The 72,089-nt window shown below is 38.9% G+C and overlaps 1 protein-coding gene across 1 annotated transcript; it reads left to right on the top strand.

Moving 5' to 3' along the window:
- Positions 1-15,381: 15,381 nt before the first annotated feature.
- ANXA5 (annexin A5) lies at positions 15,382-53,254 on the top strand. Its single transcript, XM_037830571.1, has 13 exons — positions 15,382-15,550; positions 15,794-15,837; positions 38,385-38,469; positions 40,139-40,233; positions 40,536-40,649; positions 42,198-42,288; positions 44,825-44,904; positions 45,362-45,418; positions 48,539-48,632; positions 49,500-49,595; positions 51,123-51,181; positions 51,413-51,535; positions 52,734-53,254. Exons 2-13 carry the CDS (start codon positions 15,829-15,831, stop codon positions 52,794-52,796), a joined length of 966 nt encoding a protein of 321 aa, XP_037686499.1. The 5' UTR covers positions 15,382-15,550; positions 15,794-15,828; the 3' UTR covers positions 52,797-53,254.
- The last annotated feature ends 18,835 nt before the right edge of the window (positions 53,255-72,089 follow it).

Below are 72,089 nucleotides of genomic sequence, written 5' to 3'. Positions count from 1 at the left end.
AAGATGGGACACATGGCCAAGGGGAACCCTAAGAGAAGAAATTAAGAGGAGAATGAGTCTTGAAAGAGGAGGAGGACTTCACCAGGTCAAACAGGGGAATATAGAGGAGGTGTTTGGAGCAGGTAGGGAAGATAACAAATGCAAAACCAGGACATCTTAAGTAGTTTGTTAGCAAGAAAGCAGAGGGCACAAGTAAGGTCAGAGAGAATGGCATGGAAGAGTTCATGAAGGACACTGAACACCTTGCTAAGGCATTCTATTTATCATAAGCAATGGGGACCTGTTAAAAATCCATCCGTTTTAAGCCATGGAGTAACATGATCAGCATTGCATTTAGAAAAAAACAAATCTTAAAGCAATTAGGAGGATAAATTAGAGGAGAACTTAAGCTGCCAGTTGAAGACCATTGAAATAGGTGAGAAAATGGGTAGGAGGGAGCTAATACAAGACAAAGAAAGGGTTGTTGGGATGCACCTCCTTAGATGTGATGTTGGGGAAGGGGGCTGATGAAGGAAATGGAAGAATGAAGGATTACTTCCAAGTTTCTGGCATGATTGACTGATCAACAGTGATGTCCTTAAATGGACAGGTAATATGGTAGGAAAAGCTTGTCTTGGAGGGAAGATGATGAGTTAAGTTTGGGCATGTTAGCTTTGGGATATGCTGGTTGAGAAACAAGTAGTAAGTAGGTGGATATGCAAGTCTTCAACTCAGGATAGAAGTCTGTCTGAGTTGAAAATGGGAATTTTTAAGTGTGCCTTTTTTTTTTTTTTTCAGCAAGGCATCCCTTATATAGACCAATGATTCTCAACTGGGATGATTTTGATTCCCAGGGTACATTTGGCAGTCTGGAGACATTTGTGGTTGTTATAATTGGTGGGGTGGGGGTGGGAGTGGGTTGCAAGTAGCTTTTTCTGGCATCTAGAGAGATGCTGCTAAAAATCCTATAATGCACAGCACAGCCCACCCGCTCCCCTGAAACAAAGAATTATTCACCCTAAAAGATCAATAGTGCAGTGGTTGAGAAACTATGATTTACAAGAGTAGCTCCTTTCTTCTAGGAAATGCAACTCCAGGTGATGTGATTCTAGACAGGCTGTCACTGGGGCCTGTGACCTTCTGGTCCAATCAGGTTTTTCCAGGTTCAGCTTGGGAAAGAAAGCTGTGTGTCACTGGAAGAATATGAGCCTGGAGAACTGTGGCCATGTTCTTGCCACAAGGAGGAGGCAGGTCTATGAGACAGGAAAGCAAGACAAGGAGAGCTCTGAGCATATCATCAGTTGGTATTTCCCTTAACCGACATTTCTGTGGACTTGTTTTTGTTTTTGTTTTTTTCATTTCTATGAACTCAGTGTGAGAATGAAGGATCCCACCTCCATAACGTTGAAGCGAGAACTTGCTTCCCAAGCCTCCCTGAAGCTACGGAGGACATGTGATTAGGTTCCAGCAGTCAAGACCAAGTCTGGGAAACTTTGATTCAGGAGAGAATAATTGGGTCAGGGCTGGGTCAGGCTTACCCTACTTAGTCCCTCCTGGGTCCTAAACATTGAATTGCAAAGCAATTATGCACTTCATATGAAAATTGAGGACAAAGTAGCAGGCACATAATGGTGGCAGAAAAAATTATCTAGAACTTATAAGTGAGATCCATGTGGTTTGTGAAAGGAAAGGGTAATTGTGCTGTAGTTTGCAGAGACATGGTTGGACCAATATGGCAGGACATCACCCCAAATAGGTAAAATTCATCACCACTAACCCAAGCATGTTCCATGAAGACTGGGAAGACTTGAGAAGCCACCCTACCCATCATCTCTCAACCTGATGTCTCCTGGTGTGCTTTGCTGATGAGGTCTTGATTCAGTTTCCTGGCTACTAAAACAACTACCATATAACAGGCTTGGCTTAAAGAACAGGGATTTGTTAGCTCATGGTTTTGAGGCTAGAAGTCCAACACTGGGGCAACAGCAAGGTGATACTTTTTCCTCAAAGCCTGTGGTGCTCTGGGGCTGGCGGCCAATGATCCTTGGTCCTGGGCTCCTCTGACGTATGACAATGCACATGGTAGTCTCGCCTGTCTTCTCCCTTCTCTTCTAGGTTCCATTGATTTCAGCTTCTGGATTCTCGTGGCTTTCTCTCTTTCTGTGTGGATTTTATTCTGCTTAAAAGCCCTCCAGTAATAGGACTAAGACCCATCCTTATCAAGTTAGGCCACAACTTAACCAACGTAACTTCATCAAAAGGTCCTACTTACAATTGGTTCACACCCACAGGAAGAGATTAAGTTTAAGAACATGTTTTTCTGGGGTACATAGCTCCAAGCCACCACAGACTCCTTTACATTATTTTGCTGTAACTTTCAGATTTATGCAGCAGCCTGTTCATTCGGGCCAGGGCTCCAACTCAGTTAAATCAATCAGGATTCAATTAAGAAAACAGAAGCTTATGTGATCTATTTAGTCCAGGTGTTTTTGTTTGCTTGGCTGCTGAAAGCAGATACCATGAAATGGGGCAGATTTTAACAATAGGGGTTTATTTGCTTACAGTTTGAGGCCATGAGAATGTCCAAATCAAGACTCCATCAAGGTGATGCTTTCTTCCTGAAGACCAGCTGCTGGTGATCCTTGGCTCCTCTGCCACAGGGCAAGGCAAATGGCAGCAGGTGCTGGTCTCTCCCTTCTCTTCTGGGTTTTGTTGCTTTCAGCATCTTGCTTCCAGGGCTTTCTCTCTCTTTGGATTTCATTCTTTTATAAAGGACTCCAGTAAGAGGATTAATTAGGTGGGCCACATCTTAAGATCCTACTCATCAAAAGATTCTACTTGCAATAGGTTCATACCCACAGGAATGGATTAACTTTAGGAACATATGTTTTTGGGGCACATACAGCTTTAAACCATCATACCAGGTATGAAAGGTTTTAATACAGGGGATTAGGGGCTTAGCCAAGTGCTATAAAAATTGGGAAGTGAAATTCAGGGAAAACTCCACCAAATAGCTCAGGGTAAAGTACCAAATTAGGTGGTGATTGCAAGGAAACTGCTGCTATCTTCAAGAAGTCCACCAACTACTCATTCAGTAGCCTCAGAGATACTAGGAGCTGCTGGTTCCCAAGAACTTTCCAGGAACCTGCTGGGAATTTTATGTTGGCTCATGCATCTGATAGCAAGGGTCTCTGGTGAGTAACCATCTCTCCTCCATTGCCTTCCAAATCTTGCGAATGCCTCTCACGGGCAAACTCTAACATGGGACTCTGGGAAATGTAGTTCCCAGCTTCTCCTACACAATGCAGAAAAGACCTCAGAAAGAGGTGGAGATGAGACAAATTCACAAACTAGGATACCAGTCCACTCTGACCATTTTGGCTATGTCAGGAAGCAAATGGCACATGGAATCCACCTTCTGGTAATGCTGGCAGAGTGGTATAGAGAGACATGAGCTTGCAGAGGCAGGGCCGAGTTCTGACAGGTTTGTCCTGTGCCCAGCACTGGTGGCGCCAGTGGTGGCTTTTTCACTGGAGAGGCCGGCAGTGTGATTTGGACACTGTTCAGCCTGCACGTGGCCACTGAGCCTGATTTCCTGGTTCTGGACATTGTGTGAGCTGCCTAATATCTTTTTTTAAAATTTTTTTTTAATTGAGATTGTTTGGATACCATATAACTATCCAAAGATCCAAAGTGTACAAATCAATTGCCCATGGCACCACCATACAGCTGTGTATCCATCAACACAATTTTTTTTCAATTTTTAGAACATTTTCACTACTCCAGAAAAGAAATAAAGACAAAAAAAAAAAAAAAAAAAGGAAACTCAGATCCTCCCATACCCCTAACCATGCCCTCCTCCATTACTGATTCATAGTTTTGGTATAGTACATTTGTTACTGTTGATGAAAGAATGTTAAATACTACTAACTGTAGTAAATAGTTTGCAATAGGTATATATTTTTTTCCCTATATGCCTCTCTATTATTAACTTCTAGTTATAGTGACATACATTTGTTCTAGTCTGTGAGAGAGATTTCTAATATTTGTATAGTTAATCACGGACATTGTCCACCACAAGATTCACTGTTTTATACATTCCCATCTTTTAACCTCCAACTTTCCTTCTGGTGACATGCATGGCTCTGAGCTTACCCTTTCCACCACCTTCACACACCTTTCAGCACTGTTAGTTATTCTCACATCATGCTACTATCACCCCTGTCCATTTCCAAACATTTAAGTTCACCCTAGTTGAACATTCTGCTCATAATAAGCAACCACTTCTCATTCTTTAGCCTCATTTTATATCCTGGTAACTTATATTTCACGTCTATGAGTTTACATATTATAAATAGTTTGTGTCAGTGAGACCCTGCAATATTTGCCTTTATATGTTTGTCTTATTTCACTCAATATAGTGCCCTCAAGATTGCTTCATCAACCCATTTCTTTTAAGATGGTTTTCTTCACACACTATACATTCTGTCCTAAGTAAACAGTTGTTGGTTCCCCATATAAAGTCACGTATTTATGTATTGAGCACCATTGCCACTCTCTATATAAGGACATCTCCATTTCTTCCACAAAGATGGAGAAAGAGTCAAAGAAGGCAGAGAGGCAAAAGAAAAAGAGAAAGAAAGCAAAACAAACTAACAAATAGAAAAAAAAAACCTGACAGCTAGAAAGTGAAAAGGAAAGATAGCACTAACCTAAAGTAGAATAAAGAGTCAGACAACATCACCAATGCCAGGAGTCCCATACCCTTCCCTTATTCCCCACCTCCCACCCCCCATACACATTTAGCTTTGGTATATTGCCTTTGTGACATTAAAGGAAGCATAATACAATGTTTCTGTTAATTCTAGCCTCTAGCTTGCATTGATTGTCTTTTCCCCCCAATCCCACCCTCTTTTTAACCCCTTGCAATGTTGACATTCATTTGTTCTACCTCATGAAAAAACATATTTGTACCTTTTATTACAATCATCGAGCACCCTAGGTTTCCCTGAGTTACACTGTCCCAGTCTTTATTGTTCGTCTTTTATTCTGGTGTCCCACATGGTCCCAGCCTTCCTCTTTCAACCATATTCACAGTCATCTTTGTTCAGTGTACTTACATTGCTCTGCTATCTCCCAAAATTGTTTTCCAAATCTCTCACTCCTGTCTTTTCCTTTCCATCTGCAGTGCTTCCTTTAGTGTTTCCTGTAGAGCAGCCATCTTGTTTACAAACTCTGTCATTGTCTGTTTGTCAGAGAATATGTTAAGCTCTTCCTCATATCTGAAGGATAGTTTTGCTGGATATAGATTCTTGGTTGGTGGTTTTTCTCTTTCAGTATCTTAAATATATCACCCCACTTCCTTCTTGCCTCCATGGTTTCTACTGAAAAATCCACACATAATCTTATCAAACATCCTTTTTATGTGATAGATTGCTTTTCTCTTGCTGCTTTCAGGATTCTCTCTTTATCTTTGACGTTTGATAATGTGATTATTAAGTGCCTTGGCATAGGCCTATTCAGATCTATTCTGTTTGGGGTACACTGTGCTTCCTGGATCCATAATTTTATGTCTTTCATAAGAGATGGGAAATTTTCATTGATTATTTCCTCTATTATTGCTTCTGCCCCTTTACCCTTCTCTTCTCCTTCTGGGCCACCAATGACCAACAAATTCTTGCTTTTCATTTTGTCTTTAAGTTCCCAGAGACATTGCTTGTATTTTTCCATTCTCTTCTCTATCTGTTCTTTTGTGTGTAGGATTTCAGGTGCCTTGTTCTCCAATTCTGAGTGTTTTCTTTTGCCTCTTGAGATCTGCTGTTGTATGTTTCCATTGTGTCTTTCATCTCTTGTGCTGTGCCTTTCATTTCCGTAGTTTCTGCCAGTTGGTTTTTCGAACTTTCAACCTTATGTACATCCTGTGTTTTCATTTTATGGTTCAGCTCTTTTGCCATATCTTCCCTAAACTTTTTGAATTGACTTATTATTAGTTGTTTCAATTTCTGTATCACAGTTGAAGTGTAAGTTTGTTCCTTTGACTGGGCCATAACTTCATTTTTCTTAGTGTAGGTTGTAGTTTTCTGTTGTCTAAGCATGGTTTCCTCGCTTACCCCAATCCAGTTTTCCCAGACAAGAACAGGCTCAGGTCCCAGAAGGAAGAAATATTCAGTATCCAGTTTCCCTGAGGGTGTGTCTTAGAAAATTGGTACACTCTGTGATGCCTCAGGTCACTGTGATTTTCTGCCCAGCAGGTGGCACCTGTTAGCTTATAATTCTTGACTGCTTTCCCTCAGGCTCTGGGGTCTGGTTCTAAATGGAAGGTGGGTAGTAGAGCTGGGCCCCACCCCTTTCTTCTTAGAGAAGATAGACCCCTTAGGGTGAGGTCATTAGCATTTCTATGGTCTCTCTCTGCCTGTGCTATCTCCACCCTTCTCTGGGTCAGAGCACTGGGAACTGAAAATGGCCAAGGTTTTCTCCACTGAGCTGAAAAAGGAACAGACAATTCCCTTCAGAGCTAGTCCATGGCGACCCTCTGGCTCTCCAAGGTCAGTCATCACCTTTTAAAGCCTCTGTCTGCTTGTCGGGGATTCATACCTCGTAGTGAGCAGTTCACACTCACTAATTAAAACCCCAGTTGGAGCTCAGCTGACCTATATTTGCTTGCTGGGAGAAAGCTTCTCTCTGGCACCACGAGGCTTTGAAGTTTGGGCTGTGGGGGGAGGGGTCTCCCAACTTGGATCTGCAGTTTTTACTTACAGATTTTATGCTGTGATCTTGGGCATTCCTCCCAATTCAGGTTGGTGTATGATGACTGGATGGTCTCGTTTGTCTGCCCGCAGTTATTCTGGATTATTTACTAGTTGTTTCTGGTTTTCTTTAGTTGTTCCAGGGGAACTGCTTAGCTTCCACTTCTCTCTATGCTGCCATCTTAGATCCTCTCTCTCCCTTTCTTTTATATCTGCATAATATCTTTTAATAATTTTTTTTGCTTAAATTAATTAGAGTGGTTCTGATATGTACATTTAAGGACCCTGAAAGACACAGCTTTGTAAACAAGAGAAAACAAAAAAACCCTTTTAACCAAAGCTAGCTTGAGTTGGGTTTCTGTCATTTGCACCTGAAAGTCCTGACTTACAAAGCTTTGTTAATTTAGACTGAGTAAAGGAGCCAGTGGAGGGAAAAAGATTAAATATAGATGAGAGCAAGATCATAATCCAGGAGGATAAACCTTCAAGTGTAGATAGAAGGAGGGACATCTCACCCTCTGATCCAGAAAGGTAAAAAAACATGTGGGCAAAGATGAATCTTTAGGTGTGGGGTGGGACGTTGGGGCAAATATCCTTGTTAAGTAGGAGTTAATGCCATCTGTTGGTAGAAGGGGGGGCGGACTAACATTTTAAGATCAGTCAAAGTTTAAAATAAATCTCATGAGGGATGGAGAAAAAGCTGATCAACGGTATGTTAAATAGTTGCTGAAAAATGCTAAGGTGGATGAGCCACATTTTTGGTGTGGCTGATTTGTCATATGATGCCGTTGTGTCCAGCTATACTCAGTAGTTGCCCATAGAAGCAGGTGATGGTTGGTTAGGGGTCAGCGGGCTGTGTGGAGAGAGTAGAGGAGAGTGAGAAGTGTGAGGAAAATGGCAAAATGGTGGCTAAAATGATTTGCTACATAGACCATAGATTACATAGAGAAGAAACTAGGAGCAGGAGAAAGGGTGGTAGACTGGGTGAAAAGATAGGGGCTGGCATTTTGGATGAAGTGAAAAGGTAATTACAGCAGATGTGTTTGGAATGGTGAGAGAACATGGAGGACAGGAGGAAGTGGTCAGGGACTATGAATTAGATTTTAAGATTTCAGAGCATAACAGTGTGAGAGAGTGACTATTACACATTTTCCTTCATTACTTTTTAAAAGGTGTATCCTCTTCATCCTCATTCCCAGAGAAAAATCCCTCCTCTCTGTTTCCTTCTTCCATGAACCCTTATTCTCAACGCATTCAAATAACAAGATTACATAAAGGGGAAAAATAAGTAGTTAATGGGAGAGGAAATATATAGGAACGGTGATGGAAAGTTACCCCAGAATCTTTGACATCTGAGTGCTGAAAGAATCCTTGATGTCAAGTTTTAATCCTTTCAGATACTGAGGAAACACAGACCAGGAGAGATTAAAGTGTCATGTCCGAGGTCACCATGCCAGTTCTTGGCAGGACTGAGATGAGAATGCAGGAGTCCTGACTCCCAGGACTGAGTTCTTTCTCTCACACACCTTGATCTCTGCTGTGTTGACTTCTGGGCTGGACACTCATACACCTACACACATGCACACTCCCTGTGAAGGCGGTCCTTCTGTATTTGTAGACTATACACACCAACATCGGGAAAGTCCTGTAGGCTGCTTCCTACTCTCTTCTTACAGCAAGATTAACAGAATTCTGCTATGTCACCTCATTTAATCCATTAGATTGGAAGTACTGATTGGACAGGTTCTGTGTATCTATTTTTTAAAATCATTGTATCCTCAATGCTTATCATGGGCTCTCTCACCTAATAAATTTATTGAATAAATAAAGAAAAACACTAGATAAAGAAACCAATTCTGAGGGGACCCAAGGAGTAGAAGCAGGGTTGGAGAAGGTGCTGAGAAGTTGGCTGATAGGGTAGGGATTGCAGAAGTAGAGCAGTGGTTGCAGGGGGCCTAATTTTGTTTTGTTTTGTTTTTGAGTGGGAGGGAAGGGACTGAATTATCAGAAAGGCAGCTGAGGGTAGGGGTTAGTGCTGAGAGCTTTTGGAAGGAGAAAGAAGAGTGAGAAATTGAAAACCAAACAATCTTTATATTAATTTTAGGCATTAAATGAATCAGCTCATTTAATCCCAACCACCAACCCAGATAAGGGAAAATAGAATAATTGTCCAAGGTCATACATCTAACAAGATCATAGAACAAAACTTTAACCACTCAGGGCAGGTTCTATCCAGAATTCAGAACCCCTACCTGAGAATACATCTATTTCTCTGCTAAAAATTCTCTCATTCAAGGATTGTTTTTAATTCTCATGACTCCTGATAATTGTGAGTATTAGTGGTTTGCAGCTATAGCAATCTTTATTGAAAACAAAACAAAAACCCCAAAACCCCACACTCATAATACATGCATTCATCTATCAATTCACATGTTCATTCAAAACATTTTATGAGCTGTGCATGGTGCTAGGTGCTGGGGGTTCAGCAATACATAAGAGAGACAGGACTTTTGCCCTTATTGTAAGTAGGCTTAGTGTTTTGCTTCTTTTATTGATAGCCCTGAAGAGCTTAAATCAAGCCAAAAACATTAAGTCTGAAAGATTCCCATGAGGTCTAACTATTTACCCAAAAGCTACATTCAGGTCTCCTGCTAGGGAAGTTGAAACATTTTACTAGAGCTACAAATATTGTTTCAAATAAAAACAATATCAGGACATCTAAAGCTAAAAATCTCCTAAGGAGACTCTGCCTTTAATTTCTGGTGAGCACATGGTCTCAGTAAGGGGACACTTAGCACCACTGGCTCAGGACCATGTTCTGCAAGTAAATATGGACCAGTTTTTCTCTAGGAACATATAACCACTTTAAAGGGCAAGGATGGAGAACCACTACATTCTAGCATCTCCCTCTGTGATGTAGAGGTGATAATGGAAGCAGACATGTCGAGTCTGCTGGGGAGTGCAGCCTGACCTCAGCTTCTCATCCCGGGACTTTCAGGAATGCATAGGTGAGGCCAGGTGGGTTGCTTGAACTAAATTCTCAACGGGGCTTCTGGAGCTCTTGGCACCGGCAGGTGGGGAACACGAGCCCGCATATGAGGAGGGGTGTGGTGGGTGGGAGCCTAAGTTAGTTGTGCTTTGAAAGGGGCCCCTGATGGGAGACTGACTGAGGGAGAACAGGAGGTGGAAGGAGGATGGCACCAGGAGCATCAGGCTGGGGCCTGAGGGACAGGTTGGTGACAAGGTATGGCCTGCTGCAGAACTGGATCCTGAGGTGGTTAATTTTCTTCTTTGTTTTTAATGTGAAGGTGGGGGCTGAATCATCAATGGGAACTGAAGGTGAGGGTAGGTAGTGAGAGTTTTGGGAAGGGGGAAGAGCTGTGGGGGATGGAAACCAATCTTTCCATGATTTGTTAGGCATTTACACAAATTAGCTCATTTCATCTTAACTGTCACTCTAGTTAAGCACCTGAGTGCTAGAGAAATCACATGACTGGTCTGTCACACAGATGGCATGCAGGCAGAGTGAGGACTTGCTCCCACTTCTCTGTGACCTTGGAGGGTGGCCTCTTTCCAGTTCTTGTGTGGGAGGCAGGGCCTTCTCCTTTCACTTTGTCCCTCACCTTAACTCTCAGGCATTCTCTCTCCTTCCTCTGCATCCTGCTATTCACCTTCCTGTCTTCTTTCCTTCTACTTTACCCATACTTTGCAACAAATATGTTTATTAAATAAAACCAATTTAAGAAGTAGATTAGTTGAAAAATTTATATTCCCCTAAAAAATAAGACTTGAACCTCCTGAAATAAGGATAAAGTTGTTTTGTACTTAGTTATACAATGACTTTTACTCATTTCCCCCCTCATTATGGATCAGTATAATCAAGGGAAACAGTTTATCATTCCTGCTCTAGAGCAATGAATAAATGACCAAAATATTAGTTGAGAGATGTAAAAACTGCAACACAAAAAAGCTCAGTGACTTAAGAATAAGCTGTTAGTTCCTGAATGATCCAAATCATTGAAGGAGAGAGTGAAATAGGAAAAATTCTGAATTTACAAATACATCGATTTTCAAAAGTGGGTTTATAAATCAGTTGCCTGACATTTGGAAAATTTTTCCAACAAAAAGAACATTTTAGGTAAGTGTGCTGGTTTGGAAGAATTATGTCCTCCAAAATGCCATTATCTTTGATGCAATCTTATGGGGGCAGATGTATTAGTGTTGATTAGATTTGAATCCTTTAATTGAGTGTTTCCATGGAGATGTGATTCAATCAACTGTGAGTGAAACATTTGCTTGGATAATTTCCATGGAGATGTTACCCCGCCCTTTCAGGGTGGGTGTTTATTGGATCACTGGAGTCATATGAAGGAGTTCACAGACAGAGGACCTGAGAGCAACTGAGAGTGACATGTTGGAGCAGCTGCAGCTAAGAGAGGACAAAATGCCTCAAGAGCAACACTTTGGAGAATACCATTTGAAATGCAACCTGGGAGCAAGCAGACTCCAGCCACGTGGCTTCCCAGCTAACAGAGGTTTTCCAGATGCCAATGGACATCCTCCAGTGAAGGTACCCTTTGTTGATTCCTTATCTTGGGCACTTTATGGCCTTAAGACTGTAACTCTGTAACCAAATAAACCCCCTTTATAAAAGCCAATCCATTTCTGGTATTTTGCATTTGGGCAGCATTAGCAAACCAGAACAGTAGGGGAGAGACCTGATTATCCTATCAGAAAATAGCTGAAATCTATTTAGGTATCTAGAAACAGTAAAACCAACCAACCAACCAAAATTATATAATACGTATTAACACAACATAAAGATAATAATACTGAACAATATGGAATTTAATTTTAAATGCATAGATAGAGAAAGTTTAGCATTAAGTGGTGACTCCGATGGAGATGCTGAAGATGACTTTTGCACACTCATCAGAGACTTTTGGAGATGGATGATAGACACTTTTTAGAAGTGATAGAGATTTCCTAGATGGCCATTATTCATGCAACTCAGCAGTTCAAAAATCATCTGTCATTTAAGAGCCATCAGTTAAACACAACTTTCAAAGCAGAACCTTTATGTGACAGTCTCCCTTTAGGTACCTTCCACTCTGGCCAATTTAGAAAGTTCAATTCATGCACACACACACACACACACACACACATACACACACAGGCACTTTCCCTGTTTTGGTCTTGCTGCTCACTTAACCAGATCTCCCTTTCTCCCCTCCATTGCCTGACAAATACTCTCTGTCAAAGCCTAATTCAAATACCATTTCAATCAATTTTTTCTCTCTCTCCTTAATATTAGCATTCTGTCCTTTGAAACAGATTGCATGGTAACTGCATTTCTCTCATGATTTCCAGTTTGTTTCCCATTTTAGTATTTGCATACATGTTTTATCTGTAATATTAGGTGTAAATTCTTCTGTATGCATTTTCCACAGATGCTTAGTAAAAAGTTATTGTGCTAGTTTGAAACTGTTATGTACCTCAGAAAAAACCATGTTCCTTTAATCCATTCCTGTGGGTGCAGACTTTTGTAGGTGGGACCTTTTGGTTAGGTTATTTCAATTGAGATGTGACCCAGTCCATTCAAAGTGGGCCTTAATTGTTTTTACTGGAGTCTTTTATGAGAGGATAAAGGACACAGAAAAAGCCCAGAGAGCTCAGAGAGGAACACCCAGAGACAGCTGAGAGAGAAAAGCCCCGGAGATGCTAAGAGAGGACCCACAGAAGCTCAGAGAGGGCCACTGGAACCAGGAGCTGAGAGCAATAAAACCAGGAGCAAAAGACCAGCAGACACCAGCCATGTGCCTTGTTACCTGACAGAGGAACCCCAGATGCCAGTGGCCTTTCTTCAGAGAAGATATCTCTTGTTGATGCCTTAGTTGGGACATTTTCATGGTCTTAGAACTGTAAATTTATAAACTAATAAATCCCCATTGTAAAAGCCAATCCATTTCTGGTATATTGCATTCTGGCAGCTTCAACAAACTGAAACAGTTATAAAATACAATTAAATTGTATCACTTTGCAGTGGTTTGGCGCTATGTACCCCAGAGAGACATATTGCTAAACTTAATCCATTCCTGTGCGTGTGAACACATTGTAAGTAGGACTTTTGATGAGGTTACTTCAATTAAAGTGAGGATGGGTCTTAAAATCCTATTACTAGAGTTCTTCATAAGAGAATGAAATTCAGAAAGAGAGAGAGAAAGCCATGGGAAGCCAGAGGCTGAAAGTCAATGGAAACCACAGGAGATAGGAGAGGCCAGGAGCACTGCTATGTGACAAAGGAGACAAAGACCAAGGATCATCAGCAGCCAGCCCCAGAATACCACAGTCTTTGGGAAGAAGGCATTGCTTTGATGATACCTTGATTTGGACTTCTCCTAGCCTCAAAACCTTGAGCTAATAAATTCCCATTGTCTAACCAAATCAATTGCATGGTATTTGCTTTTGCAAAGAGGGAACAAAAACAGACTTCATTTAGGTTTTGGCTCAAGTCTTCTCAGAAAGGCCTTCCCTGTCCATTTTTGCAAAAATGTTCCCCTCACCCCCATTCCCTGGCACTGCTTCATTTTCTTTATAGCACATGTCATACAGGGCCTATTAGACATTTCTTTATTGTCTGTCTCCTCCATGAAAATATATGATCTATGAGGGCAGGGACTTTGTTTCATTTATTGTGTTATCCCCAGTGCCTAGAACTGTGCCTGGTAACTGGTAGTGAAAGAAGTACCAACCTGGGTATAACAAGACACTTGGTCTAATAATTCTTCTATTCTGTCACTATTTAGCTGTGGGTTCATAGAGCAAGTCATTGACCCATGATGGGTGTCAGTTTCCTATAAAATCAATTTGTTGAATATAGGATCTCTGAGGTCCTGTCTAAACTTTACTCTGAATAGAAGCACACAGTGAGAGAAGCAATGGAGAAACGGAATTCAAGTGGATGTGTGTGGGAAAAAGAATGAAAAGGAGCTGCTTGAGGTGAAGGGCAGAGAGAAAGTGGCTCAGGAGGGGAAGGCATGCGGTGCACATCAGCCCAGAGAGGAAAGATACCGAGGAAAGGGCTAGGGCCTTGTAACGAATGCCTGGGGCTCTGAAGGGGGGGAGCCTGAGCTGTCCTGGGGACTTTGGGCTGGGAGAGAAGAGGCTCTCAGGGAAGACGAAAGGTAAACCTAAGGGGATGGGAGAGTGGTAAGCTCCACAAACTTTGCAATTTTGCCTCTGTTTCCAGAGAACCATCACTGTGCTATGATTTGGTCAGGGCCTGATTTAGCATGTGGCTCATATGTGAATGTAAATGAGCTGTTTTATACAAAATCCACATTTGTTCTTCATTTAACTTATAACAAAAACTCTTCTTGATTCTACTAAGTAAAAGAAAATAGCTGCCTGCATTGGGTGTTGCCCAGTGGGAGGCCTTTCTGAGACCAGATTTTCCAGGAAAATCTGCAGGAAGTTTCTGAGAAAATGGACTGCACCCTACAGGGTTGCAGATAAGCAACACCTGGTGATAAACCAGTTTCAGTCCAGTAGAGATAGTTTATCAGAATGGATAAGCATACCATACTAACCAAAGTATATCTGCTTGCTCCCCACTTTTTAAGACCCATCTCCCCTACGTAAAATGGAAACTTAGCATCAGCCAATCAGAACATTTCCTCACTTGCTTCCAGGTTGCCCTATATAAGCTCCCCCTTTTCAACTCCTTGGTGGAATGCCCTTCTTTCTTAATGGGATGCTGCCCGATTCATTAATCGTTCAATAAATCTGTAAGATCCTAAATTGTATGAATTTTTTCTTTTAACACCCCAAAGCTGATTAGATCCTCATCTGCCCTGAATCACCACAGCACTTTGTACTTTACATCCTAGAAAATCTCACTTTGTCTGTTGTTGCAGTTTTTTGTACACTGGCCTTATCTCCTGCCCCACCCCTCTCCTCCTCCTCCTCCCCCAGTTCTGCGGAGGACGCTGTGTCTTTCTATATTAGCTTTTCGGGCACCAGCCTCGTACAATACCCCGTACCTTTAATATATGTGCATATGTTACCATATACTTAAATACTTTATATTGAACCAAAATAGGGCATGGCCCAGATTTAAGTCATACGTAAATACATAAAATATTAAAGTTCTAGGCTGGCTTTGAAAATAGAAACCGATTCCACTCAGAGTTCGAAACTTAACACATATCCTACCAAAGAACTATAAATTTAAGAGAGGGCTGTCTAGGAAGCCATCACTGACAATTTTTTTTTTAAACGAACTTCAAAAACCACACGAACTTGAGAAACAGCCATGAAGGTGTCACGCTTTTTCTATCCCACGGTGAAATCAGACGCCCCGCCGTAGGCTGCGGTTACTTTGTCTCATCTTCCAAAAAGGCGCCACGTACCGCTCCGTCCGACAACCGGGTCGAGACCACGGGAACGGCGCCCCCTGCCGGTGCCTGCGGCGTCGCGGCCGGCCCCACCCAGGCCCGCGGGTCCCGCCCGGCACTCGGCGCAGCTGCGAGACAGACTGGGAGGAGCCGCGGCCCACGCAGGCGACCTGAGGCACCGGTCGCGAGGCTGGGCAGGGCCAGCGAGGGCGGTGGGCGTGGCGGGCCCGTTCGGGAGGCGCAGGGGCCGGGCGGACTCGGCTGGGCGGGGCGTGGCGGGGCCGGTTGTGTTTCCGTTGCTCCGGGTAGACAGAGAGCAACTGCCGCTATCCCTTCCCTGCATCCCTTTCCCAGACTTGCACGTCGCTGCCACTTCACGGTCCGCTGCAGATCTCCGGTGTTACAGGACGTTTGGGTCCCGTTGGCTGCGTGAGTGCCGCCGTAGTTCGGGGAGGGGCTTCCTCCGGGGGGCGAGAGGGCTGCAGGGCGCTGGGCTCCCGCGGAGGTGCGCTCAGACCACTCCGGGACCTGAGAGAAGCGGGACTGCACCGTGCGGGGAGTCGCGGGGCTCTCTGAGCGGCTGGACTTATCCACAGACCTGCATTCTTTGGGGAGGGGCAGAGGCGGGCGAGTCTGGCTCGCTAACCCTGCGGTCCCCCTGCTCTCTTGCAGTTCTGCATCGCCTTCTCCACACCTGAGAAATCGCCATGGCACAGGTAAGGCGGGGCGCCCCTGGGCAGAGCTCGCACTTACTGATGGCTTTGTAAGTTCCGTCTAAGGAGTTCTAGAATTTGCGTGAAAGTCAAAAAAGTTTAGAAGTAAAATGAATCTGACTTTGGAAACCCTTGTACAGCTTCCTAAGAGGAAACCCTTTACCACTTCTCCCACCCACGCCCACCACCCTTTTCCTGTGTCCTTCCTTCCCGCGGGCCGTGCCAGCGGATGAAGCGCGATCGGGCGCAGCAGCTGGTGACGTGGCCGGGTTTTTCTGCGCTCCCTTTTCTTTTCCTTTCTTCCTTTATTTCTTTTATTCTGAGTTTATTTGAGCAATTAACGATTTATGAATCGGGCAGCATCCAAACCTCACAGAGAGGAACTCCCCAATGCTCCCTTGAGTGAAAGTGTAAAAGTGGGCCCTCCCAAAATCCAAAGAGAAGCTAAAATTGGAACCAGAGCAGGAACAGTTCATTGTGGTCATGTGAGGCTAACGCATATTTTCTTTTCGGCTTCCTTTATTTTTTAGCTAAGTTTCTGTATTCTGATACTGTGGGTGGACTTTGTTTTTTTCCAGAGGAGTTTCAGTGGAGCTTTTAACAGTCACTCGATCCAACCTGACTCAAATCAGTGTTCTTCGACACTGATTTTTTTTTTTTCATACAGATTATTAAAACGAAGAGCTGTTTTCTTTAAGAAACAAACTTGTGAAACGAGTTCTGAATTTGTCTTGGGACTGTTTCAGAAGTTGAATACCTAAATATCGGCTTTTTGGGGGGCGGTTTTTAAATATTTATAAAAGATATTTTATAAAAGATTATAAAATATATTTATAAATGTTTACAAAAGGAAAATCAGTTAATTTCTATAGCGGTCTTTAAAAATTGACCGTTACGAAATCTTTGTGAATAAAATATATCTGTGCTTAAAAACTCCACCCCAAAACTAGTTTCACAGATCTTGTTAGTCTAACTGGCTTGTCCGAGTTTACATAGTTTTTTAAACAAGTGTTTTAACTGCTCAAACAATGCCTGCTCTCATTTGTAGTTCACTTTTTATCAGATTGACTTATCAGAGTTGAATAAGGTTTCATAGTTCTTTCCAAGAGAAAATGGATGGATTTAGATGAGTTGGTAACTTTATTAAATTTATACAGTACTTTCATTCTTACTTCCTCTTCTGCACTTAAGAAATCTTACAATAAATCAATTCTCATATTACTTCAAACGGAAACCTTGGTTTAGGTTCTCCCCCATATAAAGGATAGTTTTATGTGGAATTAATTTTCTTTGCCTAAGAAATATTTTTCCTGTCTTGTTATGCTGGTGTGTTGATATACACGGGGATTCAGGAAACATCTAAGAATAATATTATTTGTCCTTGCTCATTTGGCTGTTTCTTGAATCTCTTGTAAGTTTACCCAGTGATATCTGAAGTTTTTCAATCAATTCCTTTTAATTATGCAGACTATTTACCAAAGCTAGTATTTGAGAAGATACTACTTTGAACATATTTTCCAATTGCAACATTCATTTTAATAATTTCAATGAATGTTAATAGTGTAAAGGCCCTCATAGATGCAAAACCTGGAAGAATGGTGGTATGCAGTATAAAATTATGTACATGATCTCTATCACAATGTAACATTAGGACTGTTTTCTATCAAAACCACAGTTTTCGGTTATCATAAATGTTACAGGTTGTCCCGGCCGGCGGGACGTTCAACGGAAGCTCCAAATCCTGTGAGGGAGGAATGGTATGGGACAAGAGACACGAGGAATGACAGCAAGACAGGTTTCTGATCAAGCTGCAAAACTTTATTGAAGAGGCAGGGTATATATACCCTAAGGTAGAGGGAGTGGCTAGTACGAACGGGTGGCGGCCTAGGATTGGCTGCTGCTGTTGCTAGGGCGGATGGCAGATGTAAGGCTAGCACAGGATTGGTAGATGCTGTTGCCGGGTAGAAGGCAGGTAGTAAAGCTAGCACCCTAGATGTGAATCTTAGGCGCAAACGGCTATCACTTCCATAGAAGGCTGAGGGCAACTTAAACTGTTGTTACATTAGCCCCAGCTATTATGTTGCATATCTCCGGCATCGCTGAGGGTGGATTTTATACATGCTACCTTAATCGTCCCCAACATCTCCTCCCTTTGTTTTTCAAAAGGATGGAGGAAGAATGCTGATCGAGCACTCTTCTGGCATTAACCTGCTGGGGGAAATAGAGGCCTCATTCCCCAAGTTGTTTGTGGCTCTGTTTTTCTGGGGAGGGGAGTTTTTGGCAGAGCAAAACCCCTATGCAAATGAGGCATATTTCTCAAGGAGCTCGAAAATGGCCTTTAGTTGCTTTGGCCCTCCTTTGCAGTGCTTTGCCTCGCACCCAGCGGTACCAATCATAGCATACGCTAGAAGCATACTTTCGAGTTATATGCTGCTCCCGTAGGAGGGGGTTTCTTACCCGTAAGGGTGGGTAGCAGTCAGATGATCTGGATCCAAACCCTGGTCAGCGAGGTGAAGCCGGTGATAATGCACTTGAATAGGCTTGCTTAGGGCAGAGTCAATTTGATCCTTAACTAGCTGTATTATTCTTTTTATGGCCCAAGGAGCAAAAGATATTATAAGGATTATGGTTATTAAGGGGCCTAATATAGGAAGGAGGTAAGGGAGGATTCCATTAAATCCCCAGGAGATACCCCCTTGGGTTTCTCGCTCACGTTTGCGATTTTCAATTCCTTCCCTAAGTTTGGTCATAGAATCCTTAACTATGCCAGAATGGTCAGCGTAAAAGCAACATTCCTCGCCCAGCGCAGCACAAAGCCCTCCTTGCTTAAGGAAAAGCAGATTTAAGCCTCTCCTGTTTTGGAGAACAACCTCCGATAGGGACGTAAGGGATTTTTCAAGATGGGTAATGGAGGTTTCAATGCGGGCTAAATCTTCGTCTATAGCAGCTCTTAGGTGGGAGAAGCCTTGGTTTTGGAGAACGATAGAGGCAATTCCGGTGCCTAGGCCAGTAATACCTAAAAGAGAAGCAATAGTAACAACCGTAACAAGTTCTCTTTTCTTTCTTAGCGTGGCTGGAGGCTGCGCGACCAAGTGGTGATAAAGGTCTTCCTCTGTATGAAAGAGGACATGGGGTAACACAGCCACTAAGAGGCACATTTCCCCTGTTTCAGTTAGGGCTTTTGCTGATACACAAGGAGTAAGCCCCGTAGAAGAGCACAGCCATTTTGCCCCTGTTGGGGGGATATAGAATTTGCCAGGCGATGGAAAGGACGACTGTGCACAGACTGTTTTTAAGGAGGCAGAAATATTACCAATACAATGCCCAGAGTGAAGAACGGATTGCATAGTGAGACCTATTTTTCTTGCATTCCAAGGGCATTGGGAAGGATTGTCTTCATTAGAAGTATTAAATGTAACATTAAGAGCTATAGCCTCATAATAAGGAGGCTTGGCAGAGAAACACAGCCAACAACTACGAGTAAAATTAGGCTGGGAGGAGTTTAGAGAGAGAAAAGGTGGCTTGGAGTAGTGGCCAAAGCGGGCTGTCAAATGATATGGACGGGCTTGAGGACGACAATATTGGGATGCTAATAAAAGGGGGAGTAGTGGGGTGAATTTTGGAAAGATTTGTACGGGGCGTGCTCGGGACAGGAGGGGTAGCTGGAGGCGCGAGCACTACATTTGGTCCAATGGCAGAAGGTTTTTGCTGTACTGCTTCCTTCTTTATTACGATAAGGCTTCCTGGGTCGGTTGATGAAAATAAGTAGATTCTAAAGCCCCATGTCTGACCGTTTAACCAAGAGTTATCAGTGGGGAGTTGTACGGTGAGATTTAGTTTTTCACAGTTTGAGTCACCAAATGTAGATAAGGTGGTGCGTTTACCGAGTGTGCAGCCAAGGGGGGACCATTTTAAAGTTAGGTAGTGATCAGGGGCGGAAGGTTTCCAATTAGTAGCTAATGTTTCACATCCCCAATATGCACAATAGTACTGGTTGGGAGTATTACAATATTGTTTTCTGGGGTTGGAGGCCGGGCACATGTAATATTGGGCTTTGTTAAGGCATGGTGTGCCGTCTGAACATTTAATTAGATCACTGGCATAAACAAGGAAGGAGGGGCGTCCTGCTGTAACTTGGGTTTGTATAACTGTGGAATCTTCCCATCGTGCTAAGGTCCATTTCCAAGGCTGATGGGGGTTGGAGTTGCCGAAGGTGGCATGCACACTTTGCAGGAGAAAATATAAGGCGGCAACTTTAAATGGCAGTAGGCATAACAAAGCCATACTAATAGAGGCTATAGGTTCTTCCCTGTTAAGGGAGACAAGCTAGCAAAGTAATACACCCTACAACACACAAATATGCTATAGCAAGCAGGGATCTTTCTAACAGATTCCAATCCTTTGGGGCAACAGTTGCTAATCCGGCTGCAAACAGCAAAGCCAGAAGACCAATTAAGAAAAGCCAATAGTAATTCAAGTGGTAAGTCATGTGATTAGTGATGGAATAAACCTGTAAGCAGGACTTCTTTCCACTTCTGGTTGTGTGCGGACTGGCTGTCTCCGGATGGGTTATAGCAGGAGTTATTGATGCACTGAAAGAGAAAAGAAAGACATTTTTCTCAGGGAGAGGCTTCTACCCTGGAAAGGTTATCATTAAGAGGAGGGGAAGGAAGTGTCTCAGGGGTTTGTTTCGGCAATGAAGAATTAATATGTTTTATCAGCCGTTCTGGAAGCCAGCGAGGACCTTCCCTCTTTTGATCGTATATGCAAGCAGAGCCTCGTCCCCAAATAATCACGGGGTCAGGCCCATTCCATTCTGACGTTAAGGGGTCACGCCACATAACAGTGGCTTGTTGCGTTTGCGTTTTGGGATGCCAATGTCTGTCAGCTGCAGATTGTCCTTCATCATCCAGAGTTAGGAAGTTAAGAACAAAAAGAGCGTGATGTAAAAGGTCTCGAGGTCGTTGTTTGGTGAGATTGAGAGTACTTTCGGCTAAACGGCACAGGGCATTTTTTAAGGTGCGATGTGCTCGTTCTACCATTCCTTGCCCCTGGGGGTTATACGGTATTCCCGTGATATGATTAATTTGTAATTGTTGACAGAAGGTTTGAAAATTTTTTCCAGTATATCCAGGCCCATTGTCTGTTTTAATGATTTTAGGTTGGCCTAAAGTAGCGAAGCAATGTAGCAAATGAGAAATAACATGCTTCGAAGCTTCTCCTGTTTGCAAACTAGCTTGAATAAATCCACTATATGTGTCAACGCAAACATGAATATATTTAAGTTGCCCAAAACCGGCAAAATGGGTGACGTCCATTTGCCAGAACAGAGCTTAATGTAATTATTAAGATTAGTATTACGAAAGGGACAGATTGCTGCTTGGCAGGCAGCGTTAGCATTTTCATAGGCCAGGTGTTTAATAAAATCACTTTCGTTTTCGCTAGCCCCAAATAAGCGCTCAGCCATGTTTTGCAGGCGGCTAAGGAAATCAGTATACGGCTCATCAGGCCCCTGTCTTAATTTAGCAAGAGAGGCAGTGGCGGCGCCCTTTTGCGGAAGTTTTTTCCATGCTCTAAGCGCGGCCGTTTGTATTTGCGCTAAGAGACCTGGGGGGAATTGAGCCTGCTTATCACTTTGATGGTAGGGACTTTGACCTAAAAATTTATTTAAGGTCCAAGTTTTAGAAGTGGCCTTACGGGCATTGCGGGTGGCATATTTTTTACAATGCTCCTCATAATCAGATTTCCATAACAGGAAATCACCGCCAGACAAGGCAGCTCTGGCTAGCTGGAACCAATCATTAGGAATAAGTTCCTTTTCACTAAGGCTCTCCAGTAGGGCGAGCGTGAAGGGAGCGGTAGCGCCATAATCACTCACTGCCTTTTTTAATTTCTCTAGATATGTTAGACTAAGTTTTTTATATTTAGCAGTTGAGGTGGAACTAGCTTCCTCCTGCTCTCCTTCGCTAGAGTCGGGGGAATCTAATTTATTACTCTCTTCGCTATCGCTACCAGAATCGCCATTTTTGGAGCCCGTGACACCATGTTGAGAACTGGCAGCGCCCTTTTGGGAGCCGGCGACGCCATTTTGAGAATCTCGAGTCTGACTACGCGTAACCGGAAAAGCATAGGCGCGGCGAGTACAATGGAGGCGCGATGAGCGGGCATTTTCTGGAAGCGAAAGGGCTGCAATGCTTTGAGTTGCCGACCGGAGGTCAGCGAGCAGATCGGCGGCATGCTGCCGCTCCTGTTTAAAAGTTTCTCTAAAATTATCGGCGTGTAGCCGGAGATTTTCTGTGGCTTCTTCTAAAGCATGAAACTGAGATAAGGGCATAACTGGATAAAAATGAGAGTATGGTTTGAAAAAATCGGGTGCATAAGGGGGTGGCCGAAACGGAGGAAGGGAGTTGCTTTCTAAAGAGGGAGAAATTTTAACCTCCGGTCCCTCCAAAGTGGGAGAAATTTTAGCCTTTGGTTTGATTTCATACTGATCGGGTGACAAACTGACTTGACTGGTTGGGGTATTTGGCCTATCCCTGTTAGAATTTTCGTTTAAAGGATATTCAGGCATGTTAATAATTACTGAGCCGCACGCTGAAGCAGGGCGAGAGTGCTCTCTCAAAGCTTCCTCTCCTAATTTACAGAGGTTTTGAACGTCTGGAGCTGAAGAGTGGACTTTTAGAATTTCATTAATTAGGTTCCAATAAGAAAAGGCAGTAACCGGGACCTTTTCAGGACCAAAGGTTCGAAAATAATCTTTTAAACAATCTCCAACTCTTAGCCAGCACTGGTGATCTATAGTACCTTCTTGAGGGAACCAAGGGCAGGTTTGTAACAGGAAATTAAAAAAGCGCGTGAGATCTTTTTTCTTTACTCGTGTTCCTCGTGCCTTGAGTGATTGCTTAACTTGACTAACATATAATTCGTGTTGGGAAATTCCTTGTCCCATGATAAGGGTGGGGGGGCTTACCTTTTGTTGCTTTCTTTTCTTCTTCTTCGTTCCTTTCGCCGGCACTGATCAACTGGTGAACGGATCTGTCTCGCGAGCGCGCTTCCCCGCGGTGATCCCTGGTGTGGTTTTCTTTCTTTCTTTGACTGCTGAACGGATCTGTCTCGCGACCGAGTTTATTCGCGGCGATCCCGGGTGCGGTGAGTGTGAGGTACCTCTCTCCTTGAGTGCGGCGTTCCGTCTCTCACAGAATTCAGGGCCCCACGTTGGGCGCCAGTTTGTCCCGGCCGGCGGGACGTTCAATGGAAGCTCCAAATCCTGTGAGGGAGGAATGGTATGGGACAAGAGACACGAGGAATGACAGCAAGACAGGTTTCTGATCAAGCTGCAAAACTTTATTGAAGAGGCAGGGTATATATACCCTAAGGTAGAGGGAGTGGCTAGTACGAACGGGTGGCGGCCTAGGATTGGCTGCTGCTGTTGCTAGGGCGGATGGCAGATGTAAGGCTAGCACAGGATTGGTAGATGCTGTTGCCGGGTAGAAGGCAGGTAGTAAAGCTAGCACCCTAGATGTGAATCTTAGGCGCAAACGGCTATCACTTCCATAGAAGGCTGAGGGCAACTTAAACTGTTGTTACATTAGCCCCAGCTATTATGTTGCATATCTCCGGCATCGCTGAGGGTGGATTTTATACATGCTACCTTAATCGTCCCCAACAACAGGTTATGTTAGAAAAGATAAGAGTATTGAATTTTGCTCTTGCTTTGTTGTTAGTTATCCTTGGAAACCAGGGCAATGAAACGTTTTGTTAAAAATGGTGATATTAAGACGGAGTTTTCTTTATACTCAAATTTGTTGGTGTGCAGAATGCCCACATTATGGAATTGTAGTTTTACTGCCTAAGATTTGCTTCCAACCCAACTGTTATTCTAGGAAAGCTGGGTTAGCTTCAATGTTTGGTTTCAGACTGTTTCTATGGCAGCACTTTTTGTTGACCCTTGGGAAGGGGAACCAGAGACCTCCCCTCCTGTGGCTTTCTGGAGCTTAGTGAAATCAGATTGCCTGAGTCTCAGAGGTGCATCTTTCAGCAATTTAAAATGCACTGTTTAAATATTAATGTCTCTCATCTTTGAAAAATTAGAGTCTTCCATGGCAGTAATTCTTCATGCTTATGAACTTCCATACCAGTGGTTTCTTGTGTTTTCTTATGTTCGGATAACTCTGCCTATAACAGTTTGCAAAATTCTGGGAACCAGTTACTGTATATGCAGATCATGGGCATGAACTTCTTGTCAATAATTTAACCAGAAAGTATTGATTGTTTTTTTTTTTTTTTTTTCCTTAGAGCAGTTACAATGCCCCCTTATTTTTGTTCATTTCTCAATCTTGGGGGATTTGGGGTGATGACTACTCAGGTTGCTTCAAGCTGAGGAAGGGCTTACATATTATGGGACAGAGGAATGGAATTATTTTGCTTGCTGTCAAAGATACTCCTTGCTTTTGGGATAGTGATTGATTTTTGATAGATATGTTGGAATTTCTTTTATAAACAAATATTATTAGGAATGCTATACTCATGCATATTTGTAAGAATATTTATTTGCATTTGAAATGCACATTTCTACTGGTGTAATCTTCTTCAAAGTTTACTCTAATCATGTCAGGGTAGTGGAACAAAGCTGTGGCGAAAGAGAGGGTACTGGGAAGTACACAAAAGGTGATTTGTGTTATGTTGGGCAAATACAGTCAGAGCAGAAGGCATTTGCATGGTTACTACCAGTTGAGCTCTGCCTTTCTTTTTCTGGTCCTAATCCTAGCCCATTGAAATACGTGGGAGTCTACCAATTGTCTGCTATGAAGAAGAAAAGTAGTCTAATGTGAGGTTTCCCATTCTTTCTCAAAGAGAATGCATCGGTTAATTGTATTTTTTCCTTTAACGTATATAAAGAGAAAATAAATTAAAAATGTATCTGATTTAAATCATACATGCATACAACTCCTGGACAATATTTATTTTTTTATACATTTGAAACCATTCATTCAGACATTTGTCTGAGTTTTGCATAAGTTTTGCTAAAGGTGTAATAAGTTATTTTGATTACTGGAACAGCAAAATTTTCAACTTTATTAAGTTTGGGTACAAGCTAGTTCAAGTTATTTACTAAGTATGGACAAAGAGCTGTTAACAAATGCCTGCAGGATCTATATATAGCAAAATTTTTTTTAATCCTTTCAAATTTTTCTTTGTATCGTCAACTTCTGATTATATACATATGAATTTTTCATTAGGTCTTAGGGACATTTACTGTGACTCGCCGTATTTTGGGTTGTATTTCTTACATTGGGTCCTGAACTGATTCTGTTTTATTGCTTAACTTGTCCAGGCAGGTTTTTCATTCTTTTAGCTGGAGCCAAATTATTCCATAGGTACCAAAATTTGAGTACTTAAGAATACATGGACCTTTATTCTTTGGTTTAAAAAAAAATCAAGAGCTGGATGTGTTTCATAGACAATCTATTTAATAATTTTTTTTCCATTTTAAGGCTTTTATAATTTCATTTTCATTAAGATGAAACTTTAAAAATTTAGGTTTTGGACAGGCTGACCTTAATTCTATTTATAGAATTATTTATATAAATCTATTTATAATGATTATAAGGGGTTAATATATTCAGAGCAGTAAGAATGTCATGAAGTAAAAATTAAACAACATAATTTTTTACTAAAAACTTAATGAAATCAGAGTTATCTCCTTGATATATATTTAAACTGTACAAGGTTTGATTAGGAATTCTTTTGATTGGCTTGAAATCACTGTATCATGATAATTTACAAAGGACTTATGCAGATTAAGCAGGATCAATGTGAATAAGTAAAACTGAGATGATACTCATTCCAGAGGATTTTGATTGTATCTTTTCATGCCACTCTTTCTTTTAACCTTTTTTTAAAAAATTCAGTTTTATTGAAATATATTCACATATCATACAATCATCCACAGTTTACAATCAACTGTTCATAGTACCGTGATATAATTGTGCCCTCATCACCACAATCAATTTTTGAACATTTTCCTTACTCCAAAAAAAATAAGAAATAAAAATAAAAATAAAAATAAAAAGGAACACCCAAATCATTCCATCCCCCCATCTCACCCTGTTTTTCATTTAGTTTTTGTCCCCATTTTTCTATTCATCTGTCCATACCCTGGATAAAGGAAATGTGAGCCACAAGGTTTTCACAATCAGAAAGTCACACCATGTAACTTACATAGTTATGCAATCGTGTTCAAGAATCAAGGCTACTGGGTTGCAGTTCAACAGTTTCAGGTATTTCCTTCTAGCTTTTCCAATACACTCAAAACTAATCAGGGATATCTGTAATAGCGCATAAGAATGCCCTCCAGAGTGACCTCTCAACTCCATTTGAAATCTCTCAGCCACTGAAACTTTATTTTATTTTACTTCCCCCTTTTGGTCAAGAAGATTTTCTCAGTCCCATGATGCTGGGTCCAAGCACATCCCTGGGAGTTATGTCCTGCGTTGCCAGGGAGATTTATACCCACATAGCCAGGGAAATTTGTACCCCTGGGAGTCATGTCCCATGTAGGGGGGAGAACAGTGAGTTCACCTGCCAAGTGGGCTTAGGGAGATAGAGAGGCTGCATCTGAGCAGCAAAGAGGTTCTCTGGGGGAGACTTTTAGGCACTATTATAGTAGGCTTAGCTTCTCCTTTGCAGTAACAAGCTTCACGAGGGCAAGCCCGAAGATCGAGGGCTTGGCCTACTGAATTGGTATTCCTCAGTGTTTGTGAGAATATCAGTAATAACCCAAGTGGGGGAGTCCAAGATTTCTACATTTTTCCCCAGTTACTCAGGGGGAACCTGCAAATACATTTTTATTCACTTTTAAGGTCACATCTCTATGATATGTGATTCACTCTTGGTTTCTTAGATCAGGGTTACTTGCTTACCCATAGCCAATGCTACTTTGAGTCAGTCTTTCTCAGTTCTTGATTCCTTTGATTCTTGTCTTCCTCTTAAGTGCTGGGAAAGAGCTAGATCAAAACTGCTTGGCTGCTTTGCAAGTCACTGAGCATTTCACTGGCATTTGGTGAACCTCAATTCCCATATCTAGCATCCAGTGCCCCTTTGAAAGACTACACAGGTAGTCAAGCTAGTTAGAGGTGGGAAGTCTGTGGTTTTCTTTTTTTAATGACTTAGAAGTTTAAAATGGAAGAAATATAACATTTTTACATCATAGATCCATTTTGAAATAAATTTTACTCATGTAAACCTATATACTATTCTAAAATTTCACAAACATTACCAGTTGATTTTTTTAAAAATTAGTGCCCCTAAGACCTTTGCTTTTTATGCTTCTTTGGAGTCAACCTCTTAGTCTAGTAGCTTGGATACTTATAAGCAATTGATTAATCAGAAGGCATGTGTATTCCAGTTGGCATCATCTCTTTAGATGTTCTTTTTACTTTCCATTTGGGCATGCATGTGTGACTGTATGAAGCTTTTGAGTTCCAACTGTGTGCCAGGTGTTAGACATGGGAAATAAAAAGGGAAATAGAACTGTTGTTGATATAGCAGGTGCATTGTCCAAACATTTTTATGTATTATCCAATACTCATAATATGTTTTTGGAAATAAGTATTACTATTTCTATTTCACAGAAGAGGAAATTGAGGTTACTTAGCTGGCATTAGTTTTATGGGACAAAGGAGGGAAGGCATTGTATGTAGAGGCAACAACAGCACAAGTAAAAAGCTCAGGGGTGTAAAAGAGTTTGGCATGACCAGGAACTTCAGGTAGTGCAGTAATGCTGGAGTGTAACTGCAGTTTGATAGGGAGAAGCAGCCCTGTCTTGGAAAGGGATTCCAGTAAAGGAGACAGGATCCTGAGCTGAAGAATAGGAACCATTTTGTAGGCAATGGAAAGCTATTAAAGAGTTTTAAGTTTGGATGTGCTGAGGTCAGATTTGTACTTAACAAAGATTCCCCTGGTCCCAGTGTGATGCATTTCTTGGGGCTGCAGAAGTGGGCCAGGAGGGATAGAGGATTTGAAGGGAGGATAAAAAAGGGAAATTGGATGTTGGAAGACCAGCTAGGAATGTGTTGCAATAATACCAGTGAGATCTCAAGGACCAAAACTAGGCATTGGCTGGTATTTTAGATAGGAGGGGACTGTGGGAGATTGTGGACAGATTTGGTGGGTGAGCAGAGCAGTGAAATTTTAGGCCAGAGTCAAGATGATTGGCTTGGATTGACCAAGTGGTTGATTGTGTTTTTCATTGGGAAAGGAATGCAAGGTTGAGGTGGGGAAGAGGCAGTGAGTTAGTGGATTTGTTGACTTTTAAGTTCTTTGTAAAATTTTTCAGGTATACTATCTAGTAAATAGCAGGGTATATGTGGTCTCTAAATCCTCTTTCATCTCTCTGGTCAGCCACTTGTTTATGTATTATTTATTTCTTCCTAAAACTTAGAAGGATTGAAGCCAACTCATATCCTACCTTTACCTAGGGCTAGCCGTGTTCATTAGATTCCTACCCCTTGTTTAAATACAAAAGGAAATAAAGTTGGAAATATGTGTACATACTTCTTTAATATGGGAAATCTATAAACTTGATTGTTTTCCGAAACATTGGTGTGAATGAATTGACTAGTGGCATAGCTTTTCAAGTGCTATTCACAGAATGACGAAGTGAGCACACATTCCCCCTGACCTCAGATGTGTACTCTTTGGAGGCTAATGCTTTTGCTCAATTACAGACTCAAGGCATCAATGTTAGTCATGGGTAGTGTCTAAGAGTACACGATTTAACTTTATATTTTATTGATATTTGGCAAGGGATGACATTCTTATACTGGCAGGGAGGTAGCCATAGGATTCTTAAAGAAACACACAAGAAAGATTTGTTATATTTACAAAGCCTTGACTTAATTATAAAAAACTTCTTCTTTACCCCTTTGCAAATAATTTAAAATCTTTTACATTGATACATTTTTTCCATACTTGTTTTTAAGAAAGGAATCAAAGGTAGTAACATACTTAGAGGAAATAGAACAGAGCAAAAATAAGAAGGAACATGAAGCAGAAAGGAAGTTATAGTTACAGGCCAATTGGAGTTTAAGGTTTTGAACCTTAACATTCACCTTTTCAGTGGGATTGGAGTAAGGGCAAAGATGAGAGATCTTATCTGTGATGCGTGGTATTTGTGTTTGTACTCCTCAGTCCTCTTGGACGTTCTAGCTTTTTTTCTGCTATTTATTTTATTTTGTAGCCCCAAGTATAGTCATGCCCCATTGGCTTCTCTCTCTTAATCCTTCCTCCCATCCTTCCTTCGTTCCTTCTAGAACTCTGCATAAAATACAGAGTTCCCATGTACCACCCTATTACTAACATCTTGCATTAGTGTGGTACATTTGTTACAATTCATGGAAGAACATTTTTATAATTGTATTATTAATTATGGTCATCATTTACAATAGGGTTCACTCTGTTGTACAGTCCTTCTTTTTTAAATTTTTATTCTAGTATCATATAGAGCCTAAAATTTCCCCTTTTAACCACATTCAAATATATAATTCAGAGATGTTAATTACATTCACAATGTTGTGCTTCCATCACCATCATCCTTTACCAAAATGTTACAATCAGTCCAAATGAAAACTCTGTACATTTTAAGCGTTAACTCCTCATTCCCTGCCCCCAACCCCCGCCCCTAGGAACCTATAGTCAAGTTTCTGACACTGAATTTGCTTATTCTCGTTATTTCCTATCAGTGAGATCTTACGATATTTGTCCTTTTATGTCTGGCTTATTTCACTCAACAGAATGTCCTCCAGGTTCATCCATGTTGTCTCATGTATCAGCATTTCATTCCTTTTATGGTTATATAATATTCTATTGTATGTTTATACCACATTTTGTTTATCCATTTATCAGTTGTTGGACACTTGGGTGCTTCCATCTTTCAGCAGTTGTAAAATGCTTCTATGAACGTTCATGTGGAAAGATCTGCTGGAGTCCCTGCTTTCACTTCTTTTGGGTATATATCTAAAATGTGGAATTACCAGGTCATATGGTAATTCTATACTTAACTTTCTAAGGAATTGCCAAATTGCCTTCCACAGTGGCTGTACCACTTTATATTCCCACTAACAGTGAATAAGTCTTCCTATTTCTCCACTTCCTTTACAACAATTGTAATTTTCTGTTTATTTATTTATTTTTAATAGTAGCCTTTCTAGTGTGTGAAATGGTATCTCATTGTGGTTTTGATTTGCATTTCCCTAATAACTAATGGTGCTGAGCACCTTTCTTGTGCTCTTTTGGCCATTTGTATATATTCTTTGGAGAAATGTCTATTCAAGTCTTGTTCATTTTTCAATTGAGTTGTTTGTCTTTTTGTTATTGAGTTGTAGGATTTCTCTATATATTCTGAATATTAAACTCTTCTCAGATATGCGGTTTCAAAATACTTTTTCCCATTGAATACGTTGACTTCTCACTTTCATGATAAAGTCCTTTAATGTACAAATGTTTTTAATTTTGAGGAGGTCTCATTTATGTATTTTTTCTTTTGTTCCTTGTGCTTTGAGTGTAAAGTCTAAGAAAGCATTGCCTAATGCAAGGTTCTGGGAAGTTTCCTTACATTTTTTTCTAGAAGTTTTATAGTTTGGGTTCTTATATTTAGGTCTTTGATCCATTTTTTTTTTGTATATGGTGTGAGGCAGGCATCCTCCTTCATTCTTTTGACATCCAGTTTCCCAGCACTATTTGTTGAAGAGACTAGTCTTTCCCAATTGAGTGGATTTGGCACCCTTGCCAAAAATGAGTTGGCCGTAAATGTGACGGTTGATTTCTGAACTCCCAGCTTGATTTCACTGGTCTGTGTTTGTCCTTGTGCCAATACCTTGCTGTTTTGATTACTGTGGCTTTGTAATACATTTTAAGATCATGAAGTGTGAGTCCTGCAACTTTGTTCATCTTTTTCAAGCTGGCTTTGGCTATTCAGGATGCCCTACCCTTCCATATACATTTGATAATTGGCTTTACCATTTCTGTAAAGAAGGCTGATGGAATTTTGGTTGGGATTGCATTGAATCTGTAAATCACTTCGAGTAGAATTGATATCTTAACAATATTTCATCTTCCAATTCATGTACTTGGAATGTCCTTCCATTTATTTAGGTCTTCTTTGATTTCTCTTACCAATGTTTTATAGTTTTCTTTGTACAAGTCCTTTACATCCTTGGTTAGATTTATTCCTAGTTACTTGATTCTTTTAGTTGGTATTGTATGTGGATTTTTTTTCTTGATTTCTTCTTTGGATTGTTCTTTGCTAATGTATAGAAACAGTACTGATTTTTGCATGTTGATCTTGTACCCTGTCACTTTGCAGACATTAGTTCTAGTAGCTTTGTTGTGAATTTGTCAGGATTTTTCTCTACGTTAGATCATGGCATCTGCAAATATGGAAAGTTGTATTTCTTCCTTTCTGATTTGGATGCCTTTTATTTCTTTTATATGCCTAACTTTGTTAACTTAATGATCTTAACACTTAAGTCTCTTAGGGGCTGTTCATTCTCTTTTATGCCTTTTTTTTCCTGTCCCTTAGCCTGAATCATTTCTGTTGTCTTCAACGTCACTGATTCTGTCTTCTGTCACCTCCAATCTGCTGTTGAAACCCACTAGGGAATTTTTCATTTCAGTCATTGTTTTCTTCTATTCCAGTATTTCTCTGTAGAGATTCCTGTATTGTTCATTCATTGTTTTCCTCATAACCTTTAGTTCTTTCTCCATGTTTTTATCTCCTTGGGCATATTGAAGATCATTATTTTAAAATCTCTGGATTTTTACCTTGTTCTTGTGAATGGGCCATCATTTCCTGTTTCTTTCTCTTTTTTTTGTTGTTGTGTAATCTTCTGTTGCATACTGTACATCTTAATATTTTAAAGTGTTAACTCTGGGATTTAGTCCCTAGGCTGTCCCTTAAGTTTGTATCCAGCTAGTGAAATGACAGATTTTCTTGAATACCTGGTGCTTAGACTGGTGGTCTCCTATCAAAATCAGCCCAAGGCAAATGAGAAGTATAGGGTCCTCTCTGTCTTATCTAAGCCTGAGTGGAGCAGGAGCCTGTATGCCTGCTCTTCTCCTGGGCTTGCTTCCTAGAGGCCTTAGGAATTCCCAGTTTACCATTGACAGGACTTCAGTGAATGGCCCTTCTACTCCCTTTGAAATAGACCTCCTCCCCCTCCTGGGTGCTCTCTGAAGTGACTTTATGCGGGTAGGCCTTCACCCCAGGCTGCTTCAACTTAATCCTTTTTCATACTGTCCCAGCTTTCTGCAAGGGGTTTCTCAGCTCTCAGGAAAAACTTTTGGAGGGTGAGCTGAGATGGGTTCCTCAGCTCTGAGACTTCCATCTCATAGATTGCCACTGACATGCATGCACCCCAGTATGCACACGGGCCACTCTGTTCCCTCTGGAACAGGGCAAGGAACCACAATGGGAGCCCAAGCTGGCTCCAGTCTGGGTTGTGGAAGGGGTTGGGGAGGGGTCAGCAAAGACACCAGGCACCTCTTCTATGGCTTTTCAAGATGCAGGCCAAGAGGCTGGGGGAGAGGGGGTGGCCGCTGCAGAAAGGGTGAAACTCATTGGCCTTTATCACAATTTACCAGCATCTTCTTTCTTCTCCTTGGATGCTGCACAGTGTTCTTCTAGACTCTGGAGGTTCACAGTGTTTGATTCAGACAGTTTCTACCAGTTTAATAGTTGTCTTGGTGGAGAGACTGATTCCTGGAACTTCCTGTTCCACTGTCAACCCATAATCCTCCCACAGTTCTTTTTTAGTATAGAGATTCTCAAAAAATTGTTTTTGCTTATCAGTGGAACCAGGTTGTCAGGAAGTCTTATGTAGGGTACTAACATACATTAGTAAGACCTAAACTGCTCTGATTTGGGAGGTGAAGCAGGACTGTGCCCATTTGGCTTCCCCTCCTTCTGACCTTTCTGGGTTGCCTGTGAGGCCTTTCTACTAAAACTTGTCCTCTGAGGAACCAGGCTTCAAAATTATTCTACGGCTGCTTAGCAGTTGCTCAACTATAGGGATTTGCTCCATGATTTCTGGCTCCAAATGAGTATTATGTGGAATGTTTGGTGGGTGTTTGATTAAGTATTGATTACATAGAACTGGAATTAAAATTTAAAGAGGGCTTCGTTCTCATCTGTCCCATCAGGAAGGCTTTATTTAAAATAAAGTTGAATATTCCAGATAGGTGAATGTTTTCTGATCCTTATTCTTGAAGTTGATATCTATGTATTAGTTTCCCTTGTTCTTAAGTTCTATGTTTAGAAATGTAACCCTTCCTTTTTTTGGTTTAATTTTGTAAATTTTATTTTGGCATACCTAATCTTTGAGAATAAAAGACTTTTTCCTTTAGAGCAAAAGAATAAAAAATAAAAATAAATCCAACAGAATTTTAGAGCTAGAGAAATGGATATTTTTGAAGGCGAGAGTTAATTATCTTCATAAGGCATTGGTGTCAGGGGATGAAGAGAACGGAAGATGAACCGAGGATGGGTGAAGGGAACAGTACCCAGTTATGGTTGGAATTAACCCAAGTGATGTTTACCTTTAACTCACATCTCCAAGGAAGCATGTTTGACTTGGGGGTAGTGGATGAGTTCCCTATAGGAAACAAGGGAAGCCCTCTGGCATGAGTCATTTGCGGCAGACAATTTTGTGTGGGCAGTGATGGTTTTGGATGGAATGACCAAACAAGGGTTCTGCCCTCGTGACTCATGTCTGATTCACATCTGGCCTCTTCCTACTACTATGTGGCTTTGCTGGCTTCTGCAGATGACTCTGGTCATATGGAATGTAGCAAGGGTTTCCCAATTTCTAGAAAGCTCTCTAAAATATGGCCAGCAGCTATTTCTTCTTCATAGTAGCTAGATTCTTAGGGTACTTCTCTTCTTTACATCTTTCACTTCATTTCTTCCAGTCGCTGGGGTCAGATGTTGCTTCTCTTTAAGGCAAATCCCTCCTGACTTGCCTTCTCCCCTGTTTCGACTTCTATATAATCTGTAAACTGGATCAAGTATATTTTTTACCTAAAAGGGGACCTCCTTCAATCCTTTGTTCCTGTCTGCTGTTCCCCTTTCTCCTTTCCTTCACAGCCTCATTGTTCATTAGTTTTTTCTGTTAGCATGTTTCTCCATTTGTAAAATGAGGTTTCACTGAGATGCTCTGCTCCCAATTTACTCTTCAGTCTCCTACAGTCAGGCTTTTATCCCACCACTCTACTTTAACTTTGGCGAAGGTCACCAAAGACCTCCTGGTTAAAATATCCCTGGACCCTTTTTAGTTTCACTTCTTACTTGACTTCCCTGTGGTATGGGACACTGCTTCTTCCTTTCTTGTTGGAACATTTTTCTCCTTAGGTTTCCATGTCATCACTCTCTTCAGATTTATTTCTTGCCTTTGTAGGAGGCAGTGTAGCCCAAGAGCCATAGTTCCATGGCCTGTGTTCAAGTCCCAGCTCTGCTACTTGTTTGCTTGCTGGTGGCTTGGGTGAGTTGCCACACCTTTCCAAGCCAGTGTATTTCTCATCTGTAAAATGGGATTTCACTGAGATATCCATGTGAAGCTCTGAGTGCGGTGCGTGGCTCAGTGCTGCACTTAGCAAATGTTAGCTACTATTCCAATTGTAAGTGACCTTCCCCTCTCAATCTCTACTGTCTCTTCTTTATTCCCCATTAGTACTATGTTGTATGGTAGCCTCCTCTCCCGCATCTTCACTTACCGCCTGTCTGTGTTGGTAACTCACAAGCCTGCTTCTCTTCCAGTATGCCTACTGTTATGAAATGCAAAGTCAGCCATCCCATCCCCCATTTGAGAAATGCATCATCCTAAATGGTTCCCTTTTGCCTTCCACCCTGTTCCTGTCTGTCTTTTCCTTTCCATTTCTACTTCTCCTGGCTTAGACCAGATCTTCCTTACCTTTTTCCTAGGTTAATAGTTTTTAAACATTCTTTCTGTTTCTACTCTTGCACAGCCTACTCCATTGTTTCCACTGCTGCCTTGCCAGAGTAATATTACTGTGAAGAGCTTACATTGTTCTTCTCTGCTTAAACATTCTTCTGGGGCTTCCTGTGGCCTGCAGGACGAAGCTGCACTCATAGCATGGCTTTCCAGTTCTTTCTACCCTCACTATGACCTTCCCCTTGTTTGTTTTCCTTTTCAACCTTAGCTCTTGTTCCAGTCTGTTGAAATAATTAACACTTTGTCCAAAATCCCAGATTGTTTCATTCTTCTGTGTCTTAATGTGTGCTGAAATACCCTCCTTGACTTCTCTACTTTCCTGGATATGCCTGGTAAATTCACAGACAACTTTCAGTACTTCTCTTTTCACCCTCCCCAACCCAGTCAATTGACCACTCCTTTCTGTGCTCACATCACCCCTATCAAATCTCTGTGTATACATACCTAACTGCATTTGATTTTCTCCCTTTCATTCTCTACTATAGGGACCATTATTTTTTAGTAATGAATGTAATACTCAGCACATGGACGGCAACTCAAAAATGGTTGTTGAGTGAGTGAATAAACAGGTGAACTTCCGTATGTGTTATAAAAAAGGGAAAGTTAGTCCTACATTCCCACATTGAGAGAATGTGTGGTATTTCTGCATTTTTATAGTGGTATTGATGGTGTCTTAATTGATTTGAAACTAATCTGTAGAACGAATGGAAGGAAATTTATTGATCTCCATGCATCTGTGTTCTTTAGATGGAATGGAAATGGAGACAAGCCTGGCTATGGGTAGAATTCCCACTTGGTGAAATGAAGAGCTCTGGCTTAGTTTCACAACCACTCCCCTGAGACAAAGTTGGCTACAGTCCTTTGTTTAGCTCAGGGACAGAGGGAATGAAAGCTGCTACCAGTCTACATGTGGGGCTGGGAGAGCAAACTGAGAAATACCCCCTCTTCTCTTGGAATGCGTTGTTTGGCCTCATGATCTTACCACTGGATTCTAAAGACCTTCATGAGCTCAGGGTTTCCTGTAGGTTCTCCCATAGCTGACTGCCTTCTGGCTCCACGAATTCCACTTTTCCAGGTAGTGTAATTCAGTGTTACTAAAGAGAGATCTCCGAGCTGATGTGGAGTCACATGGGTGTTTGTTTCTCCTTTGGTGCTGTGTCCTGTGGAAGTTCTTCTTCATGGCTGTCTCCCTCTGTTATAATTTTTTTTTTTTTGATCAGTTTTATGATATTGTTGGCAAGTGCAGTAATTGAGACTGAGGTAGAAAAGAATTTTTTTTTCCCCTTGGTGCTTATGTTCTGTACATTCATAATAAAACACATGGTTATAAACCAGACTCGATATCCCCCTCCACCCCCCTTTTAGCTTTTTGTTTCTCAGTTTCAGATGGTAGCTTAACAGAAGTTTTGAAGGACTTTAAAAAGATTTATTGGTAACAATAAATTCTGGGAGAATCCTAAAGTTACAATATCATATTTGTGCTTTCTCTGAGTACACATGGAATAAACAAACCATATAAAAGATAAATTGTAGGCATTACTTTGTGTAATATATAATTTAGAAGCATAGGCATTTTCATAAGGATAAAAATTTAATGTTCGGTATTAGTAAAGCTTTCTGATTTTAAAGATCTAACTATTGTATACTTTTATTAGAAATGTTAAAATATTTTGATGATTAAAAGCACTATATGATAAAACAATATAAAACAGCATCATAAGAAGGAAAGTCTTCCCATCTGTGCTGGTTTGAATGTGTTATGTCCCCCAGGAAAAGCCATATTCTTTGATGCAATCTTGTGGGGCAGACATATTAGTGGGGATTAAGTTGGAACATTTGGATTAGGTTGTTTGCATGGAAATGTGCCCCACCCAACTGTGGGTGATGACTAACTGGATAATTTCCATGGAGGTGTTACCCCACCCATTCAGGGTGGGTCTAAATTAAATCACTGGAGCCAAATAAATGAGCTGAAAAACAGAAGGAACTCAGTGCAGCTGAGAGTGACATTTTAAAGAGAAGCTACAGCCAAGAGGGACACTTTGAAGAATGCACAGGAGCTGAGAAGAGAGAGTAGCTACCGATGAGAGACAGTTTGAAGACGGCTGTTGAAAGCAGACTTTTGCTCTGGAGAAGCTAAGAGAGGACAAATGCCCCAAGAGCAACTAAGAGTGACATTTTTGAGGAGCTGAAGCCTAGAGAGGAACATCCTGGGAGAAAACCATTTTGAAACCAGAGCTTGGAGCAGACACTGGCCATGTGCCTTCCCAGCTAACAGAGGTTTTCTGGAGACCATTGGCCATCTTCCAGTGAAGGTACCCTATTGTTGATGCATTACCTTGGACACTTTATGGCCTTAAGACTGTAACTGTAACCAAATAAACCCCCTTTTATAAAAGCCAGTCCATTTCTGGTGTTTTGCATCCTGGCAGCATTAGCAAACTAGAACCCCATCCATTTTTATAAAGTTCAGAATTCAAATATTTGTATTCTTCTGGCACTTCAGCTACCAAATATCTTTTCAGGCTTTGCTGGGTTATCTTAAAATTCTGTGGTTAGTCTATAGAAATAGGACTTGGATTAAAAGTTATTAAATAAGAGCATTGTCTAGAATTGAGTGCCCAAGATAGGACATCAAGTTTGTTTTTTTTTTAAATCAATTTTATTGAGATATATTCACATACCATGCAGTCATACAAAGCGTACTATCAGTTGTTCACACTACCACCATATAGTTGTGTGTCCATCACCAAAATTTATTTTTGAGCATTTTCATTACCACACATACAAAAGTAGTAAGAATAAAAATTAAAATGAAAAAGAACAATTAAAGTAATAAAAAGTTGTTGTTGTTGCCCCTGTTTTTCTACTCATCCATCCATACACTGGACAAAAGGGAGTGTGGTACATATGGCTTTCCAAATCACATTGTCACCCCTCATAAGCCACATTTTTATATAATCATCTTCAAGATTCATGGGTTCTGGGTTGTAGTTTGATAGTTTCTGGTATTTACTGCTAGCTATTCCAATTCATTAGAACCTAAAAAGGGTTGTCTATATTGTGCGTAAAAGTGCCCACCAGAATGACCTCTCAGCTCCTTTTGGAATCTCTCAGCCACTGAAACTTATTTTATTTCATTTCATTTCACATCCCCATTTTGGTCAAGAAGATGTTCTCCAGGACATCAAGTTTTAATGCAGGCTCAGTGTGCTCCCAGATCAAAGTGGTAAGAGAATTCATGGAAGCTGCAAGGACATGCCCTCTGTGAACCAGGAGGTATTGGTGTGGCTCCATCACAGGAGGTTATGCCCAAAGTGAAGGGGCCCTTGGAGCCAGCCTTTCCTCTAGTTGTAATGCAGGCAGGCCAGATAGTAGCAGATCTGTAGTACCAATGGCCCATTTCCCTTTTCACATGACTTTACCTATCTTATCAAATGGTAAATGCATTTAAAAGATTGAGCATGACATATAGCAGCTGGCTTACTGTTTGTGTTATTTGCTTTGTCATATTAGTCATGATATGTATGTTTCCTTTCTTAGGTTGTTAAGGGCACTGTGACTGCCTTCCCTGGATTTGATAAGCGGGCTGATGCAGAAACTCTTCGGAAGGCCATGAAAGGCCTGGGTAAATTCAGCCTGCTTTGTTCTCAGAAAATGTGAAATTTGTGTTTTCAAATGGAAAGTCACTGATGCATAGTAAGATTAATTTTAGAATATTTTCATCTTAAATTTATGAAGAGGAAAGATGCATTAACATAAAATAGTATTGATAACCATCTCTAATAGTCTGTCTCTAGAAATGAACAGAAGGTTAAATTCAGCCCCTTTGCTTTTTAGCTTTCCAGCTTTACCACTGTGGTAGCTAATGGATGAGTTAAGCAGACATCCCTGAGAGCCATAAGCTGTACAGTTCTTTGTTCCCTGTGCTCAGATATCCAATTCTTGTTCTACATGATTACATCTGACTCGATTTATCTTTCCTAGCCTCCTTTCTAGCCATTGAGAACCTTTCATCTCAAGGATTTCCACCCGTAACTGATCTCTCTGTCCTCTGGCTCCTCCTGCCCTGGTGTCTCCTGTGTAGGGATTCACCTTCTTCAAACTCAGCTCTGACCCCGTCATTCTGCATTCAGACGTCTTATGAGATTTCCATTTTTAGCAGGGTTAGGTGCAGGCTATTTGGCAAGATCTTCCATAGTATCCCCTGTAACCTCATCAGGCTAATCTCATGCTACTTCTTTATGTGTTCTCTGATCCAACTACTCTGGATTATCTGCATTTTATGAAACTCCTCTATTTTCCTACATCTGAGCTTTCCCCTCACTCTAAAAGCTAGTCCTTCTTCCTTATTTCACTGCCTGTCAGATCCTTCAAGAGTGTTTTGGGTGTCACCTTCTCCACAAAGCCTTTCCCAAAACTCCCTTCCACCCCCCTGTCAGCCAAGAGAACCTCTTCTGCACCCCATTTAATTCCTGGACCCCTCCTGAGGCACTTGTCACATTCTGCCTCAGCTCACAGTTGTGTGTTTTTGTATTTTCCATGCTAACTTGTCTGCACCTTGAAGCCAGGATCTATATCTTTCTCTCTCAATCCCTTGTAACACCTACCACATTGTGCCATGTGAATAGTAGTTATTTAAATAGCTAATTCTTGTGTGAAAAACTACGTGCCCTCAGTTTTTAAAAAGTCAGGTGTACATATTAATGAAAAATAAATTAAAATGTAGGATTGTGAAGTGATCTGGAACTGCCAAATGCAGACTTTTGTAATGAGTTGTAGGCAGGGAAATCAGAGTTCAACAGATGAGCACATGCACATATTTATGAGGTAAAACTGTGGTTGAAAATTCTAATTTTCAACTTCTATTTTTTCATACAACTCTATAAACATAATTATGCTGACTAGGTTATATCAGAAAATATCTTTAAATGTTAACTGACAAATGTGCAATCAATGATGATCTGTCATAATTCTTATATACTGTTAACAAGTATGTATAGAGCAATAATGAACAGAACATAGATAAATAAACATATTACTTGGGAGTCAAAAAAAAAAGAAAAAGGTGTATTTTTCCACCTCCTTCAGAATTCATACAATAGAAAATAATGGAAATATAACATTTTATGAATTATAATTTAAATATATGTAGTATAAATAGACTTATTTTATTAATATTTCATTCTCATATAGAGAGGTAAGGACATAAAGTGACTGGGGAGCAGCTTGCAGAGGTCATTCGGAGAGTGGGGCATATTGCAGATGAGATGTAATTGTCTGAACGTAAATTGCAGGCACCGACGAGGAGGCCATCCTGACCCTGTTGACATCCCGAAGTAACGCCCAGCGCCAGGAAATCACTGCAGCCTTTAAAACGCTGTTTGGCAGGGTAAGACCACACTCTTAATCCCAAGGTAGACTGTGAGAGCAGCTGTAAATTTTAAAACTAGTCTGAAATAAGTGGCTTTGCTTTAGCTTTAAAGTCAAATAATGTTAAATAAAAATGTTAGCTTTAATGTCAAAAGTCCTTTCAGGGCTGCAGAGTTTCATTTAGCCTATGTGCCTCTCTCTTCTTCCTCCTTGGAGACGGTAACAACATAAAGAAGATAGCAAAGGGCTGTCATTCATATGTAAGAAGAATCGCCTTAAACTTTCTGCCTGGTTAACAGATTTGCATTTTCTGTGAGCTAGGATCTTCTGGATGACCTGAAATCAGAACTGACTGGAAAATTTGAAAAATTAATTGTGGCTCTGATGAAACCCTCTAATCTTTATGATGCCTATGAATTGAAGCATGCTCTTAAGGTAAAAGGATGAGTGAAAGGAAAATTTCTGTCTTGAGGAATATTTTTTGATTTTTTATATTTTAAAATATTTATTTGAATTATTTTAGTAAAGGTTTGTAGGAGGACAAAAATATGTTGGAAGCAATAGAGAATAGGAGGGAAAAAATTACAAGTGTGTCGCAACATTTTTGTGTAATTAATAATCCTGGCTATTTAAAATTTTAATATTTTATGGTTTTGAGATGTGTTTTAAAAATGTTACAAATTAGGAATTTTATTTTTTAAAAAAGAAACTTGCATGATTAGGGAACAGTGATATTGTTTATCATTTTAGGTTAACAAGTACAGCTTCAGGGAGAATTTTCCAGATAAATAAGGTTTTCTAATACCCTTTCCTTTCCTATTCTTCTAAACACTAGAAATTTAAATGCTAATACGAAATAGCTCATAAGCTTTCTATAATTTCAATTAATTGTAGCAAATAACTAAATTTGTACTCCCTAAACTGATGTTTGGAATATTGTATAAATATGACTTCACTGAATCATTTGTTTAGACTTACTGGGACAGGAAATAGCTCAACCCTTAACAATTAGATTTTGAAAGGGTAAATTGAGATTTAACAACAAGAAAGTAATTTAGCTCAGGGATTCTTACTTATGGAGTAGAGGGAAAACAAGAAATACCAAATTAGGAATCTTTGTGTACTTATTCTCTTCATTTTCCTACAATGGTTCTTTTGGAATAAAGAAAATCTTGAGGTTATTGAGAAAAGGACATTTTTGCAGAATACTTCTGAAGTGTCAGCGAAAGCTAATAGGCAGCTCTGAAAATCTGCCAGATTCTGGACCTAGGTTTTTTTAGTGCTTGATTTATAGTAAGGAAATGGAAATATAAAGAAAATAAGGTTTAAATATAACATTTTTCATTAAGTTCAGCTATATAGTTGTTCATATCTTCTAATTTAGCTGTATAGATATTACTTTCATAATTAGAAAAAGGAAAAACAACTAAAATTAGTTTTCAAAAATCCATAAAGGAAGTTCTAATTCCTTCTTGCTAATCCTGGAATGATGACGAAGCAGTGCGGTATTTATTGTTACCTTTGGTGTAAGATTTCTCTGTGGTTCCACTGAGAATTTAACTTGGGGGCAGTGATTTATGTTTTTGAGTTACAGACTTCTTAAGTGTCAATGCTCCTCCATGGAAATTTATGTAAAAATTTCAGCTTTACTGTTTCAGCCTTTTAACAAAAGCTATTTCATGTCTATTAGAATGTTTTACTTTTAAGACTATTTAGAATTAAAGTGATCATATTACAAATTTATATATATTATACACATGCAATAAACACTATTGTTAGACAAAAAGGAATAAAATTGTCTTTGGAAAGAAAAGTAATTTGAAATTTCTTTTTTCTATATTAGAACTCCTATAAAAGAAGACAGTGATATTTTGGATAATATTTATATAGTTATGCAATTTGAGTAACATCTATTCCAGGAAAATAACTTTCCTTTTAATCTTATTAACATGTTTTCTCTATTAAAAATGAATCTCCACACAGGGAGCTGGGACAAATGAGAAAGTCCTGACCGAAATTATTGCTTCCAGGACACCCGAAGAACTGACAGCCATAAAACAAGTTTATGAAGAAGGTAAATGTGTCAAGTTATGTCTTCCCTTCACTACCACCACCACTTCTTTCATTTTTCTAAGGTGTATCTGATACAGGACAGTATATATTGTTGAATGAATGAATGTATAAATAAATGAATGAATGAATGAATAAGCCATACTTCAACCTATTTTTCCCTTTCAGGAAGGAAAAAAACCTATAACTATTTTAGTAGTTTATAAGAAGCTGCTGATGAAGATGTAGTTTCCTTTTGTGTAAGATTTGCAATTAGTTTAGTGATATGCAGGTTGTCTCTCTTTTTTCATTAACTTTAAGGTATAAGTGATTTTTCTTCCTTTGAAAAAGTTCAGCTTTATGTTAATAGAAATGAAAAGTTCTAAGAGGCACTTTTTGAACCTGGGAAAAGAAACTTAAACCCTTTTCTAAATCAGAGGTGATAAAAACATTTGGTTAAATGTTTGTGTCTTAGCAATGGCAGTGCTTGAGCACTCTGCATTTTGATTTTTCTTTTAGCATGCTTTGCTTTTTGTGGAAAAAAAAAAAATCTGTATTTCAGTCTGAAGCATATCCCCTGAGTGGAATTAAGAAAATGAAATAAGAAGTATAGGTAAAAAGTTCTTCCTTTCTTATTAACCTTCCTGTAACAGACCCTTACCTGGTTGAGGAGGACCAGAGCATCCAAACTTCAGCTTAGTCAACAAACTACAAGGCTAGAGCCTTTAGCTAGAGAAATGGGTCTCTAACTTGGTGTTAGTTTGTTGACCTTAGAAATTACTTTGCTAACTCAGCAAGACAGAACAGTGTGACATTTATAGCAACTAACGAATTACTTTTCTGAAATACTGGATCTTTCTTTTTCTTGCTTCTCTTTTTATGGTCAGATAGGTCTCAACCACTAAGGCAGGGGGGAGACTTTGTCTCAACGGCAAGTGACCACCTTTGAGTGTTATTTGATGTAATATTCTAAGATCTCTTTCTGGGAGTATTAGACATTGTGCTGCTGGATGACAAATGGAGAACAGCATGGGTATAATAACTGGCCATGCTGCATCTTCCTCAGCCATGTTAGTGAATACTGGCTATGTGTTCAGCAGTGTCTTACTGTGATAAGATACACAAAAGATCTATCTAACGTAGCTCCTGTCCGCAAGTCATTTGCAGTCTGTTTAGGGGTAATGTGACTTAAAACAACTGCAACAGTTAATAGTAAAATTTAAATTAAAATCAAATACCAAAAATGTTCAGTGCTAGCAATTCGTTCAGAGTGGGGAGAGGTCATCATCACGCCTGTGGACGTTCAGGGAGATCTCATGGTACAGTCAGACACTGAACAGGGTTTCAAGAGTAGGTGGGTTTTAGGTGGGCGAAGAAGGCATTTCTGGTCAAGGTACCCATTATCTGCTCTGGCATGGGGACTGGACTGAGGACAACGAATTGAGGGTACAGAGAGAACCTGGCCATGGTGGAGGCTATGTGCAAGTCCATTGTGGGAGAGAAATTGAATAAGTGAGGTTAGGCTAGGTTACAGATGGTCTTGTATGATCAGATGAGGAGCTGGACTTGATTCAAAGGCTTTGTAAATTGTGAATGGGCAATGATGTGTTGGAAAAACAGTTGAGAGAGGAAGGAGATTTGAATCAAGAGGCTAGCTGGGCAGCTATTTGTGTGGAGAGGTAAGCTAGGCACTTTGTAATTGTGGCCCAACCTGGGCTGGTAGAAGGTGTGAAGATGATAAATCAGATAAATCAGAGAGAGGAGAATTATTTGATAGGTGTTGGAGTAAGGGAAGGAATCAAAGATTCCTACAAGGTTTCATATTTGGGTAACTGGTTGAAATAAACATGTTTGTTAACTCTTGGGCCTTTTAAAATAGAAGTTTCGGGCTTTTCAAGTTTGCCTGCTGTCAGGTAATGATGAAATATTTAAATGCCTTAGAGTATTCCCTCCTTTCCTTTGTTAGCAACTGTTTGAGAATTAGTGAGAAGGGCTTGCTGACTCTGGTAGATGGTGTTCTCCCCTTTCCTCTGGCCTGTATGTTGAAGAGCTGCAAGTAGAGGTGGAGAGGCATACTTTGAAACATCACTGGTGTCTCACAGAGTTAGCCTTATTTGCTGGAGAGGAAAAAGATCTAATCAGGAGAAGGAACAGAAAGGAGATGCAGAATGTTAGAGGATGATTGACATTTGGAAACTAATTATGTAAAATATTTGCAGGGAGCAAAACAGTTTAAAATTATAATTGATTGTATCTAAGAGGCTTTCAGTATCATCATGTGTCTACGGATTGATAACTGCTTTGGCTGAGAGCATTTTAAACTGGCTGAGTATGACTAGACTTCAGTCTAGTAATTTTGGGAGACTATAATTCATTTTCGTCCAACCACCCACTTAAAGCTTTTGCCTTCAATCTTTAGAGCATGCAGAGACTGAGTAGAGAGCTTATGTAAATCAAATACAATATTTCTTCCTTTATGTGCCTTCTATTTAATTAGTGGGGGAAGGTATTTTTTTCTAGTGAACAGAGCTATAAATAAGTATGAAATTATTCCCTTGCAGAATATGGCTCAAGCCTGGAAGATGACGTGGTAGGGGATACTTCGGGGTATTACCAGAGGATGTTGGTGGTTCTCCTTCAGGTATTGGGTTGAGACTATTTATAGTTTGCTTTAAAAATCTGAAGCTGGAGTGACCTGAATCTAGTTAAGTAAAGCTCACTTTTTAGTGATGTCTAATGCTTGCTGATTCTTACTGCAATCTGTTACAGTTCTGTCTGTAAGATGCCTATTATGATTGTGTTTGTTTCAGAATACCTGACCTAAACTCTTAGTAAGCTAACTCACAGGTGTTTTGTTTTTTTTTTTGATAGCACTGCCGTCTTTTATCTATAGAATTTAAAATCTAGAGGGTCAGATTGGTTTTGGGAAGCACCATGTGAGAGTATGAAGTAGCGTGGAATTGATACTATTTTTGAAAAATACTGCATATTATTCCTAACAGAAAAAGCTTTAGTGCATAACCATCAGTTTGAACCAGTTTGTTTTCTGAATGAAAGTGGTCATATAATTCAATAATGTGACATATTATCTCCTATAGGCTAATAGAGACCGTGATGGTAGAATTGATGAAGCTCAGGTTGAACAAGATGCTCAGGTGGGTGAGGCCTAACCTGTGATGAATTTATTATGACATATAGATGAAAAAAGAATTGGTGGTAATGAAAAATCATAATGTATGTTGTAATAGCCTCTAAAAATAACCTTAATTATGGGTCCCTTACAAATTATACAACCCACATAAGTAGATTTCTCTCATTTTGATTTGACCAACAAATATTTTTTTTAGCCCAAAGCTGGACTGAAATAAAATAAATATTATTATAAATAGTGAGTTCCACCTAGACATGATACTTTTCTGTGATTTTGAAACACTCAAAAAATAGAGAATTTTATTAAAAAAAAAAAAATGTGTCATTGCTTCCACTGGCAGTGATGCAGAGGGTCTCTTCCCAGGAGAGGATAAAGAAGAAAGAATTAAGTATTTTAGCAGTAAATGGTGTTTTATTATATGATAGATGACAAATTATTTTAGAATTAGGAAATTCCTTAGCATTTCATTTAATAGAATTCTAAATGGGATTGAATTTTCGTTAGCTTCTTTCCAGTGACTCTCAAATGAAATTTGCACAAGTGGCTTTTAAATCCCAATATGGTCTCAGTCTCGTTTATAAAGTAATTAAACGTAGGGAATAAATGTTGGGAAATTTGTAACATGAGGGTTGTTTGAAAACTGAAAATTGGTAGTAAAGGAATACTTGGATTCTAGGTGTCCCATGTCATAGCCCTGTCTCTCTGATCATATATTTCAATTAAGAAAATACATAATTATTGATTGTTAATCATATACCATTGAAAAAGGAAGAGCCATATCCATTCTTCCAGTCTCCTGTTCTCTATGAAACAACCAAAGGGTGTGTGATCTGCCTTTGCTAATAGGAAAAATGAGAACATTATTATTCTTTTAGGTGGGCTGATTTTATAATGGCTTCAAAATGCTGTTGTCTCTTTCTCTAGTTGGAGAGAGAAAAAGGAAAATAAATTAAATACTGTTGAGGGCTCTCTGTGTGATATTTGACCCTTGCTTCACTGCCACCCTATAAAATACAAACCTATTATGTCATGTCCCTGTTTAAAACTTAAAAGCCCTTCAGCAGTTCCCATTGCCCTCAGAATAAAGTCCAAGCCCCTGAAAGTGGTTTATAAGCCCCTTCATCATCTGTGCCTTGCTAACTTATGCCTCCAGCCTCTCTTTTACATGTTCTTTCTTTTTCCTCCCACACCCTGTACACTTGGCTAATTCTTCTACAAGAATCCATCCTCAGCATAGAGAGTTTTTCAGGTAGCCCTCCCTGACTTCCCAAGTGTGAGAATCAGATGCAGGGAAGTTTGTAGCACCCTGAGGTTCCTGTCACAGCCCTCGCCCCCTTTCAGCATAGCAGCCTGTCTACTTGACTGCCTTCCCCAAGGCACGCTGAGCTTTGTCGTTTCAATCTGCATCTTAAGCTCCTAGCAAGTAGTTGATGCTCAGGAAAGAACTGATAACTGAATTTGCACGTAACTCTAAAGTGGGGGGGGGGGATAGTTTCCTTTTTATAGATAAGGAAATTGAGGCACAAGGATTTGAAAAATAAGCCCTAACTCCCACTGAGTGAGTGGTGGAGCTGGGATTCATTCCTACCCGGTCTGTCTGGCTCCAAGCCCTTTCTGTTTCACTAAACAAAAGTCTCAGTGTTCTTGACTCTCTCACTTCCTCTGCCATACAAAAGGTTATTAAATATAGACTGGAAGCACAGATCCAGCTTACGTCGCCTTCTTGAGGGGGAAAAAGAGCAGCCCAGAAATCCGTTTTCTCAACTGTTAGGGGCTTTGCTCCATATTGAGATGACCTCTTACCAAATGTGAGATTGCTTACCAAATGTGAAATGTTTCTGGGCTTTGCTGGGAGGCAGTGCTGGTTCTCACATTCCTACTCTCAAGGGTAGGGGTTCTGTATGCTTCTTAACAGTCAAGGTCAAAGAAGCCAACTCCAGTATCTCAGATGACTGTGGTGAGCCTACATTAGAAAGCAGTGGGCAGATTTTCCAGCCCAGTCAATGATGGAATGAGAGCATTGCTGAAGTGTGAGGCTAATGAGTGGAAAACAGTACATTGTTTTTGTACCTCATTTTCATTGATTTCTGTCTGTAGCAGAGCTTCTAAAAATTTAATGTGTATACCAATTCCCTGGGGACCTTGTTATACTGCAGATTCTGATTCAGTATGTCTGAATCCTGGGACTTCACTTTGAGTGGCAGTGTGTTATTATGTATTAGGAAGAGGGTGCGACCATTCAGGGCCCTGAAAAGGGAAACTGTGCATCTGAAAACTGCCTTATAGGGTTACTTTAAAGTGTCTGTTGCATAGAATCCAGGTTTTCCCTAACCTTTCAGTACCTAGGAGCAACATAAGATGTGCTACCCTGTGTATTAGTATTTGATTCTTTAAAATGTATTAATATTATTAATTAATTAGACCTGGTGAAAATAATTATTCTTTCAGAATTATGAAAAGGAACACAAACATTTATACATTGTAGTAAGGGCGGTTAGACTGGTACCACTAATGGGAATTTAAGAATTTTATTGACAGTAAGCTGAGACAACTGAAGAGCCCTTTTATAAGCTTTTGAATTTTTTTTTTTCTCTACTGATACCTAGGACTTAGAGGATTTCTATTATTTCATAGGTTTGATGAGCTATAGTGAGTCATTCACTTGGGAACTGAACAAGATAATCCCCTTTACTTATCAACATTTCTTTTACTGTGTTAAAGCTGAATTTACATCCTCCCCTGCCAAATCCACTCCTTGTTTTATTCTTTCTGTGAAGAGAAAGTTGAACTCTGGGGAAAGGGAGTAAGGGAGAAAGGAATCAATGTTTATTGAGCAATTGCTATTAGTTACCTACACTGTTCAATGCATGATGTAAGTATATTGATCTTCATTTCCAACTCTATGTAAATAGGTACTGTTGTCGAGCCTACACATATTTCTTCCAAGAAAACTAAGAGATTATAGTAAAAAATAACCATTTCACCAATTATTCTCAGATAGTAGGATTAATGCTATACCTACTAGACATAAGTCTTAGAAATATATCCTCAGGATGTTAGTATTATCAATATTTTTTATTTTCTTATTTGTGTTTTTTTCCCTCTGTTTTTGAAATTTTCACAGACTTTATTTCAAGCTGGGGAACTTAAATGGGGGACAGATGAAGAAAAGTTTATCACCATCTTTGGAACACGAAGCACATCTCATTTGAGAAGGGGTGAGTGAAAAAATGTGTATGGAACATATATTTTGATTAATTTTGGAAGTACATGAACCACTATGCCAAAATACCTGTCACATAGCAGGCACTTAATGAATGAATTTTTATCTTTCTTTTGATGACCCTGAGAAATTTCGTAATTCTCTCTGTTACTCTTATAGTTTTTACAAAACTAGAAATCCTCAGTCTACCCTTTGCTGTCAGAGGTGAGAGAGCTCAGGCCTCTGAATTGTTACTCTCCTGGTAGCAAATCACTGGATAGTTAGTGTCTGAGTACAGGCATTTCCTCCTAGACAGTAGTATCCAAGCCCTCATCTCTGGATTTCCATCAGTACTTGGAGTATCAGTTGAGAATGAGTTAAGTGGTAAGTGACAGAAAACTCCTAATAGTAGCTGTAAAAATTGGGGTTTGTTTCTATAGGTAGGATTCTGTAGTTTGGCAGAACCTGGGCTTGTTCTTTTTTTTTCTGCTCACTGTCCTTATTTTCTGGTTTTCTTTCTTATGCTTGTTACCTCGTGGTCACAAGATGGCTGCCATAGTTGCAAACATATCAACCATTTTCATGGCAGGAAGGAAAGGAAGGGGTAAATTAGTCATATCTGTCACTTTTTATCAAGAAAGAGAAAGATTTCTTAGAAGCCCTTCCAGCAGATTTCCCTTTCTGTCTCATTGGATTTAACTAGTCAAGGGGGCAGGGAAATCAGTGAATGCATAGCACTCCTGATTCATTGTTTAGTGCTGTTTAGTGCAAGGAAGAAAGGGATATTTGTGTTGGGTAGGACATCACCTGGTCAGAAAAATATCCCCTTTCAGGAAAGGGTGATTTTGATGTGATTAAGAAGCAACCTTCATTTTTTTTCTAGTGTTTGACAAATACATGACTATATCTGGATTTCAAATTGAGGAGACCATTGATCGGGAGACTTCTGGTAATTTGGAGCAACTACTTCTTGCTGTCGGTAGGTAATTTTACAATATATATAACATTTAGGGTGATAAGAGCTAAAGTATTTTATTCCATTGAGGCAATAGCTAAAAATAACCACCTATTTCTTTATGAAAAAAAGAGCTCGACATGAAGCAAACTCCTAAATTTTCAATTAAAAAATCTGTTTTGATGTTGAAAATACATGATTATCTGGTTAGTTCATATAATCCAATGAAAATAATATCAGAACTTATGCAAATCATTTTTGAGCTGCATGAAAAATGTTACTGTTTCATTATGAACCTGGAATATTGTGGATAAATTTCTGATACATGAGGAATTTTACAGTTCTTTTGAATGCTATCTTAGCTTTGAGGCTAACTGAGATATTGGCATCTGGTTTAGAAAAAGAGTATCTTTGATCTAATGGATGATGTGACGATTTTCATATTAAATAATTGGAATTTTATTTCAACTGAGTATTCAGAATATCCTGGAAAAACTGGAGAATTGAGTTTGTACAGTTGATTGTAGTATTACATGCTCTCCAAATGCAGGGAGAATCTAGCTTGTGCGTTCCCAGTGGTCCTAGTTTTCATATGGGTCTGGGGTGAACCACTGTCGGCTGTTTGTTCAAAGTACTGGTGTTAGGCTAAACTTTTTGTGCTCTCTGTCTTCTGGAGAATAAGCTAAAGATGTGCATGAGCCAACACTAAAAGTAGCCTTTCATTTGAGTTCTTCTTACTTAATGAAATTTTGCTAGACAACTGTTGACAGCCCCTGCATAATTAGAATGCAAAATACAAATTATAACATTTTATTACTGGTGGCTGTTTTTCTTAAGCATTGGAAAAAGGGGAATAAGAAAACTTCCACAATTCAAGAATTGTTATTTTTGCATATTAAGGAACTTTTATATGATAGATTTTCTGAAGCTAAGACTGCTCTAAGCAGCCCTCACATACATTAGATGTCTACATGTTCAGAGAAGTTAACGTTTTCTGATATCAGGATGTTTCTATTGAAATGGCTAAGTCTTGTGATGCTCTATGCGTAGCATGGATTTTAAAGAGAGGGAGAAAGTAATTAGATTAAGATTACAGGAAGGAAAAAAGATTACAGGAAGATAATCCAAGATTTGTCAAAGATTATATGGAATAGTAATCTTATATTATTGATTAGAGGCTCATGGAATGAAATCCAAGATGTTTATATAATTTACTGGGGACCAAGAAGGTTGTGACATGACAGCAACTCAGGATGCCAAAACTACTGTGTAAAAAAGTGCTCAAAGAACAAAAGGGCATAGAAAAAACTTGGACCCTTTGCCCTACATGCCTTTCTGTGTAGAGCTCAGAACTCCAAGGAAAACTCAAGCCGGTAACTAAGAAAATACGTGGTGAGTGAGATCAGATCAGCTTGCAAATGAGCAGTGCCTTTGTCTGTGTTAACTTTTATCAAAGCAGAATTATAGGCATGTGGTATCTTTGGATTTTTAATTATTTAATCCTTTTCATATCAGAATAACATCTACCCATTGTATTGTTTATTTTCTTAGTGAAATCTATTCGAAGTATACCTGCCTACCTTGCAGAAACCCTCTATTATGCTATGAAGGTAAGTGGATACCTTAAATCTTCTATCTAATCAATCTTTCTAATTATCTCTTTCTCTGTCTCTGGTCATGTTTTAGATGACAGATTTGGGAGTTTCTTCTTTTTATTATTAAAACAGGTAGCTCAATTCTACTAAATTGCTTTACTTTATTGATTCACTCTAACTCGGGAGTTTTGATGCTATATTTGAAGTTTTAAAGCAATTTGCCTTTCTCTTTCTCTTTTTTTAAAGGGAGCTGGGACAGATGATCATACCCTCATCAGAGTCGTGGTTTCCAGGAGTGAGATTGATCTGTTTAACATTAGGAAGGAGTTCAGGAAGAATTTTGCCACCTCCCTTTATTCTATGATTAAGGTAGTAAAACGTTTCTTTGAATCATGTCTAAAAATCCAACGCAAACCGACATATCTCATGCAAGACATGATTGGAGAACATAGTTTTGGTGTTAAGTTCAAAATTTTAGTGTTATGAGTGTTAAATTTAAAATTTTAGTGTTATGATTAGAGGTATGTGTTAAAATGTTTGTGGTGTTTCCTGAAGTAGGGATGGTGGCTCCCAAGTGACTGCCGGGACAGTTTCTGAGGCTTTTGGTGAACTTGGAAGCATTATTTAGTAGTGATGACAGATGCTCAACACACCCAACTCCTTGCCCTTGATAATAATGTGTTTGTTCTTTCTTTTCTTTTATCAGTTCCAGCTGATAAAAGTCTTTATTAGTTATTAGTTTCTTCTTTCTTTCATATCACTTTTTTTTCTTTATTGTATATTGATATTTGCTCATGGTTCAAGAAAGAACTAACTAGGTCATATCTGGAGACAAGTAAAGAACCTAGGTATAAGTCATTTTTTCCCTTTTAAAAGCAGGGGACTCTGTGGCCTATAATTAAATTCAGTTTAAGGTATTTGGCTTTTTTTCTTTCTTTCTTTTTTCTTTTCTTTTCTTTTTTTTTTCTTTTTTTGTTATAAGGTAATGCAGGCCATGTGCAAAACAGAATTTCAGTTGAACAAGCTTTTAAACTTGTGTGTGTGGTGTGGCCGGGCTGACACAGAGTTTGCCCATGCACTCATAGCATGAAACATGAATTTATCATGCACGTCTGTCTGTGAGGCAAGTACACAAGTACAGGCACCACATGTCCTGCTCCTGAGACAAAGCCATTGCAGTCAGGCAGCCCCAGCATTGACTCCCTTAGTCAGAAATATACTATATGCTAGAAATTCAGAGTTTATTTAGGAGGCTTGATTTTAATAAGGTTGTAAAAGTGAGAGAAGGTCCATTTGCCCATTCTCTGTGTTACTAGAGTGAAGGACAGGCTGCACTGTCTTTGGGAGGACTCTGCCTTCAGCGGGTAAAGTTAGAAAGTTAAACATGAGTTGCATCGATAGGAAACTCCCTGTATAACATTCCTGATAAGAAAGTCATAACAGATTGCCCACTGGGGGAAAAAAGTCATATGAATGCAATTTGTTGCTAGTATTTCTTAGTTTTTTAAATTTCCTGTGACTTCTTTGACTCATGGAGGTTAACTAACTAAGTACACTGGGGTTTCAGAGTGATACCTCTGGTGACTATAAGAAAGCCCTCCTGCTGCTGTGTGGAGGAGAAGATGACTGAAGTGCCAGCTGCTGAGAGAACCCTGCTCCGTGCCTGCCACCACCGCCACTGCCACCTGCTTCAGCACACCTCACTGCACTTTCTGTATGTTAGTGCTTGACACGTTGCCTTATTCAGACAAGCATGCTAATGACCAAAACATACATGCCTTTTGATACTCAGTTGAGCTCTTTCTAACTCTTTGACTGTTAGAAAACTGAAGTGTACTTATGTTAATTACTAAGTCTAGAGTCTAGGTCATTTATATGTTCCTTAAAGAGGACAGACTGCTTTTAACTTTTTTATAAAACTTCATTTATATTAAGTTGATAACCATGTTACCTTAATTGTAATCTTACCCTTGAAATGATGAAATCCTGGAAGTGTTATTAGTCAAATGTGCTACTCAGTTAAACCTGCAAAATCATGGTTGTTGCAGTCAAAAGATTTGTGGAAAATAAACATTTCCTTTCCCCTGACTTGTGTGTATGTGTATGTTTGGAACATTTATTTACCAATGATACTATTTTTTTTCAGGCCATTCAGTTGACCATGGTATTAGTTGAGAACTAATTTACTGCTGTCTTTTTGGGAGATAAGCTTGAAATGCAACACCATAAACTGAATTTCTGTCTTCCAGAGTATGGAATGAGGAAAGGTTGAACGGTTTTGTGTTATTTGCAGCATGTTTATTTGGGTATCAGATAAGATGATGCGTATAGTGCTAGATACTTAGTAGAAAAGCTGATATTGTAACCTAACCTAAAAATTCAGAGTGTTTCCTTTCTCTTTCCTATTTTAAACTTGTTTTCCCTGTTTACCACCTGCCACCTTCTTTGAGATAAAAAGGCAAGCAATCTTTTTTAAAAAGGAGCAGTTTTTGTACTTCTTCTATTATTCACCTTTCCAGAGTCTTTGAATGGTGTGATTTTTTTTCCATTTTGTACTTACCTCTTCATATTCTTGCCTTTTATTTTAAAGCAAGGTGATTGCCATTAATAAGACATTATTAATAAAATGAATTATCCTCCTTTTGAAAACTTTTAAATAGTGATAATGTTCTTTCACAACTTTGGCTGCTCATCAGAATAACCAGTAATCTTAAAAATTGTGTGTATACATATGACACTGGATTTTTTCTGAAGTTCCATAGGCAGTTCTAATGCAGTCCAGGCAGAGAATCAATTGCCTATACTTTTTAAATGAAAGACCCTCCATGGTTGATTTTAGGAAGTTCTGTTTTTTGTTTTTTTTTTTTTTAAATAGCACCTGACTTTAACTATAAGCCCTAGATTGTGTATTTGTCATGCTTTAAAAGAAGAGAACTAATGAGTTTTAAAATCTGTTACATTTAACCAGTTTGTGACTCTGCCTAGCTCTTTCTCTGAATTTATTATGATACCAATAAAAACACCAACAAGTTTCTTTTTTTTTTTTGAACTGTACAAGCTGATTCTAAATTTCATGTGAGAAAAGAATTGCTAGTAAAACTCTGGAAAAGAGCAGTGGGGGAGCACTAATCATACACACATTTGAACAAACTATAAAGCCTCAATAATTAATAAAAACAGCATGGTGCTGGTGCATGAATAAACAGACAAATGGACAAAATAGCAAGTCTGGATATATAACCAAATACATTTGGAAATTTAGTATTGATTAATTTACTATGTAAAGATGGAGGGTTTTTTTTTTTTTTAAATAAATGGTATGGAAACAGTTGGGCAGCCATCAAGAAAAAGATAAGGTTAGATCCATACTGCATATCATGGATCAGAATAATCTTGAAATGAATTAAAGACTTAAACATAAAAATTAAATCATTCGGGTATTAGAAAATCATGTGGGAATTTCTCTATAACTGGGAAGCAGACACTGACATGGAGTTAGGATTGCAAAAGTTTCACTGAAAGGAAAGGCAGGAGGTGCAGATGGACAGGGGGACTCATGAGACTGCGATGCAGACTTGACCAAGTCCCTGCGGCCTACCATGGAGCTCCCGTGAAGGTATCAGCTGGGCACTTCCCAGAGAAGAGTGGCTCAGCTCAGAAGCTGAGGCAGATCCAGCTGTGGAGCCAGTAGCCGGAGGCTGTCAGCAGCCCCTGTGCCTCACAGCTTGGTAGTGAGTCTTCTTGAAGGTGGCTCCGTATCTGCCATAACATCCTTGGAGTGGGGGCTTTCCTATCATCTCCAGTCCAGAAGCCATGAAACAAAATATTGTTATTTTCCACTGCCTAAAAATGAAAAACTTCTGCATGATGAAGGAAGGAAGGGAGATGGAGAAAGGAAGAGAGCAAAGAGAGGGAGAGAAGGAAGGACACCACCACAACACAGTTGTGAAATTCAAAAGACACGTGGAAATATTTGCATCTTAAATAACAAAGAACTAATCTCTTTAGTATATAAATAACTCATAAATCAATAAAGGGAAACAAAACCAGTAATCCAGTATAAAAACAAAAACAAACAAACAAACAAAAAAACAAAACTGGGCCAAAGATTTGAATAGACAGTTCACAAAAAAAATAAAAATATAAATACAAATGGCCCTTCAGCATATGAGAAGATGCTTGACCTCACTCGTAATAAGAGAAATGCAAATTTAAATTACATGGAGATACCCTTTTTTCACTGTTAGATTAATAAAATCCCAAAAGTTAGACAACTTTGAGCTGTGGTGAACCAGGAACCCTTATATGTGTCTGGTAGGAGTGAAAGTGGCATAACTCCTGTGGAGGGTAATTTGGTAATATTCAAAATTATGAATGCATTTACCCACTGACCCAGCAATAGCACTCTGGGAATTTATCCTATCTGCCACCTATACATTTATGAAGTAATGTGTGCACAAGGTTATTATTGTACCATTGTTTGCTATAACAAAAGACTGAAAATAATCCATGTCCATTAATAGAGGATAGGCTAAATAAACTACAGTACAGGCAAGTAATGGAATACTACCATAGCGTAAAAACAAACGAGGAGGCTAACTTTGTGTCTTATGGAAATGTCTCCAGAATATACTCAGTGGGAAAAGAAAGGTACAGAACAGTGTCTATAATTTCCTGACTTTTGTGTATGAAAGGCTGGAGGGGGGAATACAACATATATCCATATTGTTTCTACCTAAAGACATGCTGAGAAGATACACAGGACAGTAGAAATAAGTGTTTAGAATATATGGTAGAGAGACCATACATTCGAGTTTGCCCAGGAGAGACCCTGTTTATGCCTTTCACTCACCACCTTTCACTCAAAAATATTCTAGTTATTGATAAATTATATGGTCGCTCAACCAACAGAGAGTGGGGCTACATAGAATGGAATACACAGGGATGGTGGTGGGAGTGAGTCTTAATGTACACAATTATTAAATTGTGTTTATGTTTAAATGTGATATACTATTGTTTTGGTTTGCTAAAGCTGCCAAAATGCAATGTACCAGAAATGTGTTAGCTTTTTCAATGGGGTTTTATTAGGTTATAAATTGGCAGTTCTAAGGCCATGAAAATGTCTAAATTAAAGCAGTAAGAGGAAGATAACCTCTGAAGAAAGGCTGCTGGCATCTGGCATTCCTCTGTCACATGGGAAGGCACATGGTGATGTCTGCTGGTCCTTCTCTCATGGTTCTGGTTTCAATGGCTGTCTCCAAATGTATCTGGGCATTTCTCTCTGTGCTTTCCTGCTTTACCTGCATTTTATCCTCTCATAAAGGACTCCAGTAAAGGATTAAGACCCACCTGGAATGGGCTGGGTGACATCTCCATGGAAACAACCTAACCAAAAAGTCCCACCCACAATAGGTCTGCACCCACAAGAATGGATTAAAAGTATGTGGCGTTTTCTGGGTACATAATAGATTCAAACCAGCACAACCATCAGTTAAAAGAAATAGAAGAATATATTCAGTGGAAAAAATGGGGGTGGGTGGGTAGGGTATTTGTGTCAAAACTGCAATCTTTTAGTGTGAAAGAAAAAAGCCACACTATCATATACATTTTTTTTTTAAGACCCTTCTAGAGGATACAGATATGGGGCTCAACTAATCGTTCCCACTTCCAAAGGGCCTGAAAATTTTATGTAATGTTCCATCAAGTTTCTTTGCATTTAAGCCCCAAGAATGCAGTTTTGTACATCTGAGTGAGCCTATGTGGGAGCACACTTTTGGAATGTGCTTGAGTTTCTTACGGTTGTTGGTGTGTATTTGTCTTTAGAATGAGCTACAGTATTACAATAGTCTTATTTAGGATATTTTGTACAGTTTCATTAAAATTACTGACTCTTGCTTATAAATGTTTTTGAATTGTTAGGTATGGCCATATTAAACCCCACCTGGCTTATAATGGCACTTACAGTTCAGCACAGAGCTAATAGTGGAAAATGTAAACCAATCCTCTTTACCATTTTCTAGCACCACAAGGAGTATGTGTTAGTGTTTGCAAGTTTGCACGTGCATACTCTGTTTTCAGTGCACTCATTTACTGTGTCTTCTAATTGTCCACAAATTTATTTCCAGATTCTCTCTGGTGAGTTCTATGGTTATATGTATCTATTTAGATAATAACTTCTGTTGACTTTTCATATTAATTCTAAATTATACAAGCAAAGCTTTCCAAACCAAAGCAATATATTTGGTTGGATTTCAGTATGGTAATAAATTCTTGAAACCCTCAATTTACTATATTAACCAACAGCTCAAAATTACGCAAATCAAAGAATTAAGTCCCAACTGAGTTACATTATTTTCTTTTTGGCAAGATGAATCATCTTATCTAAAGTCTTTAGCTGGAGTGTGTTCATGATAGAACTAAATACAAACAGAAAGTAAATTATTTATTTCCCCCTATACTACTTGTATTTAGTGGAATTCCTCTTGTACTTAAATTTAAAGCCATTGCCTCAAGTCAGCCATCTTGCTAGGGATAAAACTAATGAATAGTATTTCTTTTATTTTTAGGGTACTGTTTGTGATGGTTAATTTTGTTTGTCAACTTGGCTAGGTTATAGTGTTCAGTTGTTCAGTCAAACATGGGCCTAGATGCTGCTATGGAGGTGTTTTGTAGATGGGATTAGCATCTACAAGCAGTTGACTTTAAGTAAAGGAGATTGCCCTCAATAATGTGACTGGGCTTCATTCAATCAGTTGCAGGCCTTAAGAGAAAAGAAAAGAGGATTCCAGGAAAAAGAAGAAATTCTGCCTCAAGACTATACCATCTACTCCTTTCTGAATTTCCAGCCTGCTTGCCTGCCTTATGTATTTTGGACTCAAAGACTTTGAGATTAACTCTTACCAGAAATACCAGCCTGTGGGCCTGCCCTACAGATTTCAGAATTGCTAGCCTCCACAGTTCATGAACCAATTCCTTAAGAATAAATCTCTGATACCTGTGTGTGTGTGTGTGTGTGTGTGTATGTGTGTGTATGTCTGTTGGTTGTTTCTCTGGAGGACAGAGAAACAGACCTCTACCTATAAGAGTTCTACACGATGACTAATCACACTACCTGACTGACCAAGGGAAAATGTTCAGCACAGGGAAATTTCCTTGTAAATTCCTATTCACACTAGTTCTAGGGAGAAAATTTTAAATTATGGATTCTGCAAGGAAGAAGCTGTATGTCTTACTTCCTTTCAAGTTCCCTACAATGGTGATTCTCAGTGACTGGCTGTTGATTTTTGTAATGCCCAGTAAAAGACATGTTTTCTTAAAATGATATGATCATTCCAACAACAAATATTTATTAAATACTTACTATTATTATTAAATACCAAGCACTGGTCTAGGTGCTGGTGACAAGGGTCAGGACCAGGATGAGGCAAGGTAGGTACACAGGATACGAAATAAAATGAGGCACTTATTTGTGGCATTGTGCAAGTGCAGCACTGAATCTGGAAGTGAGTACCTCCTTAATTTGTGCCATGGGCTCCTCTCTTGCCTCACCATAGTCCTGGACCTGCTGGGGATGTAGCGGTGAACAAGAAGAAGTCCCAGCTTTTTGGACTTCACATTCTAGAGGGGAGTCAGACAATAGACACAAATACATAAACACGCAAATGCCAGGTAGTAATCAATGGCATATCAGATGGATAATCTGATAGTGATTAGGGGTTACCTTAGGGAAAAGACTTCTCTGAGGAAGGGTCATTTAAGTTATGACAAAAAGAATCTATTCATGTGAGTATTAAGGGGAAGAGCACTGCTGTGAAGGTGCTCTGGTTATGAGCTTGGGTATTCAAGAAACTGGAAGGAGGCCAGTGTGGTTGAAGCCTAGTTGGCTACCGAAAGTAACAAGGTGGAGCTGGGCAGGCATACAGGGATTAGTAATGTAAGGATTTGTGGGCATGGTAAGGTCTTCTATTCTAAGTGCAGTGTGAAGCTACTGGAGAGTTTTAAACCTGATCTGGCTTGTGTTTTTAAAAAGAACAGTCTGGCTTCTGTGTAGAGAATGGATTCTTGGAACAAAAGTGGAAAGAGATCTGTTTGGCCTTATGAAAATACAGATGGAAGATGATGGTGGCTTGGATTAAAGTGATAGGGGTGGAAATAGAAGGAAGTGGAGAGTTTAAAAATAGGTTTTTAGAGATTGACTCAATAAAACTTGATGATGGAACATTTGGATATAAGGGTAAGAGAAAGAAAGGAGTAAAGATAATATCTACATTTTAGGCCTGAGCAACTTGGTGAATGGTGGAGCCATTTACCGATATGTGAAGACAGAGGGAGAAATAGGTTTGGGAGTTGGGGGAAAGTCATGACATGCTAAGTTTAAAATGCCTATTAGATATCCAAATGGAGATGTTGAGGAGATAACGAGATCTAAAACTATGTTGTTCTGGGAAGAGTTCAGAGCTGAAGATATAAATCAGCACATAGATGAGATTTGAAGCCATAGGACTGGATGCGACCACCTTGGGAGAAGAGTTCTGAGCTCTAGGACACTCCAACATTTAGAGGCTGGATAGAAGAGGAGAGGCCAGCAAGCAAGGCTGAAACAGAGCAGATAGGAAGAGGGGAGAAATGAAATGGGAGAGGGAGAAGGTGTTTAAAGATGGGTCAGCAATATCAAATGCTGCTGAGAGGTCAAGTATGAGGACAGAAAAGTGACCATTGACATGAAAGTCCTGGTGTGCTTGAAAAGAGAAGTCTCAGTGAAATGTTGGGGATCAAAGCCCCATTGGATGGGTCAAGGAGAGAAAGGAAAGAAAGGAAAGTAAGGGAATAGAAAAAGTGAGATAGATTATTACTCCCTCAAGAAACTTTGCTGAGAAGGAGCGCATTGATTAAGATGATAGCTGGAAGGGGAAGTGATGTTGAGAAACAAATTTTATTTAAGAAAAAGATATTACAGCATGTTGAAGTAGTAGAAGAAATAGGGGATAATTATAGGAGCAAAGTCCTTGAGAAGGTTATTGCTGACATCTGTAATCTGATTATATACAGAAGTCTAGTTCTTGTGGAGCCTTAAAACTAGTAAGAATAGTTTAATGTTGGAAGGAACTTTCAAAATTATCTAGTTTGAAATCTATTTGTTTACATATGGAAAAAAAAACAGGAGCAGAGAAGTTATGATTTTCCGATTTAATGCAACTTATAAAAGGAAGATCTTGGATTTTCACTAAGCTTCTCCACAAAGAATTTGCCACCCAGGGATGACAAGGTTTGATTTGTATGCTAACACCAATTATTTGGTAATCGCTGCCTAATAGTAGGATAGGACACTGAGGCCATGTCTGAGCTCGGTGGGAAATAGAATGATAATTAATTAGCAATTTCTGCTAGTAGCTCACAAAGGAAGGAATGATTTCAATGATTGCATGTGTACCTTGGTTTTCCATTCCCAGCAGGAATAAGATCTCAATCCAAAGGGAAAACTCATGGTTTGAAAATTGGGATGTGAAAGTCAACATTTCACTACTTTTCTTTAGGAAATTATCAAAAACAAAAAGAATGAGAAGCAGAAACTCAAACTCCATTTTCAGTGCATCTAGGAGACATCTGAAGCCTTGAATAAAAAAAAAAAAAACAGGGAAGAGATGTTAGAAGTAGTGAAGACCAACTTGGGAGAAAACAGAGATTATACCTGGAGTTGCAGATCTCAGAGAGTTGGAAGAATGCAGTTCTAAAAGCCTTTCTCTGACATGGATCAGAGTGCAGAGATTGGTGGTATGTGCTTCACTGGCATATTTGAATCTAAGAAGAACAGAAAGGTTTGAAAAGGAACCACACAAAAAAAACTACATTGGTAGAATGCAGCCAATCATTGAGATGGTGGTGGTGGTGCTGGTGGTGGGTAGATACAGAGAAACTCACATTGTGAAAAGCATATCTTCACTGGCTTGGAAAAGTAACAGCCGAAGGAACTCACTTAGAGAATGTAGGTCAAAGAGAAAGCACCTGCTAGTCAGGAACAAATGAAAATTGTGATCAAACATTTTGTCATAAATGAACATTTGCCTCTATAGAAGAAGAGCACAAAGAAGAGACATAAAAGCTCAGGGAAGAAGTGAGAAAACAGAAGAAGATGAAATATGAGCTGGCAGAGTTCATGCAAGGAAAAAAAGATAACCATCACAAAAATGAGGGTGCAATCAAGAATGGCAAAAGAGAGAACAAATACTTCTGAAAACATAGTAAAGGACACTGTGCTGGTTTGGATGTATTATGTCCCCCAAAACGCCATTATCTTTGATGCAGTCTTGTGTGGGCAGACATATTAGTGTTGATTAGATTGTAATTCTTTGATTGAGTCTTTCCACAGAGATGTGACCCACCCAACTGTAGGTGATAGCTCTGATTAGATAATTTCCATGGAGGTATGGCCCTGCCCATTCAGCATGGTCCTTGATTAGTTTACTAGAGCACTATATAAGCTCAGACAGAAGGAGCAAGCTGGCTACAGCCAAGAGGGACACATTGAAGAATGCACAGAAGCAGAGAGAGTAGCTGCAGATAACAGACAGTTTGAAGATGGTCGTTGAAAGCAGACTCTTGCTCCAGAGAAGCTAAGAGAGGACAAACACCCCAAGAGCAACTATGAGTGACGTTTTTGAGGAACTGAGCCTAGAGAGGAACGTCCTGGGAGAAAGCTGTTTTGAAACCAGAACTTTGGAGCAGATGCCAGCCACGTGCCTTCCCAGCTAACAGAGGTTTTCCGGATACCATTGGCCATCCTCCAGTGAAGGTACCTGATTGTTGATGTGTTACTTTGGACACTTTATGGCCTTAAGACTGTAACTGTGTAACCAAATAAACCCCCTTTTATAAAGCCAGTCCTTTTCTGGTGTTTTGCATTCCAGCAGCATTAGCAAACCAGAACAGACACAGAGACAGGTATAAGAAACATGAGAAATTAAAATGGCGGTTTAAAAAGCTATAAGGTATTAAAAATTTATAGCTAAGTTATTAAAAAAGCTATAAGGTATAAAAAGTAAGATCTAATGTAAGCATGATTAGAAAACCTAAAATAAAAGAAAACATATAAAAGAATAAAATCTATAACAATGTACAAAATAAAGAATTCTACATAAATCAATAAAAATTTTTAGAAATGAGAGAATTGAATCTATAAATTAGCAAATCAGGCCCCAGGAAAAACTAATAGATTAGTGAATGCCAACACATAGCCTGGTAGAGTTACTTAATTTTCAAAGATAAAGAAAGAAACCTTTGGGTAAGTTGGCCAAAAAGGATTAAGCAAATCTTAATCCTTTTTGGAAAGGGGGAAATTTGGGTTAGCTTCAACTTTTTTCATAGTAATATCCAAAGCTAATAGTAGGGGAGCATTTCCAAGTTCTCAAGAAAAAAATGTGACCCAAGACAGACCATTTTGGGGGGGGGGGGTAAAGGCAAAAAAACAGTTTTGAACATGCAGTATCTCAGTAAATATTGTTTTCATGAAACCTTGAAGAAGGTACTAGAAGATGAACTTCATCTAATCAGGTGATTAGTGGAAAAACAACACAAAACGACTCAGACAACATTGAATTCAGGTGCCAAAATAAAACAAAACAAAACAAAAAACAGTAAAAGACAAAAGAGGCCCCCATCTAGATAGTGGAGTCAGCTGTTATAGGGCTGTGTCTATAGACAGAAGCTTTGAACAACTAGCAAGAACTGACAGAAACATCTTTCTCAAAGCTGCAGAATACAGTTAAAGGACTGCAGTATCAGGACATGTGCTGAGTCAAGACAAAGGCTACTTAAAAGTAGTAGGATCTCCTGGTGACCTGGCTGGCCCGTCCTACACCCCTCACTGACTCAGTGCAGAGCTGGCCCAGTGTGGGAATACCTAGCCTTAGATTTTGAGGGGGCAGAATAACCTTTGTGCACAATTCTGGTAGCATATATGTCTGGCCCAATCCATCTGGTGGTTGCGTGAGGGACTTATCCCAGAATTTGCCCCGTGTATAGAAATTATCCCATCAAATTCTCCTACAGAATGCAGTAGGAAAGCAGTAAAGTCAGTGTCCCCTGGTGCAAGAGATTACTAGCTATAGGATATATAGTGTTTGCCTGGGGCCATGTAAATGGGGGAATTCCTTGGGCCACATGTGCATGTCCAAGGGATTTGTGTACCAAGGGTCAGGGAGGCCCCTACACTTTGGCCTGGAACTATTCTCTAAATTCATTGTATGGATAAGCCCAGAAGGAAAGCACTTGCACAGGTCAATCTGCAAAGTCAAGGAAAAGTGGTTTTATTCCCCCTTCCAGGATTCTCCTGGCATTCAAGGAAAGCTCTGTGGAAACACTAGCTGGAGACAAGCTTACGGAGCAAACGTCTCAGAGTCTAAATATCAGTGATAACACATTAAAATATCTATAGTGATTTGAAGCTGTATATACCCCAGAAACACATGTTGAATTTAATCCATTCCTGTGGGTGTGGATCCATTGTAAGTAGGACCTTTCGATGAGGCTACTTCAGTTAAGGTGTGACCCACCTCAATCAGGATGGGACTTAATCCTATTACTGGAGTCTTTAAATTAGAGAATGAAATTCAGCCAGAAAGAGAAGAAAGCCACTGAAGCAAGAATTTGAAATCCAGGAAACCTGGAAGAGAAGGGAACGTCTAGCAGATAACGCCATGTGTCTGGCCATGTGGTAGAGGAGCCAAGGATCACTGGCAGCTGGTGTTTGGAAAGAAATCATAGCTTTGATGATGCCTTGATTTGGATATTTTCCTGCCTCAAAACTGTAAGCTAAAGAATTCCCATTGTGTAAGTCAACCCATTTCATGATATTTGCTGGAGCAACAAAGGAAACTAAAACAATACCAAATGTCTAGGTTTCAACAAAGAGTGCAAAACATACAAAGAAACAGGAAGCAATGGCCCAGGTAAAGGAGAAGATTAAGCACTAGAAACCATTAATGAGAAGGACCAGACTGGGATGTATCAGAAAAAGACTTTAAAAATGGTACTAAATATGCTCAAAGAGCTAAAGGAAAACACAGATCAAGAACTAAAGGAAATCAGGAAAATGATAGATGACACAGAGAATATCCAATATAGAGATGGAAATTATGAAAAAGAACCAAAGTTGAAGTTCATAGTAATAGAAATTAAAAATTCCCTAGTGGGGTTCAACAGCAGATTGGAGCTGGCAAAAGAATCAGTGAACTTCAAGGTAAGACAATTGAAATCATTCAGTCTAAGGAGCAAAAAGAAGAAAGAATGAAGAAACATGAGCAGAGCTTGAGGAACCTGTGGGACACCAACATATGTACTGCAGGAATCCCAGAAAGAGAAGATAGAGAGAAAGGTGCAAAGAAATAGACTGAAAATCTCCCAAATTTAATGTAAGACATAAATGTACACATCGAAGATGCCCAACAAATTCCAAACAGGATAAACCCAAATTGACACATGCTGTGTCAATTTGGGTTTATAATCAAATTGTAATCAATCTGTCAAATGTTAAAGATAGAGTGAGAATTCTGAAAGGCTCAAGAGAGAAGCAACATGTCACATACAAAGGATACCCTATAAGGATTAAGTGCTGATTTCTCATCAGAAACTAAGATGAGAGGGCATGGGGATGACATATTAAAGTGCTGAAAACAAAAAAATTACTAACCAAGAATTTATTCAGCGTAAGTGTCTTTCAAAAATGAGGGAGAGATTAAGACATTCTAAGATAAATAATAGCTAAGGGAATTTGTCACTACTAGACTGGCCCTACAGAGATGCTGAAGAGAGTTCTGCAAGTTGAAAGGAAATGTCAACAGACAATAGAGCAAAGCCACATGAAGAAATAAAAATCTCCAGTGAGGGTAATGACAAAAGTAAATATAAATGCCAGTATTATTATATTTTTGGTTTGTATCTCCACTTTCTACTTCCTACAGGATCTAAAAGGAAATGCCTAAAATGTTATGATAAATCAGTGGTTTCGAACTAATTATGTATAAAAATGTAATTTGTGACAAGAGCTACGTAAAGGTAGGGGACAGAATGGTATAGGAATGTAATCTGTGTATACTATTGAAGTTACACTGGTATCAAAGCAAATGAAATTGTTAGAGATATAGGATGCTAAATTTAAGTTCCAAGGTAACTACAAAGAAAATATCAGAGAACATGTAAACTCATGGATACAGAAATTAGAGTACAGGTTACCTGGGGAGGGGTGCAAGAGGGATGGGGATTTCAGGCATAATGGGTGTAGAGTTTCTGTTTGAGGAGAAGGGAAAATTTTAGTAATGGAAGGTGATGAAACAAACAAAATATTGATTCAAAGTCAGGAAAACTTCTAAGCAAGAAAACTAGAGATTAATTTTACTTACAATAATAGACACAAAAAAACAGCATAGATATTAACAAGCAGAACCAAACGGCATTAAAAGAATAATTTCTATTAACGAGTGAGGTTTTCTTCAGTACAGCAAGGACAATGTGGTATTAAGAAATCTCATGATATAATTCCTTATTTAGTAGATCAAAAAATCAGTTGAGTATCTTTATAGATTGTAAAAAGTTATTTGATAAAGTTCAACATCTCATTGTTGAATAAAAACTTGATTTTTCATTAGCACAATAAAAATACTTATTTTAACCTCAAATTAACATTGTGGGGAAACACTGAAAGTATTTTCATTAAGTTCAGGAACAAGACAAGAATGTTATAGTTACCAATATTATCATTAACAATTTTTCTTGAGATACTGAGCAATGCAAATTACAAAGAACAAAGAAATTAGATGTTTAAAAAATGGTAGGAATTAAAATATCATTAAGTAAATATATTCCTGGAAAACATGATATCTACTGAAAAAATATTATAAATAATAGCAAGAAGTACAAAATCAATAAAAATTTAGAAATTAACATCCCTACATATGCACAAAACAATTAAATAAATAATGGAAGGAAAGATCCCAATTAGAATAGTATAAAAAATGTACTAAACCTAGAAATAAAATTCATGAAGAAGTGTGCAATATCTATATGAAGAAAGCTTTAAAGCATTACTAAGATACTTGAACAAAGGAAAGGTATACTGTGTTATTAGATACATCTTAACATCACCAAGATGTCAATTCCTCCTAAATTCATCTGTGCATTTAACGTAATCCCAATAAAATACCCAGAGAAAAAAATTGATAAGTTCATGTGGAAAAAGAGGCAAGCAAAACTATCCAAGGAAATTCCTTAAAAAAAAAAAAAAAATTAGGGAGCTAAGAGCCTAGAATTATCAGATATTAAAGCGTATTTTAAAACTATAGTAACAAAAAATGTGTGGTGCTGGTACAATAGGCAGACAGATCAATTAAATATAATAAAAATGACAGAAACAGGTCCAAATACATATGGAACTTAGTATAAGATAAGCATTTCACGTCAGTGAAGAAAAGATAAATTATTCAATAAATGGCACTGGGACTTCTGGGTAGCCATCTAAAAAGTGAAAGCTGGATCGCTAACTCCCGTCTCACTGTGATCAATGATTTAAATGTAAAAAAGATGACATCATATAAATATCAGGTATTTGAAGAACTTTCTAAATATGTTACAAAATGTAGATGCCATAAAAGAAAAAGATTGATAAACTAAGTAACTCTTAAACTTTAAGAACTGAAAATTAAAATGTTTTGAATGGTCAAATCCACAATGGACAAATTTAAAAGAAAAACAATCACCTGCAGAAAAATATTTGCAAGGCACAGGTGTAATTTCCCTCTTATGTAAAGAGGTCCTTCAAATTGAAAGCAAAAGTCCAATAACTAATGGAAAGTGAGGCCCAAGGACATGAACGATAGTTTCCAGACTAGGCAAGATAAGTCATTTGAAGACATTTGGAAATATGTATAACCTCACTCATGTAAGAATAATGCAAAATAAAACTATGGTGAGTGTAATTTTTTACTTAGGAGTTAGCAAAAATCAAAAAATTGTTCATAAAGATCTTGTGAAAAAATCACTGTTATACCTAGATGGTGTCACACTGGTGTATCCTCTTTGGAAACCATTTGGCATTATCCATCACATTTACAGATACATATACTCTTTGAGTCAACAAACGTATCTCTAGGAATTTGTCTTACAGATACACACTACATATATGAAATGGTGTAGGCACAAGGTTATTCATTGTAGCATTGCTTCTAATAGCAAAATACTGAAACAACTTAAAAGTCTGTCAATAGGGGGAAAGTGTTGAAGAAATATTAAATGAAAAAATTAAGGTGCAGAATATTTGTCATAATATGGTTAACATTTGTGTAAGAAATGGAAAAATAAGAATTCATAATATGCATTTGCTATGTAAGAATAGAATACTTGAGGATACACAAGAAACTGGTAATAATGGCTGCATGTATGGAAGGAAACTGAATGGATGATGGGCAAGGGAGAAGGGGAGAGGTTTCACTGTACACTATTTTAATCTTTTGCTTATTGAACCATGTAAATGTATGATCTTCAAAAATATATATTAAAATTAAATTATTCTAAATTTAAAAATAAAATCTTTGGATAGTTTATAATAGGAGAATATGAAGGATCACATAATTAATGTTATAAAGCACTTTCAATATAAATTGCATCAATGTGTTAGAGTACTGAGGTCATTGTCCAGCGTGGCCTTTTCCTGATTGGGGGATGTTCACTTTGGCAAAGCTCATGAATTGCCCATTCAGGGAAATCTCAGAGTTAACAAATGGCCAGTCCAGTTTCTAGTTATTAGATTTTCTTATTTAAAAAATTTTTTAGACTTAGGTATATTGAGATAAAGTTTACACCAGGTAAAATTCATCCTTTTTAGGTGTATGTTCTGTAAATTTTGACAAATACATTCTATTGTATGATCATCACCACAATTAAGATATAGGATATTTCTGTCATTTCTCCAACCTTTTTATAGTCCGTCTTCTCTGCCTTTTCCCAGTCCCAGGCAACAAATAATCTGATTTTTGTTCCTATGGTTTTTCCTTTTCTAGAATGTCATATAAATGGGATCATGAAGTACGTAGTGTTTTGAACCTTTTGAGTCTAGTTTCTTTCACATAGTGTAATACATTTGAGATTCAACTGTCTCATTGCATGTGTTGATGTTTGTTCCTTTTTTTTTGAGTATTATGTCATGTTATCAACCGTATGTTTATCCATTCACCAGTTGATGGACATTAGTGTTGTTTGCAGTTTTGGGTGATTATGAATAAAGCTGCTATGAATATTCATGTACAAGTTTTTATGTGGACATATGTTTTTATTTCACTTCAGTTAATACCTAAGAAAGGGATTGCTGGATTATATGGTAAGTGTATGTGTAACTTTATAAGAAACCATTTTGCTTTCCATAAGCAATGTATAACAGTTCCAGTTGCTCCTCATTCTCACTAGCCTTTGGTATTGTCAATTAGTTTTTCTGCAATTTTAGTTATCCTGGGTATATTATTAGGGTGAAGTGGTATATCATTAGGGTTTTAAGTTATATTTCTGTAATGACTAGTTAATTTGTGCACTTTTTATGTGTACTTAGTTGATTTCTTGGGGTGAAAAATATTTTGCTCATTTAAAAAATTAGGTTGTTTTCTTATTTCTGAAATTTGAGAGTTCTTTATAGATTTTGGATACCAATTCTTTATCAAACATTTAATTTGCAAATATTTTTTCCCAGTCTGTTGCTTGTCTTTCTTTTTCTTAATAGTCTTTCTAAGTGCAGATGTTTTGTATTATATCAAGTTCAGCTTAGCACTTTTCTCTTCTGTGATTCATTCTCTTTGTGTCCTATCTAAGAAATCTTTGCCTAAGCCAAGATCACAAAAATTTTGTCTTATGTATATTTCCTACAATATTTTGGTTTCAAGTTTTACATTTAGGTCCCTGATACATTCTCGTAAATTTTCATAAAGTACAAGATATAGTTTAAGGTTTATTTTTGTTGCATATGATCATCCAATTGTTCCAGCTCCATTTGGGTAAAAGACTATCCTCCCTATATTGAATTGCCTAGGTACTGTCATTGAAAACTAATTGACCACATATGTTGGGTCTACCTCTGGACTTACTATTCTGTTCTACAGACCTATATGCCTATCCTTGAGTCAATACCACACTGTCTTGACTGCTGTAGTTTTATAATAAGTCTTGAAATCTGGTTGAGAGATTTCCAACTTTGCTTTTCTTTTTCAGAACTATTTTGGCTATTCTGGTTTCTTTGCTTTTCCATATGAATTTTAGAATCAGCTTTTTTACAAAAAACCTGCTGAACTTACAGATCAATCTGAGGAGAAGTCATCTTAATATCAAAACTTATAATCCATGAACACAATATGTTCTTCATTTATGTTTCTTCATTTATGTCTTTGATTTCTCTCATCAAGTCTTGTAGTTTTGAACTTGCACATAGTTTGATAGATACTCAAAGGTTGTATACTATGATCTTGCACATATTTTGAGAGATTTATATCTAGATATTTCATGTTTTTTTGGTTATTATAAATGGTACTGCTTTATTAACTTCTATTTCCAATTCTTCATTTTTAATGTATAGAAATAAGATTTTCTTGTATATTGGCTTTGTATTTGCTAGATAAACTTACTAGTACATTTATCTTATAAATGCTCTAGAATTTTGTACAATAGCATTCATGTTGTCTGTGAATAGGGACAGTTTCATTTTCTCTGTTTCAATCCATATGCCTTTAATTTCTTTTTCTTGCCATTTGCCTAAACTGGGACCTCTAGTGCAATGTTAAATAGGAGTGATGAAAGCTGTCGATCCAGCTGTAGTAGTTTGTGTACTTCAAATAATTTGTCCATTTCATCTCTGTCATTGGATTTGTTAGTATGAAGTTGTTCATACTATTTCCTTATTAACATTTTAATGTCAGTATGATCTGTCATGATATCTCCTCTTTAATTCCTTTTACAGGTAATTTGGGTCATGTTTATTTTTATCTTGATCAATCTGACTAGAAGTTTATCAATTGTGTCAATCTTTTCAAAGAACCAGCTTTTGGTTTCATTGATTTTTTTTTCTATTTTCAATTTTATTGATTTCTGATATTATCTTTATTATTTCTAATTCTACTTGCTTTCATTTTATTTGCCTTCCTTTTTCTGATTTCTTAGGGTGGAGGCTTGGGTCATCTCAAAACCATGCCTGCAAACTCCCTTTTGCCATGTGAGGCAACATATTGACAGGTTCTGGGATTAGGACATGGATATCTTTGAGGGACCATAATTCTGCCTACCACAGATGGTATGGTGGCTTCGAACTGTGTACCCCAGAAAAACTTATTTTTCTTAATTCCTGTGGGTGTGGACCCATTGTAAAAGAGATCTCTTCAAGATGTTACTTCAGCTAAGGTGTGGTCCAAATGAGTCAGACTGGGCTTTTACTGGCATCCTTTATAAGCAGAGTGAAAATGAGAAAGAAAGAAAAGTCATGGGAAGGAGCTGGAAGTCAATGGAATCCAGAGAAGCCAGGAGAGGCCGTCATGTGACAGAAAAGCCAAAGACCAGAGCTCACGGGCAGCCAGCTCCAGAATGCTACCGTCTTCTGGGAGGAAGCATCACTTTGATTTTGTACTTTTCCTGTCTTCAAAACCACGAGCCAATAAATTCCCATTGTTTAAACCAACCCATTGCATTGTATTTGATTGAGCAGCCAGGAAACTAAAACAGATGGCTTAAAGAAAAGTTGCGATTTTGTAATATATTCATTCCCCCACCCCCCTTTGTTAGTGTAGGAGTGATGCTCTTTCCAGCTTTCTGCATCCTAGTGAAAGTGGAACCTCCAAATTTGACTTTAGTTAATTAATTTAGCTGACATACATGGGGAAAACATTTCTCTACTTGATTTTGTACTTATACCTGATTTGAATGATCAAAAATCTCTGTAGACAAGTTTTTCCTTTCTACATCTTTGAGTGTGCGTGCTCTGAAGAATCTTTGACAGGTCTGCTGCATTCTGTCTTATGCCCAGGAGGTGGTGCTGTTGGTATAAACTTACTTTCATATCATTCAAACTGTATTTCTATTTACATTGAACTTTTTTCTCACCATCACAGGTTATTCGTAGACAATTTTCCTCACTCAACACTCAGACAAAAAGCAAATCTAAATTTTAATCCTCTACTTGGTTACTCATTTGTCACTTGCTAGTTTTAGAAATCACCCAAATTTCCTGGGTTTAGGACATTCAGTTTTGTTTTCAAAAGCACTGGTTTTTCCTTTTCTCCATAATATTCGGTAGTCTAATTCCCACCTCTTCTCCAGCTTCCAACCTTTCAACAGAGCATGGAACAAGTCTCCCTCCTTTATAAAGTCTTTGGATATTTTCTATGGATGACGCACATTTCTATTTTTTTCTTTCTTTTTTTTTTTTTTTTTACTTCACAACTATTAGATATACACCCATAGACTCACATAAGAAAAAAGATCCCCTTTTACAGAGTAAATTTGCAGCTAGCAGTTGATATTTGAAACGAAGGAATGTTTTTGCCATTTAAAATCACTAACCTCTACTGTTACCTCCTCATTCACAAATGTCTAAAACTGTGCTCACCACATTTCCCACAGACAAGCTTATCCTCCCAAATTCCCTATTTTTGGTTGTGACTCTAAAATACAGTTTCAAAACTTTGGAAATATTTTTATGTCTTCTCTTTTCTTTGTCCTTCATGTTAAATTAATTATTGAGTCCACAATTCTCCCTTCTCCCTTGTTCATTATGTCTGTCACACCTGTTGTCTCCGTTCCATTGCTGCTGCTACCCTATTTCTGGAACCAATGACTTCACTTGGACTATGTAAATGATGTCTTTATATCAAACAAAAATTTCTTTATTTTTGCCAAAGTAATAACACCT

The sequence above is a fragment of the Choloepus didactylus genome, chromosome 3 (assembly GCF_015220235.1).
Source record: "Choloepus didactylus isolate mChoDid1 chromosome 3, mChoDid1.pri, whole genome shotgun sequence".
Classification (NCBI taxonomy): Eukaryota; Metazoa; Chordata; class Mammalia; order Pilosa; family Megalonychidae; genus Choloepus; species Choloepus didactylus.
Note: the sequence above shows the minus strand (reverse complement) of the source record. Positions and strands in the feature narration are given on the sequence as shown.

Bases quoted from the DNA above. Each gene is read 5' to 3' on its own strand.
- ANXA5 (XM_037830571.1), top strand. The intron at 38,470-40,138 runs GTAAATTCAGCC...CGTAAATTGCAG, and splicing joins GAAGGCCATGAAAGGCCTGG to GCACCGACGAGGAGGCCATC. The intron at 42,289-44,824 runs GTAAATGTGTCA...ATTCCCTTGCAG, and splicing joins AAAACAAGTTTATGAAGAAG to AATATGGCTCAAGCCTGGAA.